At 43.6% G+C, this 70622-nt stretch overlaps 4 protein-coding genes across 6 annotated transcripts; 2 read left to right on the top strand and 2 right to left on the bottom strand.

Moving 5' to 3' along the window:
• Positions 1 to 11332: 11332 nt before the first annotated feature.
• On the bottom strand, positions 11333 to 13479 carry LOC143139699 (cyclin-dependent kinase inhibitor 1B-like). Its single transcript, XM_076300388.1, has 3 exons — positions 12766 to 13479; positions 12447 to 12561; positions 11333 to 11965 (listed from the first exon to the last, which is right to left on the bottom strand). Exons 1-2 carry the CDS (start codon positions 13298 to 13300, stop codon positions 12449 to 12451), a joined length of 648 nt encoding a protein of 215 aa, XP_076156503.1. The 5' UTR covers positions 13301 to 13479; the 3' UTR covers positions 11333 to 11965; positions 12447 to 12448.
• A 4405-nt stretch (positions 13480 to 17884) lies between these two features.
• LOC143100775 (phosphatidylserine synthase 2) lies at positions 17885 to 41280 on the top strand. The gene is made up of 13 exons (XM_076264250.1): positions 17885 to 18515; positions 18909 to 19183; positions 21214 to 21315; positions 26967 to 27049; positions 30358 to 30425; positions 31640 to 31774; positions 33029 to 33079; positions 33300 to 33413; positions 34016 to 34134; positions 36177 to 36291; positions 36418 to 36563; positions 36856 to 37041; positions 38225 to 41280. The coding sequence occupies exons 2-13, from the start codon at positions 18939 to 18941 to the stop codon at positions 38391 to 38393; spliced, it is 1533 nt and encodes a 510-aa protein (XP_076120365.1). The 5' UTR covers positions 17885 to 18515; positions 18909 to 18938; the 3' UTR covers positions 38394 to 41280.
• A 5650-nt stretch (positions 41281 to 46930) lies between these two features.
• Positions 46931 to 57918, top strand: LOC143100758 (L-fucose kinase-like). Of its 3 annotated transcripts, none has more exons than XM_076264220.1 (23): positions 46931 to 47497; positions 49247 to 49398; positions 49530 to 49580; positions 49684 to 49809; positions 50037 to 50109; positions 50219 to 50316; positions 50439 to 50519; positions 50743 to 50862; positions 51039 to 51210; positions 51321 to 51427; positions 51615 to 51716; positions 51840 to 52013; positions 52153 to 52220; positions 52381 to 52748; positions 53223 to 53439; positions 53772 to 53938; positions 54141 to 54365; positions 54710 to 54853; positions 55116 to 55235; positions 55497 to 55684; positions 56092 to 56191; positions 56966 to 57189; positions 57479 to 57918. In XM_076264220.1, exons 1-23 carry the CDS (start codon positions 47416 to 47418, stop codon positions 57563 to 57565), a joined length of 3246 nt encoding a protein of 1081 aa, XP_076120335.1. In that variant the 5' UTR covers positions 46931 to 47415; the 3' UTR covers positions 57566 to 57918. The 3 variants fall into 3 exon arrangements, with proteins under 3 accessions (XP_076120335.1, XP_076120324.1, XP_076120340.1); XM_076264209.1 differs by having other exon boundaries at positions 49506 to 49580; XM_076264225.1 differs by lacking the exon at positions 46931 to 47497 and having other exon boundaries at positions 49267 to 49398; positions 49543 to 49580.
• On the bottom strand, positions 57899 to 59624 carry LOC143100767 (COMM domain-containing protein 9-like). Its single transcript, XM_076264239.1, has 6 exons — positions 59562 to 59624; positions 59161 to 59286; positions 58897 to 59036; positions 58749 to 58783; positions 58476 to 58579; positions 57899 to 58303 (listed from the first exon to the last, which is right to left on the bottom strand). Exons 1-6 carry the CDS (start codon positions 59610 to 59612, stop codon positions 58166 to 58168), a joined length of 594 nt encoding a protein of 197 aa, XP_076120354.1. The 5' UTR covers positions 59613 to 59624; the 3' UTR covers positions 57899 to 58165.
• Positions 59625 to 70622: the final 10998 nt, after the last annotated feature.

The following is a 70622-nucleotide window of genomic DNA, read 5'->3' as shown; positions in this document are numbered from 1 at the left end:
AGAGAGAGAGATCAACACAGAGGCCTTGCACAATGGAGAGATAGTGCAGCTCTCTGCTCTGCTGTGTAGCACAATTGTGCCCTCGGTGAACAACATCCCAAAATAGTCCGGGGCAGATAACGTGTGATGGGACTCGCTCTAATGGACCCCAGAGGCTTTTCGCTGTGTTTGTTCTGCCTGTTTGAAGTTTCGGGGCTTTTCGGCTTTCTGGTTTATTTTTTTGTGTGTGTGGCTGTTCGATAAGGGCCCCTGTGATCATCACCCCTTGATGAGCGCGTACAGAGCGGGGACGTCATGAAAAGCATCCGTGGCCGTGCAGCGGCCGGGCATAAATCACATCTGATACGGAACTTTGTTTTCATAACAAAAGGAAATGCTCCGTATCTCTGTCGGCGATCCAGCCGGAATTGCTTGTGTACATTTGCCATATTACCACGCACTAAATCGCTCCGATTAAGAGCTGTTCTCGCTTTCTTGTTTTGTGACATCTGTTATCCCCCTGACTTGCTTATTTCTTTACCAGTAAAAAAACTCCCTGGCTTTTCAACCATATGTTTTCTCAGGTTGTAAAGCAGACCCTGCATCTGCATAAAGTGCTGCTTTGAGCGAGCAAGCCAGTTTGGAGTTACTGCCGTGACGGTAAAGTGTCAACATCTGTTACGTCAGCCACAACACTAGAGGGAGAGGGTCTTAGATGAAATCTCTGGCCGGTAAAAGGAGTCTGGGGGAGCTGCTTGAGGAGGCACAGCTCTGTGTGTCTGGTCCGCGCTTCACGGGTTTCCCCAAACCAGCAGGCTGCGCCTGCCTGCTCCCTCTCTGTCTCTCTCCCCCACTGCACAGGCCCGGCACAGGGGGGCGTACTCTCACCGGCAAAATGTGCTCCCCATGTCCCTTTCCCCCACCTTACCCCACTGCACACACACACACACACACACACACACACACACACACACACACACACACATATCCACACATACACAAACACACAGATATTTGCCCGCATACACATACACACTCTCCTTCTCTCTCTCATTTAGTGCCTCTTACTCACATGCACTCACACGTACATGCTCACACACATATAGTACACACACACACATACTATACATACACATCATGTTTAAACAACCTCTGCCACAAACAAACAGTCACTGCTCCTCAAACTTCTCCATTGCACCAGAGGCATTTGCAGCACACATTTTCTCTATGTGCTGCTGACTCTGCGCTGTGGGCAGTGCAGACACAAGCACACTTGGAACATGCCCAGGCGAAGCTCTCTCTCTCTTTCTCTCTTTCTCTCTCTCTCTCTCTCTGACTCTGACTCTTCACTCCATATCAGAGAGAGCTCGTCTAATGTCACCAGCCAGCGAGCCAGACTGCACTGATTTGAAAGCACACACAGACAGCATGGCCAGGTGGCAGTGTGTTCAGCGGGCCTTTTAAGAAGTGCTCTCTGTGTTTGCGTCTGGGCATTTAGTGGCCCTTGAACCGCTGTCAGTTCTGCTGACACCATCTGGCCAAATCACACATGAAATGGTTATGAGCAGAATCGAACAAGTTACAGTAAGACCTCGCCCTGTTAGACTAGACTAGAACCGAATAGAATTCTTATTAAGGCCATTTCATGTGGTGTTGCTCTTTTAGTCCACAGGCCAAATCACGAATGAACTTGTTATGAGCTCAATCTAACATGTTACACTTAATTTTCCTAGACAGACTAGACTAGAATACGATTCTTATGAAGGCCCTCTCACTTTGTGTTTTCCAGAGTCTAGATTGTCTCCTAGTGCACATGCAGTTTCAGTCAGTTCTCACTCATGAATTACATTTGTATTTATTCAAACCCCTGGGCACGACGCAGGTCCCTAATGCAGATGTGCAGCTGCGGTCCGCATTAATGCGCTGTATTTTCCATTGCTGCATCTACCCGGCTGTATTGTGTAACATGTTGTTTGGATATCTGCAAAACTATTTATGGCCCTCGTAGTGTTTTTCACCACACTTTTCCAATTTTAGAGCTGAATTATATTTCCAGTCCTGTGGTGATTTTTTTTTTGCTCGCTAAGAGAAATGAGGACATCTTAATCCAACTGATTCTCCAGCTGGGAGAAGATTCTCCCTGTTGGACTAAACAGGTGGAAATGGAAAATATATTATCAATATTTTTCATAAATCTGGAACCATTTAAATGTTATGGGGTGCTTTTTTTAAAAACTGATTGTCTGTGAATACTTTCTTGCAGATTTATGACAGCCTTAGCGCTACACAATTGTTTAGTCTGTTAAATCTCAGTAGGAGTTTATACATCTTGTTTGTTTGGTAGTGTGTGAACATCAGTTTGTCTATTTGCCTTCTTGTATCTTAGTTCAAGTGATCACACCACACTGTTGAATCAGTAAACTTTGCCTCTCTCTCCCTCTCTCTTTTTTTAGATCTTCAAACCCCCATTCTCCCCATCCAAGCTCTCCTAATACACCAAACATTTTCAAAGGCTGGTGGGAATATCCCTGATATGGAACGATTAATGCATTAAAGAGTTTTTAAAAGTGAACGGTTCTCTCTGTTTCTATCCAATCCAATTCAAAGTCGTTTATTAGCATGACTGCCCACAGTTCAATACAACAACTTTTTCAAAAGAAGTTATGAATACAACAGCTTCACACAACACTTAACAGTAGGTTAAAGACAGTTGTTATTCTCTTTCTCCTCTATCTCTGGAGTGCTCATAACTTTCAGCAGCTGATGCTGTCCTTCCAAGCCCAGACCTGAGAGACAGAGGCCCCCTCAGAACCTCATTAAACCTCAAGCAGGAGTCAGTGGGGTTGGGGTTGGGGGTGGAGGTGGGGGATGGAGGGTACAGAGGCTCCCACCATACTGGCTCTGGGCCCCATCGCTGCCCACTGCGGGCAGCCACAGGTGGGAGCAACCGGGGCACTCCCCACCCACCACTGCCGCCCCCTGCCCTCACATCTCCCTGACTCAGGCTACATCTGATTCTGTTTACACAACTCACCGAGAGAGTGGTGGGGGGGGGGGGGAGGGGGGAGAGAGACAGAGAGGGACAGAGAGAGAGGAGAGAGAGAGAGAGAGGGACCACACACGAACTTACACATACGCCACACACACGCATGCCACACTCCTGGCCCTGGGAGGTATGGTTGCTTCGTCAGCCAGCAAACGTTGTAAAATGTTATAGATTGTGCACCACAGCAGCATACATGCAATTAGGTGGAGGAGGAGGGGGGGGGGGGTGTTGGCCAAGAACCGCAAAAAAAGCGCTATTATTTCTGCACATATATGGGGAAAATGGGCTTTTATTTGCTTGTCAGGTCCACAAACACATACAAGAACAGATGCATGTCAAATGCAGGGGCACATACAGGTTTAGGCACGTACATGCACTCGCATACAAAAACACACTCATTCCTATACATGCACACATTAACACACACACACACACACACACTGACACACACACACACACACACACACACACACAAGCACATATAAACCTGATGAACCCTTGGCAACACCCCCAGCCCCCCAGTGAGAAGGTTCCCATAGCCGATGGCACGCCTGAGCTGCTTGTAGGGTTGCAGCTGAATGCAGGGGCCCTACAGGGCCTGGGAGCTAAGTGGGGTACGTATACGTATGTATGGGGGAGGACTTTCAGGGACGGACAGGAAAAGGGGGTGCCTGGCTTGGCGAGCTGGAGCAGATGGCGCCCCTCTCCTCTCCGCCATGCAGGTCCATAGGGATTTCCATCCCCCTTTTTGCATTCCTTTAGAGGGCTTCATGAAAGACAAGTGAGTTACACAGCATCAGACCATCTGGGCATGGACATTGCCTGAGTACAGCTGACAATGTGTAGATTGAGGAAGTGTCTGTGTATGTGTGTGTGTGTGTGTGTGTGTGTGTGTGTGTGTGTGTGTGTGTGTGTGCATATATGACTTAGGGTGTCCTAGGAGGGGTGGTTGTCAGGGAAACATACCCTCACTCCAGCAGAGCGGTCTGATCCTCTCTCCCTGCTCTAGCAGTACTAGCAGTCTGGCCTGAGTCATTGTTGCCACGGCAGCCACACTACTTTTACTGATGCTGACTCTGTGCGCCCTTCTCTCCCTTTCCCCCTCCTCTCTATCGGTCTGTCTTTTTTTTGTCCTTGAGCGGTTTTGCCCCGGCCCCCACGATCATTGTCAACAAATTTCTTCCCATTCTTGTGCAGCTGACGGTGCCTTCACGGGACAAGGCATCTGTTGTCAGCTCAGGGTTGGGGGGCAGGGCTGGGCTTGGGGTGGGGGGGGTTGGGGGGGCTGGGCTGGGCTGGGGGGGTGCAGGCTCTGCCATGTCATTATTCCCCTTCACTCATATTGGACTCACACTGGCCCAGCTGTGGGTCCCCTCGGAGAGCTCAGCTGAGCCCTGATGCCTGTCCCCCTGTCCCCTGTCTGTGTGTGTGTGTGTGGGGGGGGGTCTGTGTGTTGTATGTGCATGCACATTCACAAGTGCTTACCATGCTTGCCACGCCACGGATACAACTGCAAGGTGCAAACAACAAACATCCCCTCTCACACCTAACCCCCACGCACACAGAGACAGACACAACTCAGGCACACATACACGTACAAACACTTCAGTTCACACCTCTGCAACGTGTCATTTCAGGAACAGAGAATGCTACCACAGACCAAACAATGGCGTGATTCACTTTCTTTACTCCTTCTGTTTTTTCCCTAGGTTGTCCTAATGAATTAAGAGATTTCAGCTTGTCAGTCAATTCCACATATCCAACAATCTGACTATTTATATAGTTTATCCTTTCTGGTTTGTTTACTGACGCTGGTGTAATTGGAGTGTCCACAAACCACTGGCTTGTGGTGCCCTGTGTTGGGTACAAGGAGAGGGTTTGGGTTGGGGTTGAGGGGGAGCAATGTCTCAAATCCCTGGGAAGAAAGGCGCAGGTCAAGCATCCAACATGGCTGAATTCAGGCCCTCGGCCGCTGCTACAAATTAGGAGGAGCTGACAGGGCCCGCGGCCCCCGGAGCTTTGTGCCCGCACGGGGCCCGCTGAAGAGCACAACCAGCAGAGGTGAAGATTAATGGCCCCGCGACTGACCTCGGCCCGCTCCCGATAAATCCACAGCCAGTGGCAGACAGCCGCCCTCTCCGGGTTCCCAGCACGCCTTGGGAGCTGGAGAGCTGCTGGTGGTGGTGGTGGTGGTGCTGATGGTTTAAGTTAACACCTCATCTCGGGACAGACACATCTCAGGTCAGAACCCCCCAATAATGTGCCTATCCAACAGCCCCATTCACACCTCTTAAGATTAGGACTTGTGACCTCACATGACGTGATTTCTAATGTGTCTCAGTCATCCCAACAATGGTTGGGATTGAAGGCCTCAGATGAGGCTTCTATGGTCCCCAGACGGGTTCCAGATTGGATCGCATCACATCAATCACTACTAATCAGTACCGGAAAGAAAGAGGCCCAATCTGGTCATAGACCATCAGATATGGCCCTGTAATAGACTATGCGTGTTTAAGATGGCTTAAATATTTGCCTCCTTATGGGCCTCCTCCTCCCATATTAAAGTGGAAGAGATTTGCATTTGGCAAAACCAATCCTGAAAAACAAAAAGACCTGAAAGGAACACAATCTGGCCACCATCACCGTGTAAAGGCCATGTCATAAAGGTGATGGCACTCGAGGGCCCGATCAGCAGGTGAAGGTGAGCACTGGCAGCAGTTGCTTGAAGAGGCTGACAAAAAAGGGGGAGGTGACGCCCCCCTTAATGCCATGCTGTGAGGGGCTGGGACAGCACAGCCCTGATGAATGGCGGCTTTTTGTTGGCCGTCTTAAAGCACGCCACCGTCGCCTCTTTCAGCATCTCCAGCGAGCAAAGCCCAGGCACAAATAGTATTAGTGCGAGTCAGTGCACCCATAGGGGGTTAGCCAGCCCTGAAAACTCAGCCTGCTCGCCGACTCCTCCCGTAGTTTTATGGGCCAAAATGATTGAGGGTGAAGAGAGGCAAAAAAAAAAAAAGCCTGCCTACGAAAGAATGAAAAGGAGGTAGAGGGCGAGGACAAGAGATGGATGGATGGAGTGATAAAGGCGACGGCATCAGTTGAACAGAATGCTAGCGTCACAGCAAGACAGGATGTGAAGGGAAACAGGTTTCACTTGAGGAAAGACAAAGGGAATGAGACAATGTGAAACGCTGGAGTGAAAGGACTGGAACATTCCCTGTCAAGGAGGAGGGCAGAGTGTGATGGTCCGAGATCATTTTTCAAGCGCCAAACTCTCCATCCCTCTCTCCCTCAACTGATCACATCCATGCTAGAACTGTGCGTATGAAACATTTGAAGTAAAGGGCATTAAATATGTAGGCCCTACAGCACTATCTCATTACTATTTCATATGTGAATATGGAGTTATTTATATTGAGGTATGTTGTACAGTAAATTATATGTTTTGTTCTGGTGACATTCATGTATAACCAATGCTGACCTTTTTATCACATCACCTGAGGAAACCATTCCTAGAGGAAAACATGCTGCATGCTGACACACACATTCCCTCACATCCACCATATGTCTTTTACTAGACTATAAACACCAATGACGAAATAGACATCTGTTAATACAGATCCCTCTTTTAAAGGAGGAGGGCAGAGTTTGTCAAGGGTGTGTCTCCCTACGCAGTGAGGGCAGGGGGGTCGAGATGGGCCTAAGCAGATTACACCACATTGAACAGACTGCCATTCCAGAAGAGCCTTATCACTCCACCTGGCCAGGAGGACTCAACTTGACCAGGATGACCACCGACACACCAGGCAAACGTTGTGCTGTTGCTATGGCTTTGTTCACACACAAACTCAGATGCACTGGCAAAGGCCTGACTCACACCATGTTCAGAGGGGTCAAAGCACAACTAAAGACAGTGTTCCTGCAAGATACACAAAGAACTGTCCAGTCCAAGCAATAATACACACAACTCTGAGATTAAGCTTCTTATCAGTTTGGGTACATAGGAAGTATTCCAAAAGTTTGTCTCTGCAAGTATTGCTTAGTCGGGTGTCCTTTGTGTTTTCAATCCCTCCAAAGCTACTCTTTCGTAAATACAAAGGCAGAGTTGCACCTTCATGTCCAATGAGAGATAATCTGATATGCCTTCAGTTTATGTCCTAATAGCCAAATGTTATGTAGCCTAATTAATTTTCAGTTCAATTTAAATGTAAGTAAAATAAATGTAAAATAAGAATAATATATCTAAATAATATAAATATAAATAAATGTTATAATAGTAATTCAGCTTATACACTACTCTAAAGACTCCCGCCAGGACTCCAAAAGTAGGCAGGTCTCTGGAATCCAAATAGCCAGATCGATATTTGCAATTTAACCTCAATTTGGCAGGAAAGAATGTGCATTGTCATACGCCTCGGCCAGCAGGCTTTCTGTTTCACCACTGACATTCCAATAGTGACCTCACCTCATCCTTTTTCAAAAGATCGTTAATGTAGCTGGATCTATATTGTTGTTTCAACTCAGCTGTTTGTAGTGTTGTGTTTAATGTTAATTGCAGGGCATTTTTTTTCGGTTTGGCCGTGAATGCATGTAGGCTATTCGATTCCAAACGTGCCTGCTTTTAAAGCGGTCAGGATAAACATTTCAAAGGCTGTCTCTGTTCGACGGTTTCGCTCCGGGAAGTCTATAGGCTATACGTAAATGGTTTGTTTCAATCTGCAACTCTAAAATTCGATCATGTTTGATGCGTGGGGTGAGCTAAGTGAAAATAAAGGGGGTGGAGGTTGGCTAGCCTAATCCAGGCCCCCGACCGCGGTCAGTCTAACACGCAGAGCCAAAGAAGGGACAGAAAGAAGATATCTGAATGGTTGCCACGAGTTCTCTGTCAGTCAGTTTTCTGTGTGGCGGCGTGAATGGAGCTGTGGCTTTTGTTGTACATACGCATGAATATTGAGTGGAGGAACACCAAAAGCGGCGCCCGCTTTTCCAGAGGGGGAGGCCTAGAAATCCCCCATTCTCCCTTTTAGGCGCATGCAAACACACACGCTCCCACTGTCATTCTGCTGTAGAGTCCTGTTGATATAGTTTACTGTAAGCCAGTTGACACGCGTCATTCTGACACTCTGCAGGTGTCTCAGCAGTGCGTTCTAGGTTCCAGTCACCTTTTTCACATTTCAGAGTTATGAGAGGTGCATTGCAGTTATGGTGTAGCTTAGTCAGTCTGAAGTTACATTTCGCGTCAATGGAAGAGGAATGGAAAAAATGAAGTTTGATGACGATAATGATTAAGTAGCCGTGATTATGTCTACTGGTCAATTTTGGTGTGTGCGTAAAAAGTTAGAGGTCGGACTTAGATGAACCTGTTACCCTCTGCAGGTAACGGCCTGCTGATCGAATGCGTCAAAACATAATGCAGTATAGAAATGCACAGACGTGAACTCAGTCGTCAATTCGTCACACAGGCTTGAAAAAAACGCCAGCAAAAAGGGGGAGCACGGGGGTCAGGGAGCTTTAATTTGGTGACAAAGCCTCATTTGCAGGTCAATGCGATGGCACACTCGCCTCTCCTCTCACTCCAACCCGTCTTTGTTCCCCATCGCCTGCACCCATGCCAGATGGCCATGGAAAATGCTAATTCGACTTGGCTGCTTTTTTTCTTATTTCTTTTTTTGTATTTAATTGCCGTCTTTGCAGATGGGGCTGTTGGTTGCATTTTTGTTTTCAAATGCTATTTAGTATTTTCGTGTGTGTGTGTGTGTGTGTCAGACAAGTTTTTTTTTTTTTTGCAGAATGTAACCCATGTGCGTGAGAGCATTTAGAGTCAGTATTATGCGTTTGGCATAAATAAAAGGACCTAGGTCTTCCCTTAATCTGTACACATCATACTAACACAGTAAAAAATACTGTCTACGTCTGTTTTCCAAACCTTTCAGTCAGTGTCTTTGTTTCATAATGGAGAGACATAACATGTCCAATTGTAGCCCCTTCCATAACATGTCCAATTGTAGCATTCCCTTTATAGCCCACGTTTCCCTTTTTTCCCTGTGAAGTAGCCTAAAAGGAAAATTCACTTTGATAAAATATATGGATACTCTGCAGAATCTATGGGGCATATCAATGAATATTGATTTGATGCATATTTGTATTGAGTGATATTGATGAATATTGAGTAGAATTAATGATTCAGGCAGAAGGAATGGTTCATACAGTCAGAATGGTTCACATCTCTTAGGCCAGAAAAGTAGCCTTGAATGTCACCTTTTAACACTGTTAATGTTATACCATTATTTTTTTTATGTGAGAGATGGTGGTGTTTCTTGTTGTATGGAATCTTGGACTAGTATTGAACTATAAATCTGTGTCATCGAGTTGTGATTTTTAGAACAAATGTGGAAGAGCTAATAGGCTACAATTTCTATTGGAATATTGCAGTCTTATTATCGTTGCTGTTCTTATTTTTAAATAAAGAAAATATATGTATCTAAGCACAATACGTGCCCATATTTTGACTACTTTTATTTTGAAAATGACTAACTGTCAATGTTAATTCATCGGTTCATTCTTTTCTATGCTTCCGTCCAATGTTGTCTTACATTGACAAATAGTTTGGTTACTCCAAATTAATTTTAACGAAAGCAAATACATTACCAAATTAACAAATTCAGGTTTAAATGTAGGCTACCATACACTTATCCTCTTAGTCGAATGAAAAGTACAGTGGATGTATATCCGCCCTCAGAAACGCAGGATCCCTTAGCTGTATTAACCTTATTTTTTTCTTACTTCTGACAAAAAGAAACAAACGAAATCTGACATATTATTAATATGGAGTTCTCAATTCAGATATAAAATAGCATGTGCCCTTAAATTGACAAAGCTATAAGTCATTCATAATTCAACTTGATGGCATGAAGGTCGAGCTGAAAGGCTTTAAATAGGCCCACAGAGAAACATTTCCAATATATAAGGAACTTCATTAAAGGACCGAACATCTGTCATCTTAAACATATAAAGTACAAACAATATAGCATCTCCTTTACTGACTAAGTCCTCTTTCCCCGTGGGCTTATGGATCATAATTAGCTGGATATCTCCATAGTTTAATTATAGTTTCCCCCCATAGTCTTTCATATCAATGGATGGAGCAAACAAAGTTTCTATTGTTCTGCAGTGCAGGACATTATGTGTCTGAATTAATGGATCTTGGCTATGCCTACATGGATTTGCCATATGGCAACAAAAGGGGAAGAATGGAGACGGCGGGCGCTTTGTGTTGGAAATAAGAACAAGGCAGTCAGAGAGCGCGCGTGTCTATGGAGGGCTCAAAGGGTCATTTACCTAAAAGTGCAACACGTTTAAGCTCGTTGTTGGCAAAATCTTATGTCAAACAAAATGTATTATGAAAGAATGAAATAAACTTTTCTTTAAACGAAATGAAACAGTTTAACAACAGCAGCAGGTCTACAGGTAGGCTACTCCGGAATGCGCGCAAGATCTTATGCTGATTGTCTATATTGCCTACATCTTATGCGGATTGCGTTCATCAAATTAGTAAACCTGTGATTGCGTCCAACTTAGAGGCACATTTAAGTGAATGCCCAGTCATTATAGAGGTTTTCTCACTTATGGACAGGTGGCTTATGTGACGGAGGTGGCGTGGCGTAGAGACGCGATGGTTCCGTGGGTGTAAACACTTGCGGAGAGCTTCTTTTAGACCTCGTTGAGTGCGCATTGACTGTGGGGGTGTCCCCGTGGACAATGCGGGGTTCCAAAGGCACCTGCTGCAATTCTTTGAAGGGCTTTAAATACCAGGCCGTGCCACGCAGCTGCTTGCTGTTTGAGCACCATCCGTGTGTCCAAGCAGGCCTATAAGCCCCACAATACCAATTGTGCGGTTAAGGAATGCATATGTTTTGCTTATAAGACTCAGGAAAGACACACGCGTTTTACGTCCAAATAGTGTAGCATATTGTCTTAAATACAGTAATACACCTCCGTGGATATTTAAAGCAACTCCTAAACCCCAGTCCCGTTTTCTTTATTCACATCACCACAGCGTGCTTAAGGACAATATTTTGAGAATAAAGGCTAAAGCAGTGGTCAGGCATATTAGGCTATACAACCACTTTGATTTTCTAGACTTTGCTTCCGTTCACATAAAGTAGAATCAAAGACATGTTTAAATGTCGTTTGCGTTTGTCCAATAGCCAATAGATGTGTGTGCGTCTGTCTCTCTCTCGCACACACACAGCTCAATTTGTAATAAAAAATAACCAAATATCGAATAAAATGTCACAAACAGCAGCATTCTGATTTTTAAATGAAAATAGTTTTATTTGCTTCTTTTGTGGAACAAAAATTCAGGGCAGTGATGAATAGAACGGCTCAGAAACATGATGCACCCTAACTGTCAAGTGTGCTATGAAAAAGCTACATTGATTGCAAAACACAATAAAAATAATAATAACAATAATAATAATAATAATAATAATAATGAAAAAACTATAAAACGTCGCCCTTCAGGTAGAACAAGGCATTATGCAAATAAAATGAAACATAAATAAATTATAAGTTAAAAATAGTCTTTCAAAATATATATACAAAAGATATAGTTAACAGAAATAAAACATTTATATTGTCTTTTAAAGCTGTACACTTTTGGCCAGTGTAGACAATTTTAAAGTAATTTAGGATTGCACAGTTGTTAAACAATTTAACACTGTCAAGTGGCTGTATGCAAAGCAACCATTATGCTACATATATCTGAACGTAAGTCCTTCAGCGAGTTCCATCTCTCGCTCGACAGGCAGTCCTGAGATCCAAAAACGCCTCTGTTCGCCTCGCACAGGGCCGACGGATGATCAGACTGTCCGCCTCCGTCTTGGCATCTCGCAGACCCGAACGGCAGAAGACACTGTCCAATAATTGCAGTGCAAATATCTGGGGAAAGAAGGGACATAGGTGATATTAATGTGCTGTCAAAATCAACCATGAATTTACTGATAAAATAAACATATATTTTAAGAATAAAACCCCAATAGTAACTGGTAAAGGAAAGGCTGGTGTCTTTTTTTAATCAAGGAATCAGTCTGCACGGTCGAAGAAAGCAAGAGTTGTGCCGCGCAAGCGTCACCGTTTACTCCAGCCTTTCCCGCCAGTGTGACGCAGATTTCCCATCCCCCATTACTCCGCTAAACCTATTCACAGACCTCTCTCCAAACCCCCTCCTCCCTCTTATCCTTCAAGACGGGCGAAAACGCACCATCGTTAAGCTTAACTGATATGCTGCAATTGCTTATATTCCCATTAATATTTCACCATACTTCTAGACAGTCACACCAAGTACTCATTTGTAACATTCAATGTACATAAACATTAAAAACAAAATTACCAATGATGACAGTTAGCAGCAACAACTTACCTTCAGCGAATTCTCTTGCGTGGAGTTTGCTCGATTGGGAGTGGGGTCGAAGACTGCTGGCAAACATTTTCACCTGGCTTCGCACCCATCGTTCGTCTCCTTTTCACGTAGAAGTCTTAAGGGGAGAAAGAAAGCCAAATTAATTAATTAGTAATTGCATTTAAGATACTTAATGCATGCACCAGTGGTGAAGACATTTCAGCAATTATCTTGTTTTGGACAGATCGTGGTTTCCAAGCTATACACAAGGCTAGCCATTCGTTTTCTAAAATGTTTACGCACAAATGGGTTACGCACACAACTAGCCTAGGTAACATACCTGTGATGTGTGTTGTGGTGAGATCACTGGCAGTAGATCTTTTTCGCCTGCTGTTGGGGTTTACTTTACGAGACCTTTTCCCTGAGTTGAGCGTATCCGCACAGTTCTCCTGGTTCACTTCGCTTGAACAGGGAGCGCTGACTTCGGAACCAGCAAGACGGTCCTCGCAATGTACAGGTGCATCCTGAGCAGTACAGTCCCGTGGTCTCGAGTCCACGGATGGGTTGACTGGCAGAACAACTCGGCTTCGCCCAATTTGCGCAGATTCATGATAGAAAGCAGGCGAGGTTTCTAACGGGCTTTCCTCCCACTCGTAATCTCCACGCAAAGGCTCGTCTCTCTCGAAATTAAAGTTCCACTTTCGCTGGTCCAATTCGGAGATTTCTCGGAGTTTGGATTTCATCTCCCGGTTTAGCTCGTCGTGATCCACCGGTCCAAAGAGATTCCGACAAACGCCCGTGCGAGCGTGAAGAGGGAAGGTCCTCCTTGCCAACAAGCGCTCCAAGGTGCTGGTGGAAATTTGAACGTTAGTCATGATGTCGAAATCCAACGGATAAATTATAGATATATGGTTGATGTTCTTCTCAAAGAACACCTGGATTAGGATATCCAAGTCTACTGCTTAAAAGGACTAGGCTACTAAATATATTTTTTTCCGGAATGTGCAAGTAGCCTGGATGATGTTTAAATGTATCGCTGTTGTGCTCAAGATTCGAATTTAAAGTCCTTGACGTTTTCAGGGTTTGAACAGACACCTTGTCCTCTGCTCTCATTGGTCTGTTTATGTTCCGCCCTTACTTGAACATCCCGCCTCCACTTCATTTACATTGGGTATGAAAGCACACTCGTGATTTGTGGATGGGGGTGTTGGGTTGGGGTGATTGAAATGCTACGATAGAAACTGTTGTTGCTGCTCAAGGAACGTTTTGCTTACTACGTGTTTTTTTCTCTGCCCATCCCCCGCCTTACTCCCCTCTTTACAACCAGACTGGCCACGTCCCGCAATAGAACACTGGTGAAAAAAGGTCCCATGAAAACATCCAAAGATGTAGCGTAGCCTATATTCTAAAACACCATTGTAAACAGCACATAGGCCTATTATCGGTCAAAATTTCATTTTTATTAAAACACAAAGATGCAACAAATGTGGAAGATAGCATAGGCACATTCCACATAAGATGGCAGCCTACTGTTTACTAAATTTGCAAAATTGTGCTGGGAAGTCTTGTATGGTTTGGAAAGACAATAAAGGGGGCGATCCTTTATGGTCCCGGATGAATTTCAAGAAACTCTCAGTGAGTTAAGAATTATTCGAATTCGTCGGATTATTAAGAAAGCTGCATGTCAGGAGTTGAAAGCAACGTCGAAACGTTGTCAAACTAACTAAGTGAATTGCATGGTAAGGTGGTAGGGGCTAGTGGACTTTCACATATTAATTACACAAGCCATTATATCAAAGCAGTGAAATAATTAAGAGTTTGATTAGGCCTACAACGTCCCAATATTACCTTTTAAGTAGGCAATCTCTCGAAATGTCTGTCATTGTCAAATTGTTTATTACCAAATTTGTCCATTAGCCTAACGCTGACGCTATTAGCTGTTTAAATGTTTATATATCGCTCCTGCGTTCATTGATTTAGTTTACAGTAGGCTACATCCACGAGGAAAGTGAAAACAGTGTAGGCTATTTAAAAGGACACGCCTTAAATCGCTCTGGTTGCACAATCGCACCGAATTGTTTAAGTCGGGCAAATAGTGTTTGGCCCGAAATCTGAAAACGTACTGGATCAAAATAGAAATAATTTTAGCCATTGCCTACTAATGACTTGTGATAGGTTTAAATATAGGCCTAGTCTATAGCCTACAGCATTTTGCACATAGGAGCCAGGCCAGTGGCAGTGGTCATCCAACATATCAACTTATTAATCTAATTCAATACAAATGATAATACAATCGAATGCTAAAATATAAACAGATGTGGAGCAAGATAAAGAAAGACTATAAGGGCAAGACTATTAGCATTTTCCTAACTTCTGAAGATCTCTGTGTTAGTATTATGAGCTTGACTAAATTCAATCTAATACAATATTGACCTCTAGTGGCCAGATTTTGCATTGACAGAGAGAGAGCTTTAAAGTGTTTTAAGGCCTATTCGAAGTATCGGTAGATGAATGATGCACATTCTGCCTGTGTACACTATAAATGGCTGTTGTGGAAATAAATGGCTGATCTTTAATGCAATACCTACATAAGTATACAGATGCCCATTATCAGCAACCATTCATCCAATGTTCCAAAGGCACATTCTGTTTAATAATCTGATATAATAATAAAAAAAACATTGGATAACCCTTTTGCAATTATGTAAGCACATAATGTAATAATGTAAAATGTAATTATGTAAGCACATAATATAAAACAAAAAACAAAAAAACAATGTAACTGATCTCAGCTGGTATTCTGTCTATAATTTAGTGGAATGGACATTTCTAAGTGACCCCAAACCTTTGAACTGTAGTGTTTGTGCTAACCTAAGGGTACCTTTAACTGAATACACTTAAAATCAAACTCAGCAAACTGCTCCTCCCAGTTTTCAGTGACCCATTCTCTCTCTCTCTCTCTCTCTCTCTCTCTCTCTCTCTCTCTCTCTCTCTCTCTCTCTGTGTGTGTGTGTGCTCAAAAACCTTGGGTGTTCACACAGCCAAGGAATGGAGTGGTATGGCCTGAGCCATACTTTAATTCAGCTGATCAACATGTTGCTTTTGGAGCATGCAGAGATGGGGTGTAATCTAATTGGCAGATTGAGAGTTAACAACTTTTCGTGAGAGACATGCATACTTTAGTAGTTTAGACTTTAGACAGAAAAGAGATGCCCCTAGGACATATATTACAACATTTCCAAATGACTTTCTTTGAACACCCCTTCAACTCCACATGACTGCAAGTAATCCCTTAGAGCTTACCACTCACTTGTTCTTTCTGTCCTCTGCACCCATCCTCTGATCATCACTGAGTGCCTCAGGGCTGACTGCAAGGCTTGGCTTCTCTCTCTTGACCAAGGAGGAAAAGGAACTCTCCACACATACCCAGAAATACACTATATACTGATAGACAGTCTCAAACAGTCTTGCAACTGATTGACCGTTGCAATGCACGTTCAAGCAAGAACCAAAACGTTTCAATTTAGAAGTTTAGTATTTATTTTTCAGCCCTTTTTCTCCAGTGGGCGCAGCCTTGTTTAGCTATCACCTAACACAAATCAAGCTTTTGATCTGGCATCATCCCAACAGCAGATGGAAATGGTTGATTACTGATGGCACCATAAAACCATCCAGTCTGTGTGTCATATCCTTAGGCTTGCATTGTAATTTACCTACATTTGTCATTGGTACGCATTTCTTGTTTACAATCATTTATCCAAGTCAAAAAACTTTCACATTCACTAAATCAGACTATGTGAACCAACCTGCGAAATACTATATTGCAATACTATATTGCTGAAATTGAAAAAAAAAACTTTACGGATATCTGTCTTAGTCAATGTTCTGTTCTAAAATGTATCAGAATTTAGATGACTGCAGATGATAACATGCTATTGACAGACAAATTAAATATTATTGAAAAAAAGACAGATTAGGCTATTCTAACTAATTATTCAGCTTCTGCCATCTAACATTTATATCTTACAAAAGATGCTGTTGTTAACTCTTGGCAGTTATTATCAATATGACCAAAAGATGCACTTGCAGTTTTACAAGGTGTGGGTAGAGTAGTGTTTGTTCTTGATAGCTGCTTGGCTTGAAACATTTTGGGTCATTGGGGATTGATTGTAGGACTGGTTGACATGCATTTTTTCACTGCTAAGGAAACCCCATTTATTTTTGGAGCCGATCAGGCTCAAAGGGACCTTAGAAGCATTTTCCATATTGTAGCCTATTTTCTTGCAATGATTGTGAAAGTGAAACTTAGTGCCCTTTTAGTTTAAATGAATTTGTGCATGCCTGTGTCATTCATTTCTTTCACATGTCTTATAACATAAATAATGCATTCATATGCTAGTAATGTCAGAAATTAACCTGTTTATAGGCTTCTTAGAAATGGTTGTTGCATTTTTTTATATTAAAAAATCAATATTAATGATATAAATGAGCTCCACATGCCTGGAAACATGGGAAAGCATGTTTAGTTTACATTTCTATCACATTTAGATCAAAAGATACACCAATTTTTAATTGTGTGCATGGAAATTTCATATCACAGAGGTCAATGGCCTCTAGCTGACCTCAGAGGTCAAACTGAGAATGCCTCCACATCTTAACTCAAAGCTTATGTCATCAAGAACAAACCCTGAAAATTTCAAGCTTGTGTCACTTTGTGCACAAGTATGCCCTATTATGCCCCCCATTTTGTGCACAATAAAGCCCTATTTGTTCGGTAGGCCTATTGCAACATATAGCCTACTGTAAATTGATGTAAACCTTCTCTGCAACATAATTTGAGGAAAATATTTTGGTGTATAATATGCATGCAAACACACATCTCAACGGTTAGTTCAGGTTATCTTCGAGACAACTGATCAATGTTCTCTAATAGGCGAATCATATAATCACAAGACAATCAACAGGCTTGGAAGTGTTGCTAGTGATCTTGACTTCTAGTTTTTAAGTAACGTCTCACATGTGTCATCTGTAGGTGGCCTGGATTAAATAATTGATCGATCACCAGTAGGTTTGTTATTCACCTCATTATGCAAGGGTGGTACGATGGCGAAAGACGCCCATTTAAAGGTACAGTTAGGCTACGCTTTTCCTGTGAAAGTTGCAGCGTGCCACTGAAATATTAACAGTAGCCCTGGGGGCTAGCAATATTCATGTTTTCGTTGCCACATCTTCCTTTTGAGCATTTTTAGCATAATGCCATTTTCACAGTAACAAAATACTAGCAAGGTGACTGTATGGTAATATGGAGTACCATTTCTGAGGCTGCAAAACTGTCTGGAGGCATTTTTTCAGATTCCACAAGAATAGGCTTCTTCAACTTTAAATATCCTTGGAACGGAAGAAACGGAAGTGACGAAATCCGTGCGCCGTCAAGATTTTTTTCATGACTGACAGCAAATTATCAGCCTGGCAACTGTACAATGTGTCTCTCACATGTACAATCTGTAGCCCAGAGCTGCAACTCAAACGTTCCAACGTGAGCCAGACTTGTGGTGCTGCAGTTTTCTGCTGGGCACCGGGCTACATTGTTAATGATTTCCCAAAAGTCGAAACGGATTATTACTGAAGTGGACAAAGTAATCGTGGGGCCATGCCAGTCGCATGCGTTCTCTGTCGTTAGCATGTTGAACTATCCTGTGCTAGCTAACTCGCTCTAGGATGGTTGTAATGTAAGTTAGCTAGTTACATTGTATGTCAGTGACTTAAGTAGCCAACCCGCTAACGAAAGTTATTAAAATATTGGAATGCTTGTCATAGAAATCGCAAAGATATGTGGTCTGTAAGCTAGCTAGAAAGTGACCTATCAAGTCAATGCCACACACCTCTGTGTTGCAACCTTTACGAATTGTTGTTGGCTTAACGAAAGTCGAAGGAGGTTTTGTAAGGAAGGCTGCCACGGCGCGATCTAAGCTGGGAAGGTAGCCGAGGTATCTCAGTTTACAAGTACCACAGGACAAGACACTGGATTGATGACTGGAATCATTTGTAACATTCAGTGGACATTTGCGTCTGTAGGATTTGTGTGAAGTGGTGAGTTGGTCGTAATCTTTCTCATAGTCCGTTTAACCTGAATTCCAAATAGACTGCTTAATAACGACTTGTAGCTAACACTGATTTTTGACAACACTGTATGATGGATAGTCAGCTCACTGATACTGCGAGTGAATTCTATTGTAAATCCAATGTTAACGTATTTTTATCGTCACACTCTTGTAGCCAGATGTATTTATCCAGGCTAGGCTAATATACGTGGTCTCACAAAACATGTCAATAATAAGCGTTCGTGCCGTTTCTACAAGGTCATGCTATAGTCTATGTGCCCTAATGTGAAATATGTTCTACTTAACGTTCAACCCGTTAGATCAGTTTTAATGAACGAGACACATCCAAAACACTAACAGAATAAAGTTTGGATGTTGGCAGCTTATCAGAGACCGTGTCAGCTAAGTGGTGATGGCGAAACCTGAGTCGAAAAGAGGTGCCATGGCCTTTGTCGCCGGAAGACCTGCTGCAACACCGGAGGACCAGGTCAACAACGGGTCACTTGATCCGTCACCGTCCTCCGGTTCTCACGACGCATCACATACCCCAGTGCCAGCCAGCAAGTCTAAATCTGGTAAACAGACGTCTAAGGAAAACCTGTCGCGGCGGACAACCGAGAGTGAAGTATTCGACGACGGGACCAACACATTTTTCTGGTAAGATGTGAAGATGTGGCTCCTGCAAGCATAGGCTGAATTCTTAAATTTCCCCTTGGGGATCAATAAAGTATCTATCTATCTATCTATCTATCTATCTATCTATGTTTACATCAGGTAGCTTATGATAGGATATTGCTTCTCTCACCTTTGAACGTTGATAAGTAAACAAGTTGATTATGGACGGTATTGATCCTATTCATTTGTTATCGTTATAGGTTATTGAACAGTTATAGGCTTTACAGAGGTCTGATGCTGTTGATTATGTGGGCATTTGCTTATTATCTCCATAGCATACAACTCTAATTTACTCTATGCCCTCTCAATCTCCCTAGTGTTTCTTGTGGAGGCACTGCAGGTAGCAGGTGGCTGTGATTGAAGTCTTGGTCTACTGTAGTTTGTTGGATTTGGGCTTTATGCACTAGGAATGTCCCTGTCTCCTTGACAGACAAGAACAATTTCACACAGGCAGCTGTATTCTGTGTGTTAGGCTAGACACATGACACAATGTTTTCCTACAAGATTTGTTCATGAGTTTGAACTGGTCTGGAATAGCACATAGCGCACCAAATGCAATTGAGTCTTGTAGTCTAACAGCAGACTTAGCTAGAGTTTAGTAGTCTACCTCTCATATTTGCATTGGACCAGTCATGTTGGGCATGGTTAGCTCTGTCTGTTAATTTCTGGGTCTCAGATACCGGAGAAGCTAAATATACCTCTATTCTACAGAGACATGGACAGTTAAGAGCCCCTCTCAACACTTGCATACTGGCCTAGTGTAGGTGTGGCTGCCTGGTCAGGTTAGTCAGGCTGCTGCTGTTTCAGTTGCTGTTTTTGCTGTCAGGCAACGGGTGCAGTGATAATTCTCACCAGATGAACAGGTTCCCAGCTACTGCTAGTGTCATCGGTTAGCCCTCCAAAGATTGCATTGTAAAACATACCTGCATTTATCAGCGTGAATAAGTGCTTGCATGCTTCATTAATATGGACACTTATAATCTCACCAAGGAGTAAAATGAGATAATATAGGGTCAAATGAATCTGCTCAGGATCATTCAAATCTAGTTAAACTTCAGACTTCAAATTTCTCCACCGCTATTTTGACTAGTCTCTCTTGTGCCTGTGTCCTCTTTGATTAACCATCATTGATTTGCTAACTGATGCAGTTGTTGTCCTTAGACTGTATGGGCTTATACAAATTAGTTTCAGGGTAGGTCCTAGCTATCAGCATGTGTGAATAAGGACTGGTGAGGTAGAGATGACCCTGAATGATAGCGCAGAATAACCCTGAAGCGCATTAATGATATACCACTCCGGGCCTGAAAACAGAGCAAATTAGAGATATGGCTGTTTGCATAGCCTTGCTTTTTGTGAAACATCCTATGATAGCAGTTGTCCTTCAAAAGCTGTAGACATAGAAGTAGGAGCTTTGAATGCCTTAATTATACAGGTATGCCTGAGTGTATCTGAGCCTAGCATTTCTTGTGTGTCTATGAAGTTTGAGCTAGGCTACCTGAGGTTATATAAATGACATAACCTGTGCTGAAGCCTGTTCTAATTTAGAAAGTAAGAATCTTACCCACCATTACCAGACAATCTATAGTTTTAGGCTTCTAAATATTAGTGTAAGTGTTTCAATGTTTTATCCTGCATGTGCATTAAAGAAGCACTTTTGTCCAAAGTGACAATAATAGGAAGCTTTGTCTTAATGGGTGAAGATAGAAGGAGAAATGTGTTTATTTTTTCCAATGTGAATGTTTGGAAAAAGAGCTTTAGTGTAAACAAAAGCTGATATCCACTGCAGATGTAGAGGAAATTAAGCCTGTACGATGTGAGTGTGTTGAAGGGCAGGACTGTTGCACTTAATCAAATGAAGTGGAAAGGTTTATATGCCACATCACCTGATTCTCTGCCTGTGATCTCTCTCCCTTTCCATCTCCCTTTCCATCTCTCTCTCTCTCTCTCTCTCTCTCTTTCTCTCTCTCCCTCTCTTCTCTCTTCTCTCTCCCTCTCTTCTCCTGACTCTGTAGGAGAGCACACACAGTCACGGTGCTGTTCATCCTCACCTGTGCCCTTGTGTACGTCACACTGCTGGAGGAGACACCACAGGACACGGCGTACAACACCAAAAGGTCAGATTTCACAAGGTCGTTTTCCACGTCCCCACAGTGTGATGGTCAATTTCAATTTCATTAATATTAATCTTCTGTCCAGTCAAAAAAGGAAGGCTACTTACAGGTTTATATTCAACATACCCGACAGCAGAACTGTTTTTTCGTTGCATCACTCTAACATTCTTATACATTAGAAAGTGTGTCTGCCTCGGCTACTTGCTGTTAATAGGCAATAGGGAGTTTAACAATATTTTCTATGTAATACAGAATATAGGCTTCCAGACCTGTCATTTAAGCGCATTTGTGCTGGAGGATTAAATGTTTGTTTAATTTTTAATCTGTTTTGTTGATCGCGCAAGCAAGATGTCTGTCAACTTCTTGCTCAGTATTTACATGGGTTGTGAATTATTTGCACTTGAAAAAATATATCACTTCTAATTTCTAAAGCTTTTAAAATATATTTCTTTTAGTTTATGTCACTGTCACGTATCCATTCTAAATAGGCCTACATTTTCATGTTGGTTAACGGTTAATAGTCAATAAAGAGTTTTGGCTATCGGTGACTAAAAAATAGGGTGGGGCTATTGTGCTTTTTACATACATATCTTGTTGGGGAGGGTAGGAAGTCTAGGATAGCAGTGCTAGTATAACCCCAAATACAGACTAGTTGTGGCCCAGTGGCCAGTTTTAGGTAGCCTGGAAAATCCAGACCCTGGTAATCTAGAAAGATTAAGGGTCTGGCCACGAACAATGTAATGGCCCAATTTGAGGGGCGGCACCAAGCATGCATTTGAAAATCTCACTGCACACAATTGGATAACACTAGACCAATGCTTACTCTGAATGATTCCGGACTTCGACGCAATTGGATAACACTACAACCAATGTTTACTGACCTCCAATGTTGCAGCGCTGTTGTTGTCAGTTTAGAAGCCTCTGGCCCGCATATATCAGATACGCCAATTTGATTGGTTCCACGGGATGCAAGGGGTAAAAGTAACGTGCATCAATTGCTCATTGTCTCGCAGAGACAATTCCATTGTGCTCTTGCGAAAACTCTGGATTTCCCGGGTAAGTTTTAGGCCCAATTCCATCTGATTTTTTACCCATGTACCTAGGCCTTGCCCTTCCTTTTGCCTTTGCCATTTAAAACAAACAGGTAGGGTTTTTGACATATTTCCCTTATGGAATGGAACAGAAAACCTTTAATTGTAGGCTAGTCCTGCCTCTAGAAATGGCCAAGCCTACTTATTGTTGTACAAGTTGTATTGACCTTGTGTATAGTGTTTTTTTCCCCCTAAAATGTGTGTTATAATAAAAGTTTTATGATAAACAAAGATATTCTGATTGAGTGTAGTCCTGCATGTAGAAATGTCTACCCTGCACTGGTACCAGATGACCAGGGAAATGCAGGACAGGACTGCCGCTAGATTTTTTCAGAAGTCTACTGTCAATCATGAATTGCATTATCTATATGAAGTTCTAACATGGTGATTAGTGGTCGTTAATCATAATCCTGATCTCTAATTCCTTTGCATAATTAACTCGGATATTTTGATGGATTTTAAAATCTTTTGCATGGTTATTAGAAAAGTATACAAACATTTGTGGACTTCTTTCCATGCACAGGTTGCACTATTCCATCCATGTGTTTGTGAAGCTTTCTGGGAAAAAGCGTGTCTCTGAAAAATCTTCTTTTGAAGGGCCATGTAGTCCTAATACTTTGCCCCTACCCCTCTATCTCAAAGAGAATCGGGACACTCCTACCTAAAAAACAGGAGTTGGGCGAAGGCGAGAAATGGGTTGGGCCTTAGTCTCCTGTTAGTCTACAACGACAGGCCATATTCCTGTTTGGAAACCAACCAACAAGAGAGTTTTGGAAAGTTTTTGTTTCATTATATTTGGCTAGCGGTACATTTATGATTAGCCTGTGATGCTCACACAAGCAAAAATGTTGCTACTGAATGCATTTATCTCCTCTCCTGTCATCTTATTAGCACATGTCAAATTCATTCTGTGTTAAAAACTGTGGAATTCATAGAGCCCTTATATGTCATAATTATGATAACATTATGCAAAGCTGCCACATGTGAGCACACAAACACACTCATGCGTTTTCCAGAGTGGCTAGCGAGGCTTGTGTAGGGGGATATGTAGACAGATGGACAGTTCTGAGGATGGTTTTGTTCATTTGGTGGTTCCTGAAACCCATCCTCGCCTTTCCTCTGGTGTGCTGGTGGGCATGTGAGCCTTTCAAATCCACACTGTATAGTGCAGTGCCAGCAAGGGCCTCCTGGCCAGAGGAAGTGTGTGTGGGTGTAGCCCCGGCCAGAAATAGCCATGTGGATGGTGGAGGAGGCGACGTAGGTGGAGGTGTAGGTGGGTGGAAGTGTGAGGGGGGTTGTTCGGGCTGCACTCCATCTCCACTAACAGGATTTGCTTTGGTCAGCGTAACCCAGGCTCAGGATTACCAAGCCCACAGCCAGGCTCTGTCCTATGCTGCCTATGACCTCACCTGATCTAATCCCTCAGCTCTGTTTCCTCTGTTACTGCTCTCTCTCTCTCATTCTGTCCTTCTCTCTCTCTCTCTTTGTCTGTCTCTTTATTTCTCTGTTCCTGACCATACTCTCTCAATCTCCATCCCTCCCTCCCTCATAGACACATACACCTCTTGCATGTTACAATATAACCCCTGCTCACCCCTCAACTCAAGGACACTTAAAGGGATATTCCACCATTTGGGGAAATAGACTCATTTTCCACCTCCCCTTGAGTTAAACAATTTAATTTTACCTTTCCCTTCTCACTTTTAGCTCCAGTTCATTGAATCAGATTAGACCGTTTATAGCAGAGATGCTGACGGTCTAATCTGATTCAATGAGCTGGAGATGAAATTGTTACTGTCAGACTCAGAGAACGGCTGGATGAACTGGGGAAAGGTAAAACTCAATTGTTTATCTCAAGGCGGGGTGGAAAATGAGTGTATTTCCCCAAATGGTGGAATATCCCTTTAAGGGACATTGGCCTTTGTCTATCAGCATATTGCACTAAGGGTAAACAGGTAGAGATAGGCCTTATGTTCCCTGGCAGGATGTATAAAATATGTACCATTATTTTAAAGAAAACATGAGTGATCATAAAGAAAACTTTCTGCGTAAAACAGGCCTCCTGGCACTAAACAGGTCTCCTAACTGGCACTAAACAGCAACTGGCCTAAATGTTTTGATTCCTAGCATCATAATGCGTTACTATGCGTTGACTATGCGTTAACTTTGAAATCATTAGTCTAGCTTAACCATTCACGTTGATCAGGGAAACTTATTGAACCTTAGCAAACTCATAATAAACCACATTGGCAGTCAGGAAACAATGTTTGCAAACGTTGCTACTACTATTTACCACTGCCAATTTCAATTTCGAAAGTCATACCTCTTGCTGCAAATGCTTTGAGAGAGGCCGGACTAGGATCTCAGTGAGATGAAAATTAGTTGAAATACTAGGCGGGCGAGGCCTAGTTATCTCCCCCTAGTCACTCAAATCAAATAGGGCTACAAAAATGACAAGTCAACTAGACTGTAAAGAGCTTTGTAAAAGTGGTCTGAGAACAACTTAGAATGCATAGAATGTGAAGTGATAGAGTGGGTGAGAAAGAAAAAGATGGCCGTTTGCGACCAAAGCAGAGTTGGTGAAGGAGACTTTAAACTATACGTTATTGAAAAAAGCTGCAGTTTCTCTAACTGAAGCTATATCTTCACCTTGTGTCTGCTGTTGCTCACAACCTGCAGTTGAAGTGAATTGGGCGCTGGCTTCGGTCTTATAGTGTCCTATAATGATCCAACTACGGTCTGGAGTTTAAGTAGGAAAGGCTAACATACAGTATTTCTCAGGAAAAAATGCAGAATGCAACAGAACAAAATGCTACACAAATTAGACGTCCCTCCACAAAGTTTGTTTATATTTCCCCAACTAGCGGGGTGAAGTGTACACCAACACACTAGCTAGTAGCTATGCATAAGTACATACACTCAACAAATTGTATGCCACTTGCATAGAGTAGGTGAGCTATAGTTTCAATTGAGAACCATTTTTGCAAGGGTATTAGGCTGCAAAGATTCAACACAGATCCATAAATCTTGCTAGTTTTATGTTTTTGAAGTCAGTGGTAAAAGATCAAAATAAGCATAGCAACAGCACATAAAAGCATAGTGGCAGTTTCTTAAGGGTAGCGGCTACGCTACTGTGCTTTAGGGAAAACAGTGAAAATATTAGTATTAGGGCTGTCAATCGATTAAACATTTTTTTTTAATCTAATTAATTACATACTCTGTGATTAATTAATCTAAATTAATCCCATATATAATTTTTGCTGTGAAAGTATTTTAAATATTTAAATTCAAATGAATCATTGAATAATCAGCATTAGTGACATTAAAGTTCAAAAACTCTTTTATTATTATTGTCACTGTTCAAATAATTGCCATAATAATCTATGATATGACCTAATATGCTGAGGAAATAAATTCAAAGTGCTTCAAATTCAAATAAATTCAAAATAAAGTGCTTCGGGAAGAAGTTTTTTTTGCACATACAAGGCATTTCAGGCCACAGATATAACCTAGGGGACACTATGAAAATAAATTAACACTCCCCTCAATAGAGTTGATGAACTCCGGTGATATGCAAATTCCTTGCTGCAGACATTGCAGAGGACTTTATTTTCAACACTTTATTTTTTATTAACACCATCAGGCCAATTTTTTTAAAGTAAATGTTCCAATCAATGATCCAGGCAGCATGTTTTTTTCTCTCTCCTTCATTTTACAGTCTAATTTTTACAGACTAGAACAGCTCGGGGGCAAAGGTCATACGGAATCAATTAATCTGCACTAATTTTTTTCTATTCAGTTATTTTTTCTCAAATTAATTAATCGAAATTAATCAGTTATTTTGACAGCCCTAATTAGTATATAATATATAATATTAGTATATAATATAAGTATATGAGCACAGTATCGGCCCAATATCGGTATTGATGCATCCCTAGTTATGAACACAGCTGTAAGTTCAAGCATATGGTTGACATTTCCCATAAGAACAAACAAAAATGATATTAACCCTATTACCCCCCCCCCCCTCCCATTTAGACCACCAAACATCTTTTTCCTTCTTCAAACGTGCTTAAAGGTGCTCTAAGCAATTCTGGGTAACGTCACTTCTGTTGACTTTCAAACAAAACAGAGAGCTAGCTCGCTACTTCCTCCCCCTCCCTCACGTGCTGCTCCCGTGCAATTGAATTGAAACTCTCCTAAATGCGCATCTCGTCTGTGATTTGCTGGAAGAATTCGTTTTTATGGGCTAGGTTTGCCCAGGTTGTTTTTGTTGCCGTTTTTGAAGCCTGAGCTGTCCACAGAGATTGCGTTTTTTTACAGTGTACTCAGGACACAGACAGCTAGCGGTTGGTTAGGTGATGTTTGCAGTAAGTGACATAAAATGTTTTAGCCTAAAAAACGCGTGGCATCGCTTAGAGCACCTTTAAGTGACTACTTAACTATTTAAAACATGAATCAGATTTAGGTTTTACTTCTACTAGAATATGTTATTCCTCAAAAGATTATTTGTCCCAGTGTTCATTGCACATGTCTGATGGCTCTCTCTGATCTCCTCTCCAGGGGGATTATTGCCAGCATTCTGGTGTTCCTCTGTTTTGGAGTGACCCAAGCCAAGGATGGACCCTTCACCAGACCACACCCAGGTAGGATCCATCATCACTCCTGCATAGTGCTGGGCGGTATAACGGTTCACACCGTATACCGGTGTATATTTTCGTTATGATATGAATTTTTAATATACCGCCATACCGGTGTATTTGATTACACAACGTTTGGAACGCTGCGCCGGACTTTTTTCACATGCAGGCATGGTGCGACTGCGAGGCATAGTGAGGGTAAACACAAAACACCCTAAGTTTTTCCCCTGAAGTATGTATGACCCTTATATGTATGTCTGAAGTAAGTATGACCCTTAAGGCTTAATTTCTCCTGAGGTAAGGGGTTTATTTAAGGGTGTTGCACAGAATACCTTAAATTGTTTCTTTAGTTAAGGATAAAAGGGATACTGCATTGAAAGGGATTTACCATTCTATTGAGATTGTTCAACAGCTGTAACTAGCTGGCTAGTAGGTGATGTCTTTAGTTAGCAACCCCCCGAACACAGTGAAGTTTAATGATCTTATCATTCATCTCACCTTAAGAATATTCGCTGAAATTATCCAGGTAGCAAGTAAAACATGTTATAGACATAAACTGAACAATACTAGCTGGCTAGTTAGAAATGATCCTGACTGTCATCAGTGCACCAAAACAAACTTTTTTGTTAATGTTTTGCCTAGCGAACCGAACCGAAGCTCATGGCAGGCTAACAAGACATCCACATCCACATGAAGTTGTTAGCCTACCACTAACGTCATATAAACCACACAATAACAATAAGGCATGTTTCTGATAGGCCTATTTGACAAAGTAAGCATATTAGCAGAGAAGTTTTATTTTAAATTGTATAATTTTCAAAAAAGTATAATTACAATACTCAAAAAAGTATAATTATTGCAAGTTGCATTACTTTTTGTATTGGTTTTATACAAGATGTTCATGAAATGTGCACAGTTCTGTATTTTGACTGCAATTGTCTTTGCATTCTGATTAGATTCTTCATTAGAATCATGAGTGGCTCTTTGTAAACAGCATAATTTTCTGGGGCCATGCAAAACTGCATTACCACTAGTGTGGAGATAATAATACTTGTGCTTTGCCAAATGTGCAAGATGCCCATGCTGTAGGCACTAATGCTCCTCCACACTGTTATAGAAGTTGGGTTTGGAATTGATCACTAAAACAAGTTGGATAGGTTGGATACTTGGATAGGCCTTCTCCTCTTTAGCCCAGATGAGTCCATGATTTCCAAAAAGAATGGCACATTTTAATTGGTCTAACCACAGGACCCTCTTTCATGTTACCTCAGTCCATTTTAAACAAGCTCAGGCCCAGATAAGACGGTGGTATTTTCTGTATCGTGTCTCAATACAATTTGGGCTGTTACAATTTTGGCTGCAATTTTTGAATTCAGTATCAAACTGTGCACATAGACAATGTTTATCAGAGGTTGTCCTGAGCCCATACAATGACAGGTGTGGAAACAGGTCTGGTGTTGATGCAGTGCCATCCAATTTGTTTTTCAGCCCTTTCCTTTGTTTGCAAAGATTTCTCTGGATTCTCTGAATGTTTATAATATTATGTCCTGTAGATGATGAAGAAGCATTAAAATGACATTGCTTCATCATTTGTGCACACAGGTTTACACAGAGTGATGAATACCCCTACATCTTTACTTTTAAGAGATCCTGCCTTTCTGGGATGCTCTTTTTCATACCCAATCATGTTGCCAGTTACCCTAATTAGTTGAGAAACATTCCTCCTTGTGTTTTCTTTATCATTACAAACCTTTTCCAGCATTTTGTTATCCCTATCCCAACTTTTTTTGAAACATGTTGCTAGTATCAAATTCAAAACTAACATATATTTTCCATAAAATAGTCAAATTTGTCATTTTCAACATTTGATACGTCGTCTGTGTCCTTTTTGCAAGTAAATATGAGATTAAGAGATTTGCAGATTATTACATTCTGCTTTTATTCACATTTTACACAACGTCCCAATTTTTGGTGTTTTGGGTTGTAAGAAAGAGAGAGAACAGAGAGAGAGAGAGAGAGAATAGAGAGAATACAGAGAGAGAGAGCAGAGAGAGCAGAGAGAGAGCGAGAACAGACAGAGAGAGAGAAGAGAGAGAGAACAGAGAGATAGAGAGAACCAAGAGAGAGAAAGAAAGAGAGAGAGAGGTTGTGGTTTCTTGTGAAGCAGCCTCAGCTGAATCAGTTCCAGGAGCAGGATTGTGTTTGGCTGCAGAAACTGGGGCATTCACATATGTCTCCTAAGGTAGTGGCTTAGGGCGTCGGCGGAGGAGGAGAAGGTGGAGAGGTAGGGATGGGGTTCGGGGGAAAGGAATGGAGAGGAACTTCGTTTTTGTACTCGCTTAATTTTTCCTGTTTTGGGAACTCGCGTCACAGGAGCGGCATGAGTGGAATTTGATGTGTTGCGACACCCTTGGATTCCAGCACCCACCGCCCCATTATGGTGACACAGAGACGGCTGTTGTTTTCTTATTTAGTCCGGTGCCTCTTGACGATGTTGCAACTGTCACTCGACTGGTTCAGCAGGCCAAGCCAGTCTGTCTCTTTGCTGCCTCCCTTGGGAGTGGTTTCTCCCAGCTCTACCTGCCTGATCAGTGTTGCATGAAGGTGCTTATTATGCCACAGAATGGATAATTCTACACACAGATATCCATCAGTAATTTGCCACAAAGTGTCATCATGGACAAACTCTGGGAATGGATAAAAAGAGCAGAGCAGTTGGGTTAGTGCTCATGTATGGGAAAAGTAGTATTGGTAAGTGGAATTGACTTGAAAAGGGCCCACCAAAGAAAGCTTCCCTTCTGCCACCATAGAGACATGTAGTGGGCAAGACTTGTGTTTGGGTGTGAGACTCAAGCAGAGTGGACAGCTACAGACCATGAAGCTAAATGGCTACCTGTCCCTCTGGGCTTCTTATGCTTTGACCGAGATGCTTTCATTACAGTCGAGTTTACTCCCCCTGGATGCTTTAGGTTTCTGGGAACACAGTCGAGGTGTAATTTGTTGCCTGGTGCTGTTGATCAGTGGTCCAATTTTAATTTTAATTTTATTTACATGAGAGTAACCATGGTTACTCTGAGCCCTTTAGGGTGTGTTAAACAATGAGAGGCTCTGTCGTGTGTGTGTGTGTGTGTGTGTGTGTGTGTGTGTGTGTGTGTGTGTGTGTGTGTGTGTGTGTGTGTGTGTGTGTGTGTGTGTGTGTGTGTGTGTGTGTGTGTGTGTGTGTGTGTGTGTGTGTGTGTGTGTGTGTGTGTGTGTGTGTGTGTGTGTGTGTGTGTGCAGTCCTCATCTTTGCTGCTCATGTGTTTCCCCTGCAGCCTACTGGCGGTTCTGGCTGTGCGTCACGGTGGTCTACGAACTCTTCCTCATCTTTATCCTTTTTCAGGTGAGCCAGATGACGATATAAATCACACAACCTTGGCACACACACACACACGCCGAGAGCACAAACTTTGCTTCTCTCTCAGCAGGCTGTTTCCTCTGCAGTTTGCTCTCGGTTGACACACACTCACGCTCGCTCCCTCCCTCTGAAAACATTCACCACCTTGTAATCAAACTTACCCCACTAAGTAATGAAAAGCACACACACACACACACACACAAAAACACACAAACACACAGAGGCCCTAATCAAAAGCGATCTCATGAATGGCTGCTTATTGTGAAAGGCCCGCTGAAAGGCTGCACAGCATTATTAATCACTGGGCTGTTGTTTTGAACCGCTGAGGAGTGCTCGACGGGAGTGTACTGCAGACTGGAGGCAGCCTCGTCAGCCTTGTGTTGTGTCCTCGGTCAGGCGCCGTGAAGCAAGAGAGGCCCCCCTCTCCCACAAAGGGCCTCGCAACTGGACCCTCAACAGATCTTGTAAACCCCCGCCAGTTACATCTTATTTGAAATGACCATATGACAGGTCAACGATTAATTTATGGAACACAGATGGTTCCATTCAGAAGGTGACATGTCCATTCATGATGCATTAATAGTCAACTATCTTGTTATGCTAAATAGCATTGTTGGAGTGCATGGCGTGAATGCTATGGCTCCCTGTTAAGAGGCAGCCCTATCATGTTAAATTACCACAGACATGACAATTACAAACCAGGACAATGTCACACTAATGATGCCGTCTCAGGAGTTTTGTAAGATGATATTCCCCATCTGTGGGAGGGAAAAGTAGTCGGTTAATGACCCTTTTGTTCCTCCAGACAACCAACTCTAAATTCCTCTTTATATTCCACCCCCCCCCCCCCACACACACACACACACACACACACACTCCACCTCACCCACCCTTCAGGGTTTTTCCTGCTTACAAATGATTTTGACAGTCACCAAAGCAAAAATGTCACTTCCGTCATAATGTAATTTGCAATGTTTTTATAATGCCTCTCTGTTTCAACTACACAGGTCTTTTTGTGGCCACTGTTAAGTATGTGTGAGACAGGGAGAAAGTGGACATCTGTTGCGTTAGAAAGTTTTTTCATTTTGTCCTCACCCTAGATGTGTTGTTGAGTAAGTCAGCAGTCACAGCTGCTCTGAGTAAACCAGACCAAAGGTTTTTTATTTTGGAGCAAATCCTCTTTGTGTTTCTTTGGCTAGACGGTGCACGACGGACGGCAGTTCATGAAGTACATCGATCCCAAGCTGGGCGTGCCTTTGCCGGAGAGGGACTATGGCGGCAACTGCCATGTCTATGATCCGGACAACACCACCGACCCCTTCCACAACCTCTGGGTAAGGTAGTGCATCTGCTATAGCAACCACAGCTTTCATCACCAGTGACCTTTGGCCATACATGCCATTGCATATCCTTTATAAGGAACCTGACAGCTCAACGGCCTCTAAATATTACCACACTCAGTTAATAATAAAGCCCTAAGCTGATGGAGTGGCTGATTCTTAACCAATCAAAACAATCAAACCACCGAAGGTGAAAGGTCTTGCTGTAGAGGTGGAAGAAGAAGAAGAGCTGTTGGGCTTGTTTTTTGTTCGTTTTCATCACCTCCGTTCCTCTGTTCCCATCCCTAATGTAATGTGCCTGTGGCCTGATGAGGCTCTGGGGAGCATGAAGTTGCACTTGCCTCCCTCAGCGTGTCTCCCCACCTCCACGGTACTCTCACCGGACTGCGTGTAGAGTGCTCTCCCCTGCCCTATCCTCCCCCACCCCCTCCTTGCTGTGTATGTCATGCCATCTGCTTCAGTCTTCATGGCTGTTGTTTTCTTAAGCTCCGTTTTGCCCTTGCGTCTCTGTCTGTGAGGTGATTTTGTGTCTGGGGAGGGTGGGGTTGGTGAGGTGAAGTTTTCTAAGCTCTTGCTGGCTCTGGGATGCGTCAGCCTTGTTGAATCCCCTGTGGGAGGCCAAGGCTCCGGTCCAAATATCTTTCTTTTCCCTTTCAAATCTCCTTCAGTTGTTTTCTATATTCGTTTTCTTCTCTCACTCGTTCCCTCATTCTTGTTCTCTGCACATGTCGTTCTCTCTCCCTCCCGGTCACATTCTCTCTCTCTCTCTATCTCTCTCTCTCTCTCTCTCTCTCTCTCTCTCTCCCCCTCCCTCCTTGTTTGTGTACGTGCTGTCTGTGAACTGCTCTAGTTAGCCAAGCGTCACAGCACAAACATGGCAGCACTCCCTACCACACCACTCTCCCATTCTTCTCCAAAAACACATCCTTTAAAGCCCCCAAGTTACCCAAACAAGACAGGTGGTCATTGTTATTTATTTATATAATCCGACACCTCTACAAGTTTTGGGATTCGTTTTTACTATATGGCCCCAGATTGTTTATACTGGATAAGTCAACTGCTTTTCCTATTACCAGGTCTTTAGAAAGCCTGGTGTAGATTTTGTCCTTGGTCTTCTGTGACACTGGCTTGTATTGAGTTACTCTAATGGCTGTGGTCCTACTGCAGTGGTGCTTGGGGACAGTGCGGTCCTCTGCTGACATGCAGACCTACTGGCTCAAACTCTTTACGTGCGCTCCTTCCTAACAGGACAAGATGGATGGCTTCGTTCCGGCACATTTCCTTGGCTGGTACATTAAGGTAGGCGAGACTACCCCACTCCCAATGAACTCTTATCCTTATTTCGTTTCTGTGCAATCCCTGGCATCATATCTTTTAGATAGCCTGAAGAAGGCCGTGATGCGATTAATGAGGTTGTCATAAAATAAATGTCACCTCAGCCATATTTCCTGGAAAAGTTAGTTTAAGAAAGAACACACTCTTTTGACAGTGCATGTGACTGTGTATGTTGCTTATGCAGACCCTGATGATCCGAGACTGGTGGATGTGCATGATCATCAGTGTCATGTTTGAGTTCCTGGAGTACAGCTTGGAGCATCAGCTGCCCAACTTCTCTGAATGCTGGTGGGATCATGTAAGTAGTATGTGAAAATGTACCAGAAGGATGTATTCATACCATCCATAGTGGTGGGGAGTATGAGGGAATTTGTTTTTCAGCTGAAACTTAAATCTACATTCTCGAGCCAAGGGTAAATTTGGGAATTTGGCTGGCATGGTCTTATTCCTGGAGTGACAGTCAGAACAACATCATACACACACACACACACATATAGACTCCTCTTAGGCTGTAAATTGACTAAGCTCAACACTAGTTCAACTGCTCACTTCAACATGAAACACAAAGCTCTTTAATTCCCAGCATCGCAGCTCAGTGTTGAGATTACAGTATGTTACTGTTGATTTCTCACTTTGGTGCTTCCTCCAAGGCAGTGCAAAGCCTTTGAAGGCTCCTCACAACACAAACAGAGTAGACATAAGAACTCAAAGCTAAAGAAAGAGGATTTGAATGAAAGCTGAAGGAAACAGAAAACTCCACTCAGGGAACTTGAGGGGGCAGCAAAGCGAGTTGGTTTTAAAAGACAAGACATCTTCTCTCCAATTAGAATTGCATATTCTCTCTGTCTGTGGTCTTCTACCTTCTTCATACTTGCTTTCCATCCTTGTCGTTATCTGTAGTGGATAATGGATGTGTTGGTGTGCAATGGCCTGGGAATCTACTGTGGGATGAAAACGCTGGGCTGGCTCTCTATGAAGCCGTACCAGTGGCAGGGACTGTGGAACATCCCCACATACAAGTAAGAATCTCCTCCCCAGCTTTCCCCCGTGCTTCTTTTCTAAGGGTGTCACGATTTCGATTTTATATCGAAATCGGTCGAAATTACATCTCAATCTCGAACTTCAAACTTAAAAGTAGAATCGACGATGCAGCCACACCCTCAATGTCACGTCCAGCATGTATGCCAAGACGCAAAAAACACACACGCACGTGCTGAACTGCAGCGTCAACACTCCTCTAATTTTAGGCTGCAGCCAGTTAAAATATACACATCAACCTACCGAAATCAAAGCCCCTCTTGCTACTTTGAAATCACCGGTGTGGAAGTATTCATTCATCCATTTACGTCAATTAAAACTTACTTAGCCTAGTCTACTCAACTTAGCAAGTGAAAAGGTGATCTAGTTACAGTCCAAAGTTACTTTAAGGCTTAAAATGCACATTGATAAGAACATGATCCATGAACACTAACCTTGGGTCTCTTCGGAGTGTGCTGAAACAATCAAATTATCATTCTGTGTTGTTTCATTTTACTATTTTCTCCCTTGCCCCTGTTGCTCTTGGGTGCTCCTTGTTGGGGCCCCCCCCCCCCCCCCCCCCAATCCCAATCCTCCCCTACCTTTCTTATGCAGCCCTTGCCACTTAATCTACTAAACCCCTCTTCTACTGCACTTTTTTACCCCCCCCCCCCCCCCATAAATGCACAAATAGGCTGACACCAGACATAATTTCACTGCATTTCTTACTTCCAGTAACTATATGCATGTGACAATAAACTTCCTTGTATCCTTGTATGTTCACGTCTCTGTTTTAGCCTAATGCTAGTTATGTCAGAGAATGTCTAATAAGGGGAGAACAGCCACTCTCGGGAAACTTCCGGTTTCTGAACTGGTTGCAGTTCCTTTTCTGGTTCCACATGAATAAGTGCAGAATAAATGGAGGTCTATGGAGCTGTACCCCTCAAATCCACTTTTCTCGGGATATCATTTTTTGGCCAGAAATTGGAATGTTGCATGCGAAAGAGGGGGCAGAGAAAATACACACCGCTGAGTATTATATTTTTTGAGTCACTTATTTGTTCTAAAAAGCCTTTCAAATGTGTCTGACGGCATTCATTAGCAGAAAGCTAGTGAGTTGTGGGCAACAACGACCCAACCTGTAAGAAATCGAAAGGACGTAAGTACTCGTTCATTCAATATTTGACCTATAATCCATATTGATCTTGCAGAAACCACAATCCAATCTTTTGATTTTTCAATGACAACCAGGTGAAAGAGACACATTTAGCCGTCTAGCTTCATAGTCCCCCATTGTTTTTTGCACTTATTCGTGATCGCCCCTAGCGGAACTGCAACAGATTGCAGGTACAATGGAGTTAATAGGGAGTGATCCGGCTCTCCGTAAACAGGCTCTGGTTCTGTTTACATTACAACCTCGCGGTTGGAACGGTTTCAAAATAAAAGCCCCCCGAAACAGAAAAGGAAAAGGCCAAAAAGAGTAAATAACATATAAGGAATGCATTAATAGTAATATAAAAAAAAAGATAGAAAATCGAATCAAATCGCGACTTTAAAATCGAAAATTACATCGAATCGAGGATTTGGAGAATCGTGACGCCCCAATTCTTTTCACATAGGAAGGAACATATCTGATTTTTTAGATATGTCTGGAATCTTATATAGTGACTGTTAAAGCTGTTGTGAGATGTTAACAAAGAGGAAAAACATCCCGGCTGAAGTTGTCTGAAAAGGCCTGTGCTGATTTAGTGAGGTCCCTGCGGTGTGATTTTTTTCAGATTGCTTTCACGACTCACCCCCCACCCCCACCCATTCCCAGTGTTCTATTCTGAGCGGCACATTTCAACGGCTTTTCAAATTGCAGCTGCCCTCGATCTAAGAATGTTTTTTCCTCACATGCAGATTTGCTATGAGTCAGGAGTCAGTTGTCATTTTGGCAGTGATTTCATTACGCTGTCAAATGACTGACTGCTAAACAGCATCTATTGTTGAAATTGTTTATCTGATTACCAGTACTTATCTGTGAGTGTGTGTTTCTCCACAGAGGGAAGATCAAGCGTATAGCCTTTCAGTTCACACCCTACAGCTGGGTAAAATTTGAGTGGAAGCCTGCATCAAACCTTCGTCGCTGGCTAGCAGTACTTGGCATCATTTTCATGGTAAATCCACACACACACACACACACACACACACACACACACACACACGATTACAAATAACTCTTTCCCGCTCATGTTGTTGTTGTACGGCATAACTCTTTGCCTTTCCCTTGTGTGTCTATGTAGTTCCTGCTGGCCGAGCTCAACACCTTCTACCTGAAGTTCGTGCTGTGGATGCCTCCGGAGCACTACCTGGTGTTGCTGCGCCTGGTGTTCTTCGTCAACGTGGGTGGGGTGGCCATGAGGGAGATCTACGACTTCATGGATGACCCGTAAGTGTGGGGCTGGGTGACATGCTTGGTGTTTGTAATATAATGAAATACAAGGGTGACTAGCCTGTCTCCAGTCTGTGGTACACTCCCGTAGAGCTAAGCGCTCCTCAGCAGGTCAACACAACAGTCCCATAATTGCTCTGTTGTGAAAGGCTCACTGAAAGGCTGCACAGCATCTCTTTCTCTCTCTCTCTCTCTCTCTCTCTCTCTCTCTCTCTCTAAAAAGTGTGTTAAAACGATTCGTTGGGCTTGAGCATTATGGAGTGTTCTCAGTTATCCTTTATCCTTTCAGGAAGTTCCATAAAAAGCTGGGCCAGCAGGCATGGCTGGTGGCGGCCATCACTGTCACCGAGTTCCTCATTGTGGTGAAGTACGACCTCCACACCATCACACTTCCCATCCCCTTCATCGTCACGCAGTGTTGGATCCTGGGGATTGTCATCATCTTCACCTGGACACTGTGGCGCTTCTTTATCCGGTAAGCAAGCCCCCCCCCCTTCTGTTCTGGGCTTTGGCAATCACCCATAGCTGCCCTCCACCTTCTCTTTCAGTTTGTCTTTGTCTGTAGCAGCAAGTGTTCTAATTAGGCAGATTAAGATTCATTTGTCTAATTATACACTGGTGGCCCACCCAGATTGAGGCCATTACAATGCTCCCTGTGTGATTTGAACAGCATCACTTCAGCTTACATACCACCCATGCACAGGCTACCTCCAGGGTGCACGCTTTAAGAATCGAGCCTTTTAAATTTTCGTTTCAGTAGATGCGCTTGATTCATCCCTGTTGCTGGGACTTTTGGCTTCCTCTTTTGGTCCGGTTTGTCTTTTTCCACTCTCGTCCTCTGTGACCGAGGGAGTGCCAGCCCTGCATGTTAAAGCTTGTGGTCTGTTTTCTTCTCCTGTATCCACCCCTCCCTCCCTCCCTTCCTCCATCCCTCTCTCCCTCCCTTCCTCCGTCCGTCCTTCCTTCCTTCCTGCGCTCAGCGGCAATGTCCATGTGCAGTAAGGTAGGTGTGGGGAGGCTGTGTGGCTCCCCCTGCTGCAGTGGCGCTCGCTTGTCATTTCTCACTCTGTCTCCTCAGGCCAAAGAAATCATCCTGCATGCTCTCTGACCTTTTCCCATCAGCTCTTTCCTGTTTATGTTTTGGTCTAATTTTAACAGGGCTTTCATCCCCCTCGGCACCAAGTTTGAACCCTGACATGTGACCACGCTTGCAGAAATACACAATTCACACTATTCACAGTAAATCACAAGTCACTATGCTGAAGAGTGAATAACTGACATCCCTTCATCTGTCAGTCAGCACATTGGCTCCTCCCACTTTTAGGCTTTCATGTCTGCCATTGTGGTGTGTTTGTCTGACTGCCCATGACACAGCCTCTTTAACTCACAGGGCACATTCACACACACTCTGTGTATGGGCCATAACTTAACCACTGATTGATCTGCTGGTACTAAAGCAACAAAGCACTAGTAAGCACCCTAGCATTTTCTTGATTCTTTAACTTCCCTGTCTTTTTTCAGGTGCAAACTGTTTTCACTGGTCACTACTACCAGACTGACTTGCTCACTCAATTTCATCTCTGTTTTATGCTGTGTCTGTGACTGGCTATGTTCTACCCCTCTGATTGTGTGTGTGTGTGTGTGTGTTCCCATATTAGAGACATCACGCTACGCTACAAGGAGACCCGCCGGCGCAAACAAGAAGGCACAGGGGAGCGGGAACGACACCTTGGAAACAGTAACAACGGTAACGGTAGCCCAGCAACCACGTCTGGACGCAGCAAACTCAACGGCAGCACAGAGGCAGTGAGGCAGAGGAAGTCCTGAGGGGGCCCCGGCAAGGGATCACACTACCCCACACTGCACTGTGTCTGGGAAGGATGGAGGGACTGGTGGGTGAAGGGGTGGAAAGGTGGATGAAATGGGGACAGATGGATGGAAGGCAGAAGCACTCAAGCTTCTGCTGCTGCTGTTGCTGCTGCCGCTGCCATTCCCACATTCAGAAACCCCACTAACATCATCCTGTCCAGGGTGTAGGTGGGCTGCTGTGTGTATGTGTGTGTGTGTGTGTGTGTTTGTGTGTGTGTGTGCGTGTGTGTGTGTGTATGTATGTGTGTGTTACTCCAAAACAGTCATTCCAATGTTGGCTTGTCACTGTTAACACTATTTACAGAGGTTAACCAACCCAGAGTTATGGTGGGGGGAGGTGAGGTTGTGGTTTTAATGAAGCGGGGATGTGGTGAGGTGGATTCATAGGGAACATAGCCGGGTGTCAATTATTGTGGATATGTGAACACGCAAGAAATCATTACCTCTTAATTTTTCAAAGATTGGGAAAAAACAGTGTGAGGTCTGTGTCTGTGTCTGTGTGTGCGTGTGTGTGTGTGTGTGCGTGTGCGTGTGTGTGTGTGCGTGCGTGCGTGCATGTGTGTGCATACATACGCACCCATTTGTGAAAGCTGACTTGAAATGATACAGTGAGTGTATGTTTGGGGGTTAACTGGAGTAACGGCATATAAAGCTTGATACATGCAAACAATGGCCATTTCTCACTAGCATTTCTTGGCTAGCAAGACTAATTGCAGTATCCTTGCCAATGCAGATGTAGTCGTAAGCCATATGTCACGCACATCTGACTAGCATTTAGGTAAGTGAACCAAATCTCTAATCCACACTCAAAGTCAATGAGGCTGACTGCAATGCATCACATAATCTAATATATTTTTAGACTCTGTGAGAAGTGGCCATTGTAAGCCCTGTGAGTGGACGAGTCTCTGGATGAAGATGTTTCCCTCCCTTCTCTTTGCCTTAAGAGATGTGTGGTGCGCAACTTTGATGGAAGCTCTGATGTACACTACCGGTCAAAAGTTTGGGGTCACTTTTGGGGAGAAATTTCCATTCCATTCCATTATAGACCGAATACCAGCTGAGATCAGTTGCTTTGTTTTTGTTTTTTTTAAATCAGGGCAGCAGTTTTCAGATTACATAATGTGCATATATGGAGTGGTATTCTGTCTATAATGGAGTGGAATGGAGATTTCTAACTGACCCCAAACTTTTGACCGGTAGTGTATGTTTTCTTTTTCCATTGCACTTACATGTCATTAGGGTTTAATAGAAGGACTTTCTGCTGCTATGCAATAATGAAGGTTCACTACCATGGTTTTTGTTCCCAATGGAGATCATGGGATAGTTCTGTCAGGCTTAGTTTCTAAGAATGGCAATGCCTTTCCTTAACATACAATGCAAGTCTCTAAGACATGTTTGGAGTCAGAACTAAATTGGGTTTGCTTGTTAGTTATTGTCTTAAATAACAAACATCAATGTTTTACTAAAAGGTGAAAAAAGAGTCTGATTGTCTCAATGGGTCGTCTTAACTTAAATGAGAGATTGACACTGGTTTCGTTCCTCTGTGTCTGTTGATGGAGAAGTTTGCCGTCAAAGCCTCACTATCCCACAATGCCCATGGGTGCCAGCACTACTTAGCAACATGTTCTTTACACTCATTGCCTCCTGCAGCAGAAAGCAGAATAACTTAAATGTAATCTGAAATATACTGCATAGTTAGTATTTCATGATATAGATATGTATAGTGTTGTTTTAGTAATTTCTTTTTTCATCCATTTCTAATGCAAAATCACTGAATTTAGGATGGTATTACAAAACTGACATAGTCCTGCAGTTGTCTGCATAGTTCTTTAAATTCTCGTCACTGTTATCAGTAAACCCCTACCAGTACCACTAGATGGGACAATCACGCTAACTTGAGACTTGAATTGTTCCTATAAAGAGTTGGAAGGCAAACCCTCACATAATGTACAGTTATCGGGTTACATGTACAGTTACATGGGTCTGATCATGGGGGTATCTTTTTCAAAAGAGAGTGCTGTAAGCCCCTCACCCGCATCCCCATCACCACCCAAAGATCTGGATTTGTATGCTGAAGCCATATGTTTAGACATCACTGCTCATATGTTACTGTTCCTGTCTGTTGTCTTTTTAAGATCACCAAACCAGGAAGTATTCGGAAATCACAAGCCATTGGCCATTGTAAATGCTGTCTGTATGCCATATTAGTGGTTGGCATTAATGTTTGAATGCACACACCTGTAAGGAAAAAAGAGACAAAAGCAGTAACCAAAATAGTTATTTTCCAGTGTATGTGTAGTAATTGCAGTTGTGCATCAAGTCACTTATGATGTGACTTTATAGGATGTGTGTTCCAACCACACCAAAAAATAAAAGGCATCACAAATGCTGATGTCTAAGGGAACTTGTGTATATCTCACTGATAACATGGAGTCGGAGAGCTGGGTCCATTGTACTGGTTTGCTGTTCGTAAATGGTTTTGTATGAATGTTTCCACCTGCTTCCATCACTGAGTAAAATGTGGTTCCAGGGAACCATTGCCCTGGCATCTAGAGATATTGTGCAGATTGTCCAAAATGGCCTCTTCATGTGGTCTAGTCAACACTCGATGCCATTATAATTATTGTGAATGTACAAAAGCAGATCTTGATGTTTTGCAGAAGAGAGCTACATGTTATTCAAATGCCAATTTATTGTCAACAATCCCAAATTTTGTTCTAATGCCGAAAATTTGTTTTTAGTATCCAGTACAATGTGTGGCTATAACATAGCATGGGAACAATCCAAATGTATTTTAAGTTGATGCTTTTTTTGTTCAATAAAAAGAAGGGGTCCTCTTGGGAAATGGCCTATGTCTTTGAAATACCTTTGAAATATCTTATCTGTCTTGGCTCTGGAGCAAACCATTTGACTGATGAGAAAATTCTTAATGGCCTCGGCATTAGTGGTATTTTTTGTTGTTGTTGTTGTTGTAACTTTTAGAATATCTGTACCTTCACTTATTATTTCCTAATATGAAAAAAACATTTAAAAAAACAGTTTTGAAATGAAGTGCTCTCATGTTGTAGCAATAAGCTTGCATGCTGAGGATACGATATAGCCTACAGACTGGAATCGAGCACAAGTGTAAGTTCATTGAGCGTCCAGCCTAGTCCACGCGAGGGCAGTGTAGGCCTATCCCTATTTTGTGTCAGTAGACCTCTAAACCTTGATCATTGATCTCATTCGAACGGTATATGAACTGTTATATTGGATACCAATGTTGGATATCATTAATAATGACACGGACCACATACCATTTCATAATGTTTATAAAAGTGACAGACACATTTGAGAAATGTATTTGATTTGTACTTTTCGTCATTCGTTTATTCAGACTGAGTGAGCCAAAGCAAGAATTGTCATCGGGTCAAATGTGACCCTATGCTGTGACTGATAAACAAATTAAAAGGGTCAAATGTGACACTATGCTGCTGTGATTGATAAGGTGGGCACATGATGACGGGCCATTATGATCGTAAAAAAACATGGGCTGTTAGCCTGGGTGTTGTTGTAGCCTAGGCTAAAACTGCCTAGGCTACTTTTGCACAAAAAGAGCACTTATCGCTTGTTAACAGTTGATTTCATAATATATATTAAAAAACAGAGCCGGACAGTAACGGAGTACATTTACTTGAGTACTTGAGTATAATTTTGAGGGATCTGTACTTTACTCGAGTATCATTTTTGGGGAGTAGGCTACTCACTTTACTCAAGTACAACAGGCAAATGTTGTACTCTTTACTCCACTACATTTCTATTCATAACCGTGAGTACCCGTTACTACTTCTAAAAAAAAGGAAAAAAGAAAAATCTCGGAAACCCTCAATTTGTTGTTTCCCTCTCAAACGTGATTGGATTGTGCAGGCGACACTGATTGGGACAGCCTATCAGCAATCACCTTCAGCTTTCCGCCAAAGTCAACTCCATGGTCAGATTTAGATAAGAGATGAAACCATGGACAAAACAATGGATGAAGACACAGCAGGTCCATCCCGGGAATGTGCCAACCTGTGGCCCCACCTTGCCAGACTATTTCAATTTTATGAACAAGTTAATGATAGTTTTCGCTTCAAGTGTTTCAATTACAAAATAGTATTTTGTATTTGAAATACGTATTTTAAATACATGTATTAGAAATACTGCCCATCCCTGGCAACATGGTAAAAAGATGAAAATGACTTGATTTCACTTTCAATTCCTTTTACATTCTCCAAGGTATTAACATTAACATTTTTTATAACTCCATGTAGGACATTTCTGTACATAAATGTAAGCACTGTGACAGTAGTAATGCAATATTTAGAAAATGTAGGCTACTCTTAATACTCAAGTAGGCTACTTTTAAAAACAAGTACTTCAGTACTTTTACTTAAGTAGACATCTGACTGTTTTACTTTTACTTGTACTTGAGTAAAATTTAGCAAAGGGTATCTGTACTTTTACTCAAGCAATGAAGCTGTGTAGGCCTACTCTGTCCGCCTCTGTTAATGTTCTGCATAGCACAGGGTCGGTATCGACCCAAATCACTCGTTCAATCACTAATCTCAATGTAAAGTATATCGTAGCCGAGTCATTGTGCTAGCTACATAGTCATGGCATACACCATTGGAAAGCCATGAGCCTCAGGATTCATTTGAGATCCGTGTCGACTGAATGAAACCCATCCCGAACGGCTAAAACCTACAATTTGTATCACTAGTCACGTTTCCAAATGCCCCCACCACCACCGTGTCTCCTCACATTACAGCCTTTGTGTACATCCCGGGCTTCAGGCTACCCCAACATGCTTGGTGTCATACTGTTCACAAGAAGCACGAGAATCCGAATATCCACCGTGTTTTGTCGACATTGCGTTTAGAAGATGCATAATTCCACCCAAACAGTACCGTTTAGTTTGTAAAAAAACAAACGATAACTTTTCTCTGACAGAAAACCACATAGTTCGTATGCTTATCCTATGTATCGCCGGGATTCACACCACTCAGCGTGTTCAGGAAGCTCTCCTGAGTACGTAGACACCAGTGACAACTTTGTGTGCAGTGTTGCCAGATGCCAGCAAGGTTTTCCAGCCCAAAGCCTCGCCAAAAACCGCGAGAATGCACAAAAAACCGCCCAAATTTGCTTTTGCTTGTTTCTCATTTAAACACATTGAAATCATTAACAAGCTTTAAAATTACCCATTTTTGGACTTAGCCTATCCAATTTCAGAAACAATAGGCTATTCAATCAAATGAACGCAAAAGTAGGCTACACGGACCTCAGTCAGACTATTCTTCTATAAGCTTATGTTACGGAAAATAATGCAATAAACGTAGACTATCAATGAGTATGTTTGTGTCAATAGACGCTTGGAACAAAAGCATTCAGTAGGCTAGCCTAACATACAAACATTGAGTGGATATATGAACATACAAAATAGCCTAACGCACAACATTTCAATTATTTATAATAGCAACATGACATGCATATTCATGTATTAGATGAAATCGCATTGATTATAGAACAGGGGTGTCGACTCTTTGAAGAGGCAGTGCGTTCATAACTGGTGGGCCAGCTAGGCTACACAAAAAATATTTTCATAGGCCTACGCCAAATGTAGGCTAAAGGCTTGAGTTAAACTTAAGTCTGACACCTGTGATTTAGAACAATTAATTAATACATAGGCGCTATCTATTCCTTGAGACAGGCAGTTAGGCCTAGAGTTTTCATGAAAATCGCGCTGAACATAGGCTATTTAGGACAGTGTCAGTGCGCTCTTTGCAGAAGCAGTGCGTTCATGCATTGCAACTCTATACACAAAAAAATATTTTCATACGCCAGATATAGGTTAAAGGCAAACTTGAGTTTGACACCTGTAATTTAGAACAATTAGTAGGCGTACCTGACAGGCAGTTAAACCTAGAGTTTTCATGAAAGTCGAGTTGAACGAACAGGGGTGTCAGTGCGCTGCAGAAGCAGAACGTTCATGCATGGCGGGCCATCTCTACACAAAAAACATAGGCCTATGGCCTAGGCCCTTCGTGAAAATTGCTTTGAGCAATTGTTATTAGGCCTAAAAATAATTAAAAAGTTCTAGTAGGCTTTGTCAAACTTCCTCAACAACTGTCGGGCTGGACGGAACGTGGGCCGTAGTCCTATGTCAAGCCATTCGCGCAAGACCTGTGCGCACATCCATCAACCCTGAAAGAAGGGGAAAGTCCATCCTGTCTCGTAGGTAATCTTTCAGCAGTGTGCACCCTCATAAAGAGATTGACTGTAATGAGAAAATGATCGATCTTTGCCCACTTTGGCATATTGATATTGTCAGTCAGCTAGCTAAATTTGAAAACCCCGCGAGCTGTGTGTTTGAAGGGCGGTTTGCGCCGCAGTAGGGGAGAACCAGACTGAAACACTTTTTAATTAAACGTAATTTACAAAGACATCGTAAAACACTGAAAGCTAATATTTTGTCACAAGCAACCTACATCTGTCCTCTGTCAAATACAGTTGCATTTTCAGGTCTGAACAAAACCATTCAGGAGTTTTTAAGGAGAAATCGAACGTGCGTTTTGTTTCATTCGTCCCTCCTGGCCGGGATAAATGAAACGACATGGGGACGAAAGAAACATACAGCTTAAACTTCCCACAACTTCAATATTTGACAACATCATGAATGGTACTTAATATGTGTTATTTTAGATAAATTACTGCTGGGCTTTACTGTCTGCTATGAATATCTAACAACTTATTGCCGTCATTGTGAAGCGCATATCTCGCGGTTATGGAAATACCATGCACTATGCCATTTATAGCTAGAATGCATGTTTCGATACATAAGGTGACGTGAGCTGAGAGTGTCTGTTGTGAGTTTAGGGGGCACGTCAGCCAGAGGGTGTGTGAGTGAGTGAGTGAGTGAGTGAGAGACTGCTGCCTGCTGAGGGTCGCTGGAAGAAGGGTCTGAAGTGCCTATGTGTTTCGGCTACAAAAACTCGCCGAACTGATCCGAAACCAGCCCAATTTTTATACACCCGCCCAAACCCATTTTTGCCCGCAAAATAGATTGCAAAACCGCCCAATTGGGCGGGAAACCGCCCAATCTGGCAACCCTGTTTGTGTGACGTACCGTTGTCGAGAAACACGTGTTAGAAGCATGATAGCCATGCGAGCTGGCTAATGGATAAGTTAGCTTTGATTGACAATAGCTCTGGCCTATCACAAGCTACGAGGATGGTTCAAAGATCGTCTTGTAGCCAACGAGTAGACCTTTCGAATGACGTATGGTACAACCACCTCCGGTGAAGGGAACTCTGGGAAATTGAGTCCACCTTCGTTGTGCATAACGATAGCTTACTAGTACGACCGGCTCGTCAGAGGAATACAGTCGCAATTTTTACAGTTAGATAGATAGATAGATACTTTATTGATCCCCAAGGGTAAATTCAAGGATCATTTGGATCTTTTGAAGAAGAAGAAAGCAGAAAACATGCCGAAAAGACAGGCAAAGAAGAAGAACGTGGAGGTTGAACCAGCTGAGCATTTCCACACAAAAATGGCTCTAAAGGGGTCATACTTCATTGTACAAACATTTCATTAGATATTTATCTTCACAACACCTGGGAGTGGGCCTCTGATGTGTTTCAGTGGCCCTTTTAGGGACTTTCACATCTGAAATGTGGCCATTTCCAGGGATTTACATAACCGCCTGAAAGAAAAAGCAATATTCCAGCTACTGTAGCACCTTGACAGTACATAACAGAGTCATTCTGACAGTTTCTAAAAATTCTACAAGGTCTCAGCTTTCAGGGGATACCAGGCATTTGATGATAGGTCACAGTATGAGGACACAGGAGCTATTACAATAGACGCTGTGCAAAATCCCCAAAATAGGCCCATATGCATATCAGGTTAAAAAATAAACAACGCTTTACACTGACATGCAAAGTGAGAGCAGGAAAAGGTTGTCCCGTATGACGTCACGTGCACATGGCGGCGGGTGTAAATCCTATGGAAGCCCGTTTGCGCCACATAAAAATAAATATTCTGATCTATTATATCTCATTATTGTGAGATACTATGTCATTATTGTGAGATAGTATCTCGTTATTGTGAGATAGTATCTCACAATAACGAGATACTATCTCACAATAACGAGATACTATCTCACAATAACGAGATACTATCTCAGAATAATGAGATACTATCTCACAATACGTTATTGTGAGATACTATCTCGTTATTCTGACATAGTATCTCATTATTGTGAGATAGTATCTCATTATTGTGAGATAGGTAGATAGTATCTCGTTATTGTGAGATAGTATCTCATTATTGTGAGATAGTATCTCACAATAACGAGATACTATCTCACAATAACGAGATACTATCTCACAATAATGACATAGTATCTCACAATAATGAGATATAATAGATCAGAATTTTTTTTTATGTGGCGCAAACGGGCTTCCATATAAATCAGATGGGAGGCTGTTTGTAGAATAATTTCTAATTTAATAGTAGGCTAGGCCTAAGCATAAGGCCTGTATTAATGCTTTTTGTGTTTATTTTTTAGCAGCATATACTATGCTGTTCCAATTGTTTTTTTAGACTGTAGTAGTAGCCTAGGCTAGGCTATGTAGAGCAGTGGTGACTGTTTTGGTACGAATCGGGTATGTTGGTATGGAGCATAATTCAAGATATGCAAAGATATCATAGGCCTACCTAATAACCACATAGCCTAAAAACATTGCCCGTGGTGTTTTGAACGCCGTTAATTAAACAAGTTGGTTGGGGGGGAAATGCGAAGAGAGACCTTTATTGTCCTAAAAAAAACTCTTCCGGGTTCACAAATTAATCGTCCAGATTGACACTGCAGGGCGCTCTGACTTCTGAATCAAGGGACTCCCAAGCGTCATTTTCTCATCTGAGCATTTGATTTAGGCATGAGCGGCTAGGCTAGGCTATGGCAAACGACGGGACCAAAAGTTGGACGGTTGTTGTTTTGACCTGTCAGCACAAAGACAGTGTCTATGCATTTCAGAGGGGTGAGTAGTAAACGCTACTTTCCTTTATTGGCCTGCTTTACACAAACTTCTCATAATTTCAGTTCATAGAACTTAGCCTACATTGTCATCAATGCATTTCCGACGGACCGTTCCAGTAGGCTACATTGTAACTTTTCTGTTACAGTAGCCTAACCTAAGCCAATGTTCTCTGTGATACAGTGAGTCGATGGTTCTCTGTAATGATTGCCGTAGTCATGTTCTTGCTCGATGATGATGTTGACATTTCTGGTTTGGCGAGTGTCACCCGTCCGCACCACCTCTAATGATAGCTTTTCAGAAAAACACTGGTGACAAATACATAGAAAAATTACCCCTGCTTTAAGTCAATAATGCATTAGGCTAATGAACATTTCAAAGAGTAATTTAAGCTTGGACAGGTTTTCATCACATTATCCACTTCCTGTTCTGTCTTTGATGATCCTGATCCTGAGAGATCTGTCTGTCTGCACTTCGCCTAAGATCCTCCTTGTTTACCAAAGCTAGAATGAGCTTGACAAAAAAAATCAGCGGTAGGGGTGACCCTCTTGGAGCCCAGGCTCCATGTTTCTCAAGAGAGCCAAATCATTCATTATCACTGACTGCTAGATAGCGTAAGGGTGTAAAAGATACACATGTGTGTACCAAACCGTTTAGGCACAGGACGTATTAGGTAGCCTACACACATAGTACAGTTTTTCTTGATTGCTTTGACTTGCTTAAAGAAACTGGGATCCACTTGGTCTTCATTAACACCTTCTTTGCACAGCAGAAGTCATCTCTTGCAAATGTGCTCACACGTTTTCATTGGGTTCACATATTTCTCACACCCTTTTGCAAAACAGTTAACACAGATGTCACTCAAAGACCCTAAACTCTATTGATTTCCCTGTGCTAAACAGAAGGAAAACATCTATTCACAGGGGTTAGAGATTCCTTGCATAAGTCTGAATCTCTGATACACCTGTGTGAATCTCCTTGCACAATTCTTCAATCAGTCATTCATTATCCATAAGATACTATGTCCGTTCTGTGTTGATGTTTGCAAGTATGGATCTAAGGACATTTAGATAAAGTACTGTATTGTCTATTTGGTGAAGAAAACAGTACAACAGCTGACAAGTCCAGGTGTTTATAGGTCTATTTCAATGAAAAATTACAATTTGTAGTTCAATGAAATTTGCCTTGTCTAGGTGCTTACTGTAGGTCTTACATGTCAATGACAGTTACATATTGGGATGGATGAATGCAATTCATTTTTATTTAATACATTTACCTAGTAGTCTTTTACATTTTTTTTCTGATACGAGAAAAAATAGAAAGAAATGGCACAGACACAGAGTGCTTTTGTTTAGAATGTGATGTTAGAGTTGACACAAGCATTAAAGCGATTGAGGAAAACTGTAAATGGCAGGCCATATATCAGTTTAGTTAATCACCTTTTCAAAATACTATTCCTGTTATACGTGTTGAGCATCAGCATATTGCACCGAATATTAACCAAACCGTGACTTCAACTCGAGATACATACTGAATCGTGGTTTTTGTGTACCGCTACACCCCTAGTAAAAATATGTCTCAAACTAGAAAGAAATTGTATGGCTTGTATGCAGTTTTGTACACAAGGCATATTTCATATGTAATTCTGACTGGAGGAGAGATAAGTTAATGAACGTTTTGGTCAGATGGGGTTTTGTCAGAGGAACCGTTGATAAAGCATGAACCTGGCTTAAACATGTTCTTGCATCCTAGAGCTGGACTTGCGGCAGCAGCGTGGAGGTCTTCCGTCAGGGGCCCTGTTGCTGACCGTGGCCGACCCTCAGGCACGCCTGGGCAGTGGGGGAGCCACCCTCAATGCCCTCCTTGTGGCTGCTGAGCACCTCAGTGCCAGAGCTGGACACACTGTGAGTGACCGGTAACAGCCATTTTGCCCACCCTATTCAGCAGCACACATCTGTTATACTGTCTTCCACAGTATGATCTAGAGCAGTTTGTTGTATTGATGTGAAAGACCTGTTTGTCTTCTTTCTTTGAGGTGGTAACCGCAGACGTCTTGGATGATGCCCACATTCTCATTCTTCACACGGTAGGAAAGCGAAAGATAATGTCAGATGGAAGAAACTTGGCTTGTAATAACATAATGTTTTCAATTTATCGTGGTGGCTAATCTCTCTTGCCCCATTGTGCAGGGAAGAGATTTCCCTTGGGATAGCTGTGGAAGAGCGTTCTGCTGGCTGCCCGTAGGGGGCGCTCAGCATGCTGTGGAGGGTCCAGTTTGCTGCCTGGACATCCTGCTGGACTGTCTTTCTCATCAGGTCAGACTTCTAAATACCTTGATCATCACTATAAAAACGTTATTTCTTTCTGTCTGTCCTGTTCCCTTAAATGTTTTTACTTTGAACCCATGACTGGCTAGTCATTGGCTACCCATATTAGCCTTAGTCCCCAACTGAACTTTGTGGTTGAGACAAGTGGGCTAACTTGTCCCATGAGTGTCTCAGGAGTAGTGTGCTTAGTGTGTGTGGGCTCTGGGCCTCTGCAGGTTTGCCCTGGCTCGCCTCCAGGAGTGTGGGTATGCAGCACGGACATGATCCTCACCCTGCCCTCCAGACAAGGTAAAGACTAGTCTGAGGAGAAATGGTTTCCCCACAGTCTTATGAGTGTCGTACCTGTTCTCCCTCCCCCTCTCTCTAACTATCTCACATACATCTCATCTTTTTTCAGCGATGTCCTGGGAAGGTTTCTCAGGTGTTCGAGTGCTGGCTCTGCCAGGTGACGTATCGTACGCCACCAATCACGGGGTCTATCTCGGCGACAAACAGGTGAGTGTGTTCCGGGAATGTAGTGCCGTCGTAGTGCCTATGTTCAGGCAACTTGCACAGACTGGTCACGGCCAGATGCTGTTTTCACTGAGCACCCTGCTTGGCTGTTCTCCTGGTCACAGGGCAGAGTGCGCGACATAATCTACAGAGGGTCCGAGGAGCAGATCCGCCAAGCCATGCAGCCTGATGGGAAGGTGCCGCTGGTATGTCCGGGGGGAACATTTTAGGAAAAAAAGAAAATTGTTATTTTGTGATTGAATGTCATTTCAACCTCAGTTCACTCCATTGCCAGACAACAATCAGTCAGTAGTAAACTTGCCTGTTTAATATCCGGACATTTCTTTTAGTTTCTGTGCTCTGCGTTTTAGTGTGACAACAGCCCTTTATACCCCAGGCTGTCTGGCCGCTTTATGTTGCCTTGTTCAGGTTTCTGGGCCGGTGTTCCTATGCAGAAGTGTGTCTGAGAAACTACTTCAGACTCATGTCACCTCACCTTTGGATGGCTGCACCTACCTGGGCATGGACTCAGGTGCTCCATCTTTACAGGTAAATCTTTGCAAACGTCGGGATCAGACTCATTCAGTGCTTACTAGTAACAATAGGCCATTTCTACTTTCTGCATGTCTGTTTTATATTGTACTTATATATCAAAGTGATATTAGACTTCTGTGCCGACTGTTTCTTTTTTTTTACATCCTCTGCCTTCACTGATTTCCTTGCAGATTTCTCTCTTTCTGGACGTACTGATGTGCCTGTGCTCCGATGTGAGCGAGGCTCGGTTCATCAGTGAGGAACGGCCAGGCTCCACTTCTCCCAGTGGCCCACAGGGGGCAGCGGTGAGGTCAGCCAGGGCAGTCCTCTGGAGGACGCTGAGAGGAACTCCTCTCTCCATGGGTATCGTAGTCTTTATCATAATGCTTAATCACATAATTAACATTTCCCAGATGTTTTTGTGAGCCTTCAGGTTATCAGTGTTCAGACAAATGGCATATTTTCTCTTATAGAATACATCGCAGATGGGACCTATGACTATATGACACTATCAGGACAGGAACATATTAGCCGGCTGACAAAAAAAGGATGGCAGATGGAGACTTTGTCTCATATTGAGGTAGCTGTCCTTGAGCTTAAATACCTTGGAGATGGATCAGTCACTCTCCTCGGCCTCTTGAGTGGCATAACCGTAAATTGTAGGGAGCGTTTACAACCTCACGTACGGTTGGCTGTCTTTACGTTGGCCTTGTAGTGATGAAAGTGTTTCTCTCTCTCTCACTCACACACACACTCTCTGTTCTCAGAATAGGGACTGTGTAAGTGTGGAGAGCCGAGTGATAAACAGCGTGCTGGAGGGAAACATCACTGTGTCATCTGGAGCCGTAATTCAGCATTGCCACCTCCAGGTGAGGAAACATATTAATGATTTTTTCCCCTTCCATGCCAACAGTACAATAAATGACACACACAACAGTTTGTGATGGCCTCTTGCCAACAAATGTCTTACTGTTTGTTGTGTGCCCGCCCAGGGTCCAGTACAAGTGCCGTCTGGTAGTTTTCTGTCTGGCCTGGAGGCAACATCAGGGAGCCACATCCAGCAACTTCTTCTGAGTGCTGACACCATCATCCAGGGACACCGCGTGCAGCTGGGAGAGCTCAAACTGACCGTCTACACAGTACTGGGGGCACGCGATGCTCTGCAGGTATCACATCAGATATGGGCAGAATGTATTTCATATCTATTTTAGCCTTTTTTCTGTTGTAGGGCAATTCCACGCAAAGCTGTCACGTCCGTAACGGCAACTAAATGCCATGGTATTTGTGTGATGCGAATGATTACAGGCTTCTTGTGAGGAATCAACATTCTTGAACCACAGCTGGACTGACTTGTACAAGCGCACTGGGATACGGTAAGAGCCTGAGCTTCAAACATTCAAACATTTGGGCTTGTACTTTTCAAATAGCATCTGAATGGCTTGCATGCTGTGGGCTCAAGATAACCACTGTGTGGAGGGCATGTGGATTATTCATCATGGTTCTCTTGTCACCCCCCATCCCGCATGGGCCCAGGCCTGAGGAGTTATGGGGCACCAGCAGCGAAGGCAGTACCCAGTGCTCGCTCTGGGAGGCCCGGCTCTTCCCCGTGTTCCAGCCACGTGACGGAGCGGTGGGGCTGGAGGGGGTCTCCTGGTTGATGTCGGGGAGCCCTGGAGCTCTGGAGTGGTGGAGAGGCGCTTGGAGGCTGTCCCTGAGGGAGGTGCTGTCCTTTACCGACCAGGACGGGGAGCTGCGCTGGAGAGAGGAGCTGTTCTTCCGTGCGGCCAGGAGGAGAGCCGTGGACACGCTGACGGGCCACAGCGACCACAGCCTCCTGCCCAGCATCAGAGCTGCCGTGCTGGGCAGCCAGCAGGGGGAGCTCCTGAGCGCACTGGACAATGGTGAGGAATGGGGATGGCTCAGGAAGCATCTAAGGGCACCTCAGTGCCGCAGTCATTTCATTGCAGCTACTGTGAGGTATACTTATTTTTGGAATACTGACTTCACTTCCCAGTAGTTAACTAAGCTTCCTGTGTCTAAGACTCCCTTGGACTCTATAATTTGCAGTAATGGTTTGCAATATGCCTTAATAATTTAGCTAGGTCCTGATATATTAATCAGGAGTCAGGCATGTCTGGCTGTTCCGTTTCTGCATAGAATATTTAAAAGTCTTGGCAGGGGCTAATTTGGTGGATTCAGCTTTCACCATGGTTGATGATATGAGAGAGTAGTCGTGTTATTGCTGAGGCTCCTAAATATTGTTATGAGAAAAAGATTTAAAGGCAATTTAAAATCTTAACTTCATTTGAACCCTGCTGAGCAAAGATCTTTTTTCCCTCACCCGCCTCCTCTCGCCTCCATCTGTCTGTCTGCAGTGACGGCAGGCAGCAGCGAGAACCTCGGCGTGGCCGCGCGGTCTCTGGCCTGCATGGCCGACGTGCTGGGCTGCATGGCCGGCGAGGGCAGGGGGGGTCTGCGGAGCGGCCCTGCCGCCAACCCCGCCTGGGCTGCGGCCTTCCGCCTGCTGGAGCGGCGCGATCTGCCCGCGGCCGTCCAGGCGCTGGCCAATCAGAGGAGTCACTGGCTAAACAGGTCAGAGATTAAGGGGAGCCTGGAGGGGTTTGGCCTGCACCGAGTGGATCTAATCAGAGGGAGCAGAGGCTGAGGATTCAACATGATTAAATTGAATGTGCTGTGGAGTCCGTTAGGGTACAATTGATATTACATTTGCTGTGTTGTGTACTCACTTTATCAAATCCAGTATATTATCTCCTGTTCATTGTCAAGTAGCCTTAGATGTGCTGTTATGTCTACAGAAACGCATCCACATTCGTGTATAGTACAATCTGAGAGAAACTAATATAAGAGGTGTGTGTGTGTGTGTTTGTGTGTGTGTGTGTGTGTGTGTGTGTTCACCATCACAGGCCTGATTTGTTGGTGCGTGCAGCAAGGCACTATGAGGGGGCAGGTCAAGTCTTGCTGCGACAGGCGGTGATGTCGGCTCAGGAATTTGTGTCTATTGGCCAGGGAGAGATGCCTCCCATTGGCGAGTGGCAAGAAGTGGAGTGTCCTGCTAGGCTGGACCTATCAGGTAGGTCTGCTCTACAGGGTTGTTTTGTTTCATATACAGAAGAAGAATAAACCCAGCGCACATTGTTTACTTGCCTCATTAAACTTTACTTTAATAACCGCTAAGATGACAAAAACGGTTCATTTGCATCTTCACTCTAATGTTGTGAAATGCAGAGAGGTAGATTAATAGGACGCAAACTCTGTTTGGTAATTCTTCTCAGGTGGCTGGAGTGACACACCGCCCATCGCCTTTGAGCGGGGAGGGGCCGTGGTGAATGTAGCCGTGAAGGTGGACGGAAGGCGGCCCATCGGTGCCAGAGCGCGCCGCATCAGAGATCCCCATCTGCTACTGGTCACCAGCAGCGGGCAGGACTGCAGCGTCGCCACGGAAACAGTCTGCGTGACGCTGCAAGACCTGGAGGACCACTGTCAACCCCATGCCCCTGGTGAGCCAGACTGTCAGGAGATGTGCTATTGAGCACACCGAGTCTGAGTTCAGCTTGTAAGATTAGTAGAACATGAATCTATGAGGTCACAGGGGCACAGCTTTGCTGCTTATCATCAATTTCTGAAATTGCTCTGGAATTATTTCTAAACTTTCTCCTCTTCCTGTTTTTGTCACACAGGATGAGGCTGAGGCATGTGACAGCCAGTCAGCAAATACAGACTTACACACGCAATGACATAGCAGTAGTGGCATAAACAGTTTTGGAAACTCAAAGCTGGATTCATTAGTGTGTCCATGATGTTTGTGTATGTGCATGTGTGATGCAGTGTGCTGTTTGTGCAGGTGCCCTCCTGAAGGCTGTGTGTGTGTGCAGCGGCCTGGTCACCTTCCCTTCCCAGCAGCCCTTGGCCGAGCAGCTGCTGCAGCGCTGGGGTGGAGGGCTGGAGCTGCACAGCTGGTCCCTCCTGCCTCACGGCTCTGGTCTTGGTAAGAGAGGGAGGGTTGGGGGGTGTCGGAAGTTTGAGAATAGCTGGCTAAAGATAAAAGCAGAGAAGAGAACTGAAACAAGACCTGACTCTGTGTGTGTGTGTGTGTGTGTGTGTGTGTGTGTGTGTGTGTGTGTGTGTGTGTGTGTGTGTGTGTGTGTGTGTGTGTGTGTGTGTGTGTGTGTGTGTGTGTGTGTGTGTGTGTGTGTGTGTGTGTGTGTGTGTGTGTGTGTGTGTGTGTGTGTGTGTGTGTGTGTGTGCAGGCACCAGCAGTATTCTGGCTGGGGCAGTGTTGGCTGCAGTGTACAAGAGCACAGGTCGCACCTACAACACTGACTCCCTCATCCACGCAGTGCTGTATCTGGAGCAGACTTTAACCACAGGTAACAGCATGACCAGTGATTCCAACAGACCAGTGATTCCTATATGTTTGCTGTGTATCTCCATAGAAATAACAAGAGGAACAGCATGATGGCATATTGGATAAAAACAGATGTTGGTTAGAGAATAATAAAGTGTGGGATACATTCTGGGATACATTCTGCAAGTGACTGTGTTTCCTTAATATTGAATGATTGTTTTGACCTTCCTTGAGAGTCCACTATCCCCACACTCTGAATATGGCTTCTTGTTTCCGTGCTCAGGCGGAGGTTGGCAGGACCAAGTTGGTGGTCTGGTGGGGGGGGTGAAGCTGGCTCGCTCGAGAGCCTGTCTGCCCCTCAGGGTGGAGGTGGAGCGGCTCTCCCTCTCCCAGGACTTCCTGTCCGCCCTGCAACAGCGCCTCATACTAGTGTACACGGGCAAAACGCGGCTGGCTCGCAACCTTCTGCAGGTAAGACTGTGGCATTTCTACTCAGGCTGGAGTCACTACACCTATTTTCATGTTTGTGAATGAAACATTAAATAGACAACATATTCAGTTTGTTGAGATGATAGAATTACAATTATTTCACTTGTTAAACATTATTGAATTACTCGTACATTCCCAATCTCACTGGCCAGTTTTGAGACTTTACTACTGTATATACAGTACTTCTGGTCTTATCACCATCGGGCACTTTCTGGTGAACTCTGGTGTCAGCTCACTGACATACTTGAAGCAAGCCATGTTCCTGTTTCCACTGTAGTCAATCTTAGTCAACCCATATGTGGTTTTCATAAAGTGATAAAGAAAACGTCCCCTGTGAATGAGGGTGCGGTTCGTCTGTTTGAGGTTGAGTGCAAACTTTTGTTCTGCAGGATGTGGTGAGAAGTTGGTACAGCAGGCTGCCCTCCATCGTCACAAACACAGAGCAACTGGTCAGCAATGCAGAGGAGTGTGCCCTTGCATGCAAAGATGGTGAGACTCAGATAATTTGTCAGGAAACCACTTCAGACCAGTCTTTGAGCCTGTTTAGTATCTTCATGAGTCGGGCCCCTGTGCTCTTCTAGTGTCTCTGAAAAGACAATCAGGTCATCTAGAAAGACCAACACTTCATTAAGATACACGTCTCCGACACATTTCTCCATCAGCCTCTGAAAAGTGCTTGGTGCATTTGTTACACTTTGAGGCATGCGATTAAACTCCCAGAAGCCTAGATACCAGGCAAAAGCAGTCTTGTGCTTATCTTCCCCTGCAACCTCTACTTGGTAGTAGTAACCCAACTTCAGGTCCATGACCAAAAACCATTTGGCTCCACTGAGAGCAGAGAAGGGGTCTTCGGTGTTTGGGGGAACATAGCATCTTTACCTGTACGCATGTTCAATTTTCTGTAATCAAGAAGGGGGTAAGGTTACGTTTGAGCCATTTTACAGGGATTTTATCATGAAAAAAACTTCTGAATTTATACTGAAGAGGAACAGAGAAGAGATTTAGGGTTGTAATAAACTTCTGGAGTGTGTTTTTATGACGTCTTATAAGGTCTGCAATTATTGTCATGAGTAATGCTCCCATGTGTACTTTAGGATGACACTGTACACATTACATTGACGAGATTGTCATACCCTAAAGATGTATGACTAAAATGGACTAAAATTCCATTGGCTATGAAATACATTGTAGACAGATTGGACAGTCAGACTGGACATAATCATTCAAACGTCCAACCCCATTTCAAATCCCTGTCTGCCGCAGGCTCCCTGTCCAGGCTTGGCTCCTGTCTGGACCGGTACTGGCAGCAGAAGAAGGTGATGGCGCCGGGCTGTGAGCCGGCCGCCGTGCGGAGCATGATGACAGCCCTGCGGCCCCTCACCCTGGGCCAGAGCCTGGCCGGGGCAGGCGGAGGGGGCTTCCTCTACCTGCTGACCCGAGACGCCCGGCAGGAGGAGGCCGTGCAGCAGGTGCTCAGCAGCACACCGGTGAGCAAACGCTGGTCTTGATGATGCAGTGTAGGTGCTGTTTTCATGCCATTTTAGAATTTTGAGGAAGTAGCGTGGCCTACTCATATAACACTAAAGCTAGAAAAACACTGATGCCCCAAAGGAGGGCTGAGTCAGTCAACAAACATGAAGATGAAGAAAATAATTGCGAGTTCTCCAAAACGGTATATACGTTTTAGTGAGCTCATTAGTAAACTATCCTGATAATCACATTTCCCAAGTTGTATCAGCAAGACTGTTTCAAACATGGTCTATCTGTGTTACACAGGGCCTGGGGGATTTCAGTGTCCATTCCGTAGAATTGGACATGGAAGGGATCTGTTTTCTTCCATCTACAAGATCACCAGACCAATGAAGAAACCCACAGTGATCACGAAGATTCAGCTCGCTTTTTTGAATGTCACATTTTTTTGTCACTGTCCTTTAATCATAGCTCCAATTCTAGAAAGATTTTTATATCTGACATGAAAACCCACAAACTGCACTTTTGATTTACACATTATCAGATGTTCTTTTTCAAAAATCCTATTAACACTGAGAATGCATCACCGATGTGAGAATGTCAGCTCTGTATGAAGCTATGCATTAGTTTTTTTCCACTCTGTTATCACTGGAAAGTTCGTGTTCACGCTCAAAATATGGATTTTCATAAAACAGGCTTCTCTACTTGAAACATTCCACAAATAAATAATATTTGTATTTTAATAATTCACAACGATCTGGTACATAAAACATATACATGTTATAATGAGGAATGTGATGTCTGCATTGTAGACAGTTGCAAACTCTCCTGTGTTTTTAAGTAAAAATGGTAGGGATCTGTGAGCGTACATGCACATGCCCACGCCCACACATGATGTTTATGAGTGAACGTTGTAAGAGCTATACAAGCAGTTCATTCTTGTCCAGAAAAAAGGCCTCTTGTTGAACGCACCATCCTGATGTCGGAAAATTTCTATTTTCCAGCCACTGTAGACAGTTGGTCTCGGATGCGACCTAATCCATCCAACATGGTGTCGAGCGTTTCTTTACTGAGCTCCATGGTAACCGAGGAGAGAGAGTCATCGCCTCCCGCACAGGAAAGGTCCTGGACCTACAATAGGCAGAACATAGACAATATTGGAATCCAGTTGTATCAGTTAAAATAAAAATCAAGCCTGGAGTTAAGCATCCTGTGCATCAAATTTGTTAAGCTTCACTCAAACGTACACCAGAAACACCCCAAGATCAGGGCTTAGCATGTTGTGAAGAATGGCCTTTCGTACCTTCATGTTTACCAGACAAGTGGGCACTGCCATGCGACTGACTGAGTCTGAGGCAGTCTTCATGTCCACCCTCCAGTCCATCTCCACAAGCTTGGGAAGTGAAACTGCAGGCCATAAGCACATTAACATTAATAAGCAGACAGTGCCATTAGGCCATGGCAAAAGCTGTTTCCCTCACTCACATGAGCTGTGGGATGAGAACATGACAGAAATGACAGTAAAAAAAATGGCATGGAAGATAGGCCTACAGGTTTTCATATAGTTCATGCTTACTTTGGTTGGCAAGAACTTCATTTGTCCACGTTGAGCTGGTAATGATATACAGGGTGCAAAAAACAACATTATTGACCTGGGCTATCAAGTACAGCCTAGAGTACTGTACTGAGTATACTGTGTTGTAATAGGCCTACGCGCAAGCTACCTGTGTTCCAACAGAATCTTTGTAATTAGGTTCTTTAGACTGGAATGGAAGTTGTCTGGGAAGACAGCCAGGATCTGTTCGGGTGAAGCCAGGTTGTGAAACACCACGTAATGCTCGAGCGTGTGGAGAGCTGTGAGAAGCTGTAAGAGATATCAGAGTAGAGCCATTTAGGGTAGGCTAATGCCTCGGTCAAATTGCGTATTATATCATGATATTTAGGCTATCTTAAGTGAAAATGACTAATATTCTCTGATAGCTGCCTACCTGTTTGGCCTCAATTGATGACACGGACAGCGTTCCAGCTGTACTTTCTGCCAGTCGCCGTGATTCAGGAGCTCCGGACGAGAAACTGTCAGCACACATCTGCCGCACGGCATCTTTAGACGGAGCCTGGATTCGATCAGAGAAATAAAAGACCTTCAACATGACAACAGCGAATAAAAGAGCTACTTAATACTATTGCAGAAAGGATTATGTCTGCGGGGTCAGAGCGCTCTTCCAGCCTCAATCTGAGACGAAAACCAGGTACAATCTCGCATCGATAATTTGTCTCGACTGCTTCCTCTTGAATAGCGTACCAAACGATTATACATCAGGACAGTATTTCCTCCAATAGGCCTACTTAAATAGCCTGTGCATATGATATGTTACAGCGTTCTAAATACCTTCAACAAAAGTTGCAAAGCAGAGAAGTGTTCCTCTGTCAGTGTAGCCATCTTGGATTGTGCATGTCATGTGATAGGTGAGTGAGGGCAGGGACACTGGGAAATGAAGTCTTACAGTTAATTCAGTATAACCATTAAATAACACACTAAGTATGTTTGCAGTGCCGCAAGACTTATTATCTTTATAGTTAGGCAACCAATGTGCTTTGGCTGCATTAAGTGCTCACTGATCATGGTTAGACAATTTGGTATGTTGCATACCAGAATGTAGGCTACAAGGCTATTTTTTGTTTGTTAAAAAAACTAACTGTTTTACATTTTAGGCTACAAGAATATGTAGATATTTTCCACCTTATACATAAATGTGTATTATCTTTAGGGGAGGCTATGGTGATTATCAGAGTTTTATGTCTATGAATGTGACTGTGTAATGTTGCATAGCCTGACTGACACCACCTGGGACTTCTACTTCCTGTTATATCTCTCTTTTGACATGTGATATCTGGGCTGTCTGGCATTTTCAGGTGGCAGTGTGTGTTTGGAATGGAAAAATGGAAAGTATCGAATAGCATTATGTAGATTGAGAGGGTCTTTTGTGTTGGCTTCGTATAGCACAGCTTATCTGGCTCCCACATAAATGCTCACATAATGTGGCTGTCTTCTCCTCAGCAAGGACAATAAAGGACGAGGGGGAAGCAGGGAGCCCCCTCTATTCAGTGGGGTCTTCCTGTGGCGCTGAGAAACACATTTAGTATGCAACGCTGGCTAGTCACTCGTTTTCCATCGTAAAGCTATCAGGATGAGTCGCATTAAAAAGGGAGGAAGGAAGAGAGTCTGAGAGATTGTGACCTTCAGCTGGAGAGAAATCTAGTCTCTGAAGATTCAGTGTCTAAAGGAAAACTGAGAGACTGACTCCTCTTAAGTGTGTTGATTTTCTTACAATTAATTATAACTGATTGTTCAGCTGTTCGTAGGCCAAGTGTGTCTATTAAGTGAGTAGGAGTTGCTTAGATATTTCTACGCCTACTGCAGTCAGTAGACAAATAGTGTAAGGATCAGTCCAGTCTTTTTATCTCCGTGTTTAATTAAGGCACATGAGGATAGCTTTGATATCTGCAGAGAGTTATCACATAAAATGTGTGTGCACTAACACACAGGAACTCACTGGAGATCTGATTACACAATCATGTCTCTCTCTCTCTCTCTCTCTCTCTCTCTCTCTCTCCAAGAGTTTGCTATGCCAAAGAGGTTCTTCATAACTGTTGTAACTCTTCAGTTGGGTCAGGGTGGCTGCAGTAATCATTTCTCAAAGTTTTGTTATGGGGTCATCCAATCTAACAACTAATTGTGAAATTGTTAGAGGTCATCAAAACACTGGAAAACATCATAGTCCTGTAGCAACTTATGTTTACAGTTGTGTTTCTTCAGATACACAGGAGAGATATTAAATTCCTACTATAAGTGGGTAATTTCCTACAGTGGGCAATCAACAGCCAAGCCTATTGCACAACATGACACATACATCAATGCACAGTTGGCTGACGACCGTCGCATAAGCACTGCATATAGTACTGATTTTGTTACTGTATGTACCAGTTCTGTCATCTTCTGTATGCTAAAATGTATGTTTTAATTCTGGGACTGCAGTGACAGTCATCTGTTTGAAATTACTTGTAGCCAAGAGAGTGAAATGGCACTTCCTACGGTTAGTTTTCTTTCCATTTCTACAAAGACAGGGATCACGTCGTGTCATTTTGTTGGTGTAAAGAGGGTACAATTACTCAATACATTGAGTAAGAGACAGTAACATGAAGTATTTTCGGTGTCTGTTACAATACAAACCTTTGAATATATCTATTCACGACTATTTCAGATTAGACTGCCTTTTCAGTAGGCTATAAAGTCGTACTCTATTAAGCCTGTATTTACTACTCCACTTGTTTGCCAGGATCAAAAGATAGACAGTCAGGTATCTAGAGACAAAGTTGGTAGCAGTGGACAACAATTCTATAGTGTCAGTTTTCTTGTAAGGAGGAAGTTTAAAAGAAAGCTGAACTCACTGATTGTTTGTGTGTAATTACTTGCTGAATAATTTATTTGAATGCCAAGAATAGTCAGATTTCCATTGCATGTTCAATACACAATGCTCATAAAGCATTAATGGATCAGTAGCTATTTTAAACCAGAACCAAACCAAATTCTTTATTGTTGTTGCTGCATGATAGGCCCATTAAGTTAACTGAGTTACCAAAACTGTTGTCAGTGGTGGATTCTGAGAGAAAAATATGCTTTAAGGTTAAAGATCTTTGCACCCAAGAGGGAAAAGACAAGACATCCCATACTTAGCTGCAAAATTGCATGCCTCAGCATGCCTTGGTGTTTACAGGGGTTATTAAAGCTTTCCATTAATTATATGTTGACAATCTATTGTAGCCTACCTTCAACTAGTTCCACTCAATCATCTCAAACAGGCTTTTAATGTCACCAAATCAGTATGAGCCATACTGTCTATTTAGAGTAGACAGTGGAGTAGTGTTTTTGAACCTCTGTTGGCTTTCTGGTTTTAATGCAAACTCAAGTGCTCTGACCTGCAACATTGGCTTTGACTCTCTTGTTTTTGCAGTGTTCTTAGAACATATTTCATGATCCCTTTAAATAGGTTACATTAGAACTTGACAAGATGGCTAGGTGTTTTTACCTGCCCCATTTGTCACGAGATCTCAGAACAAATGTTGTTTTCAATGAAACCAAATGATTCGAGTTTTGGTTTCCGTGACGGTTCTGAAATGAGCATACCGGCCTCCTCCTTTTCATTGTGTCCAAAAGTAGGAAGCCTAGGCTATAATTTGCCTGCATTCTCTGAGTGGCTGCTGTCTTAGCACAACTGAAGGCTTCACATTTTCAATTTAGATGGCATTTTAAGTGGTTTTACCCTTAAGTCAAGAGCCCAACTGTAAAATCGAAGAGACGGCATAGTCTCCATTCAGCGTGAGTAGAATCTTTAAGCCACACATAGCCTGGTGTTGGCTTTACCATGTCCATGAAAGCCTTTACGCACTGAATATATCAAACGTATGCCTGTTCGCATTCTTTACACATTATAACAGTTATTATTTAAAAGCACCAAAACAATTGGAAAGATACATAACTGCTGAAGCTATTGGTTGTGAAATTGAACGTATTAACCCCGCCTCTTCTCCCTTAACAGGACTCAATGGGCGTGGTGAGTCGCACATTGTCTTGGAACTCTGAGAAAGCGTACGAGTCTGATGTTGAGCGCAGCAGTGAAAGAATGTAGTCAGATAACAAATAGACAGTTTGCGAATGCGACTTAAATTGCCCGTAACTGTAATTTACCGCCATGAGTTTCGCCAGCGTCAAACACTGATTATGTCAAGTGCCGTGTCCGTTAAGGGAAGAACTTTAGCAGAAGTGAAGAAATAATAGCAGGAGAGACCTAGCGGTAAGTTTTTTGTCTGATTTTGGTACCAATGTTGCTGTATTGTGTTCGAGAGAGTGAGAGGTTGTGACAGTCATGATCATCCGTGTTGTTCTGGAATTCATGCTAGAAAATGACATTGACTTGTTCACTTGATTTAGCATTATGGGTTAAGGGAATAATACGCGCAATGCTCTGTTGTTTGTTGGCTGCTAACTCTTGGCATGTAGAACTGAGTCAGTCTCGTGGTGCATGAAAAAGAAGTATTAATATTATAGGCCTAGTCTACATTTCTCAAACCCGTAGCCTATTCGAATACCTTATCCTATCCTATCTGATCATTACAAAGGGCTGTCAGTCTTATGGAAGATCCTAAAAGAGTCTCATTTTCACATTGTCTCACTCAGTGTTTTTCCCCCCCAAATGTTGATCCACAATATGAACCGACCAATAAATGTGAAGAACCACCTGACTAAATAGCCTACTAATCCTATTTTAGTGGTCAAGCTGCACATTAAATTCATTTGAGATCTTCAGAAAACACAAGGGATTTTTCTATCAGACTCCTGACTTCAGTAGTGATGCTGATTCTCTCCATGAAATGCCATTACATTCTATTTGGCATCGGAGAGGTGCCACAATATTTCATGTAAGCCCATGCATCATCACAGCACATCATTCATCAAAGAAGCGAAACTTTGACTCCCAGATTGTGGAGTTCAGCGGTGTCATCAATATGTTGAAGCCCCAAGTAATGTCACCAGTGGGTTGATGCATTCCAATGTTTGAAGGGATTGGATGGCCCTTGTGGTTTATGGGCTCGTGGAGAGTCAGTAGAGTCCCTGAGGGGTCATGGCGTGCAGTGCCTTATTTGCCCGGACACATTAGTCTCGTTATGTTTTCTCTGTTAGTTTGTGCTGTACATCAGCCTTGTGCCAGACGTCTGCTTAGGGGTTTAGTTATGAATGATGGCGCTAAATGGCCCTGACATCACATGAGAGGGCTCAGTCTATCTACCATCCTGGACTTGCATAAAGCCTTGATTGATCGATCTCATCGCACATGGTGTCGCACTGCGCAAGGGACGTTTCCTCAAATTTGGAACCAAAGACTCAGACATAGTGCTGGCAGCCACCAGCTTCAGTTCAAAGCCACAGTGGGTTGAGAGGCCAGTGATGTAACATTCAAGCAACAATGCTGATTTGTCTAATGTCTCCTTTTTGCCTCATGGAAGCCTTTTCCCAGCCTTAGTTGAGCAACCTGCATTCCGAACATCAAGCACCTTTCTAAACACTGTGTTAACATTTGACACCTGTTTAAAGGCCAGGCAACAGTGCAGGCAACAGTGAAAGTACTTAAACTAGGCCAGTGTCATTAATGAATGAGGGTTGGAGGATGTCACTCCCTAGCCTTTCTTTATATACGGAAGTGCAATAAGGACTGTCTGGAGCTCTGAAGACAAAATTGGCTTCATTTTATGTCGTTGTCTCTAAATTCTTCATGTTTCTCTTGCTCTCTTTCTCTCTTTCTTGTTCTCTCTCTCTATCTTGAAACTTCACTCAGCCCTGCCATGTTTGTTCCTCAAAGCAGAGGGAGCAGTGACTCAGGGTAATAGGTTATTGATTCGTTTATTAGGCCAGGGCTGTCAGACGGGGGCCCTGGGAATGAGCCAGAGGTCACTCAGCATTAAGTAGAAGCCCCTCACTGACCAGGCATTGGGGAGATAGAGGGGCCGTCGACACCCAGGTCACCATCTTCTCTAGAGCTCACAGTGTGATTTGTGTGTCTCTTGGCGTGAAGGCCTCCTTTTTCTCATGGGAACTCCTGCGTGTGTGTGTGAGAGAGAGAGAGAGAGAGAGAGAGAGAGAGAGAGAGAGAGGGAGGTGTGTGTATGGGTCTTCATGGATTTCTGGGTTATTTACCTGCCAAGGCTCTCTGTGCTCCCCCACTGAAAGTCTCTAGTTCATGGATGTTTTCCTAGTAAGATGAGAAGGGAGGTACCATAATGGGTGGGTTTAGAAGGGGCCCTCTACAGACGAACTATGCAATGCACAACCCATTGGCTGCTCATGACCCAATGGCCCATCCAGCTGTGCGCATGCATGAGACCCGACCTATGTGATGTTAGGCTGTGTGTTTTCTAAGAATGAGTGGCTGTGTGTTTTCTAAGAATGAGTGGGTGGGAGGAATGTACTCTCCTGGAGGGTGTAAGCTGGGCTGTCTAGATAGCTGTGGGCTTATGGGGGGGGGGGGGGGCAGAGAAGCAGAGATGCTAGAGAGAGATGGTGTAGACCAGTGCCTTGTCAGCTCAACTCCATTCATCTCTCTCTTTGTCTCTCTCTCTCTCTCTCTGCTCTGTGTCTGTGTCTGCACTTTGGGCGGAGCAGGCACCAAGTGTGTCATCCCATCTCTCTCTCTCCCCCTCCCTGTGTTTCTCTGACCCTCTTAAACGTAGTGTTTTGACAGGTAGCCGTGTGTAATATCAAAACTCCCAAGTTTATTAATAATGCACGCTCTGCACTAACTCCCCAGTGGTTTCTGGTATGTGTATGAAGCATAGAATATCATGGGCATGAGCTTGAGTTTGTTTGTGTTTTGTATTAAGAAGGAGACAATAATGTTTTGAATGTTTCCCCACATGTCATGTGGGCTATCCTCCTATCTTCCTATGACATCCTCTACATCCTATACAATCCTCTACAGAGGGCCATTCAAACCCACAGATGACCATCTGATACCAGAAGGCATGACAAAACCGCAGCCAAAGGCACTGTTGAGGAGGGACTTTGACAACCTCATTAAAACAGTTCTTACATAAAACCTAAGCCTGCCTGTCGGCCAGGTTGTGAGCCAGGCAATAACACAACCGGCTAATCAGTTCTGTTCTGTGTGTGTGTGTGTGTGTGTGTGTGTGTGTGTGTGTGTGTGTGTTTACAGACATTTTAGTGGAGGAAGTCTTTCTCCTCTGTTTCTCCCAGCTGTTGGTGCCCGTAATGGTGGCCTGGAGGGGCCATGATTAAAATTCTCAGCGTTGACAATGCTTTTATTAGCACTCATTAACTGTATGAGAGTGTAAATGTCTTGGAGACAAAAACCTGCCTCACTTGCAGTTTTTAAGCTTTTTGTCCATTCTACTTGGTCCCTCCCCTCGGGTACCTGAAGCAGTGCCAAAGCCATAAAGAGATTTATCTTAATTCAGATGGTACTAGCCATATGCATATTGATAATATTTGGAGAGAGGAAGAGGGAGAGAAGAGTGTCATGGTGGTCTGGTGTGAGTGTCTCCCTCTCACTGGCGACTTTTTGCTGGTACATTTGGGTTGTTTATCACGTTCGAGGCATCAATGGACCCCTGCTCCCCGGCTCCTCTCTGATTTACTGAGGTCTACAGATTTATCTCCTTCCATTTATTAAGCCTCACATTCCACAGCCCCAACTGGTCTGGGCAAGTTTCTCGACTCTGAGCTGCCTGAAGTGTTGTGTAGTCATGCCACAGGCTTCAAAAGCAAATGGTTTCGACTGGTGTGTACATGCCTTTAAGGCTGCAAGTTTAGCTGGATTGTATCAGTGGTACTTTTTGCTGTTATAGTGCAGGCATATTGCTTTGTTGTCTGCCCCTCCTTCCCCCATACTAGGGAAAATATTTTGAGAGCAAACAGACCGGCTTAGAGATCTGAAAATGTGTGATCTTTTTATCAGCTGGTATGATTTTTGCAGATAGCATCTTTTTTCCACTCCATTCCATTGAAAGGGTAGTAATTTTTCCTCTGAATGTAACCTAGGCTGCTATTTCAGTGCACCGGGACAAAATCAGCACGCTTGCCTGCCTGTCTGCCTGTCACTCTGCGCTGTCTGCATGCTTGAGCAGCCGCCACTGCGAGTGCTGCCTGGGACGATAACAAAACCGTTTCACGCACCTAATGTCATTGGCAGTGCATGGACTTTCATGTGCTAACTTGGGGTTTACGAGGCTTTTTTTAGGGTGACTCAGCCATCCAAACTAGCACTTCAAAGGCTTCCACCAAGGCACAGGGCAACAGTTTGCTTCCTTTCTGTAATTCGTCATGATGATGAGTCCTTTAGCTCCTCATTGCAGTTTAATTTTCAGTCCTGATGCCTACTGAAAGCCATCAACCTGTACACCTTTGTAGTGAACTGACCAAGAGTAACCTGTCCAACCTTTGCTCTAGTAAAATGTATGTAGTAGTTGGACCTCAGTCTGCTCCTTCTGTTGTTCTGAGACATTCAGGTCACGTAGAAGCAGTCTGCTACAGAGAGAAGCTGGTGATGGCGGGGGAGGAGGTTGGCTTATGGAGTGTAAAGGCCATATTATGGAAGGCGGTTGATATGATCTTCAGTCTCAGTTCTAGTGGAGGCTGGAGATGATGAGGGCAAGATGAAAGGGTTCCTCAGGGGAGAGGGCAAGAGAGCTCGGGCCAGGGACATGCGGAGGCCGGCTGGAGGGCTGAGGATTGAACGGCTGGTTTGTCTGAAGCAGCAGGCCGTGAAAGGCTTCCTCTGTCTCACTCTCTGTTGCTCTCTTGCTCTCTCTCTCTTTCTTTCATTCTTTCTCTCTCTCTCTCTCTCTTTCTCTCTATTCCCTAAACTTGATATTGAACCACTGCGACTGGTCTTGTGTAATTCTTCATTTCAACATTCAAGTTTGTGAGCACCACAAACAGTCGACGGGAAGCTCTGTTGTTCGCAAAGTTGGAAAAGACCTGCTGCCACAGTCTGTCATGTTTATAGCCCTCCCAAGCGTAATGCCCTCTTAAGATTTGTGACACCTCCAAAGCAAGCCCTTTTTTCACTGAGATAAAAGGCAGTCATGCACGCTGAAAGCCTCTTCCCAGCCATCAGTTATGATTTCAATAGAGCCTGCTCCTTTCAGAGCCAAGATCTGTGATAGTGCTCAGTATGTGCCCTCTGTGCTTGTATGCTATCTTTGCGTAGCATACGAGCAGAAAATCCTTTTTACTCCCCCAGAGCTAAAAAGAATGTGCTCACAAGTCCGTGAATGAACTGTTCAATTATCACAAGGGCCACATTCAGTATCACCCTGGCTGTGTGGCATGCACTGAAACCTGATGCGTAGTTTCAAGAGCCATTCAAATTGCTGAGCTTATCATAAAATCCAGCCTGGTAAGCCCCAACGCATGATGAGTCACACCAAAACAAGTCACAGGTGCTTTCCAGCCGTGCGTGGAGCAGAAGCCAGACCAGGTTCGGTATGCCGGATGCAGAAGGGCTCAGGTGACCCACACCTGTTCCTGGATTCTACTTATTGAAAGTCTTCCCAGGGAAAAACCTGTTTGGCAGTGAGCCACCAACATGAAGTTTACTGCTTCGGAGAAGGAAGGAAGGTTGTGTTTACGTGTGCGTGTGTGTGTGTGTGTGTGTGTGTGTGTGTGTGTGTGTGTGTGTGTGTGTGTGTGTGTGTGTGTGTGTGTGTGTGTGTGTGTGTGTGTGTGTGTGTGTGTGTGTGTGTGTGTGTGTGTGTGTGTGTGTGTGTGTGTGTGTGTGTGTGTGTGTGTGTGTGTGTGTGTGTGTGTGTGTGTGTGTGTGTGTGTGTGTGTGTGTGTGTGTGTGTGTGTGTGTGTGTGTGTGTGTGTGTGTGTGTGTGTGTGTGTGTGTGTGTGTGTGTGTGTGTGTGATAACTACATGGGGAAAGCATGACCACTGTTCAGTCATTGCCCTCATTCATGTGAATGGCCCAATGACGACAATTCACGCTAAAGGAATATTATCCGTCCTGGAGTCCCCATCAGTTCATCTGAAGCGTGAACACCAGCATTATTAAATACTAATTTGCTGACGTCAGTGGCGACGAAGACTCCTCGGACTCCTCTGACAAAAGCTCCTTCTCACAGCTTGATTTGTTTTTTAATTAATCTGCAGATTTCCAGATCAGGAGTTGAGGGGGAAGGGGAGAGACGACTGAACGCATTCTAATCTAATAACGTGTATCTAATCTACCCCCCTTTTATTTCTTTTTTTCGTTCTTTCTTTCTTTCTTTCTATATATCTCTGTCTCTCTATCTCTATCTCTTTCTCTCTGCATTTATGTTGCGGTCTGGATTCAATCCAGTCCAGCGCTCTGCCCTCAGCTGTCACCGTCTAAATCCCTGAACTCCCACTGAACATTTGGTTGCCTAAACAGACTGGGGGTGAAAATGCCCGGATTGGTCCAGGTTAGGCGAGGTAAGAGGGAGAAATGAGGTTAGCATTATTTTTTTATATTGTGTACACCCACACCCACGCACGCCTGCTCGAATCATTGACATGCTGCGGCGCGAGCCCCACACAATGCAGATTAATGCCGCCAGGGTCCTTTTTAATGGACTTTGCAGAGCAGCAGATTTGTTTGCCTGGCCTGATAAGTATTTACTGTTGGGGATGGGGCTGCTGCTGCTGCTGCCGCCTTAGCTGTAATAGGTGGATGTTCTGTATTCAGGGCTTGTGCTTGTGTGTGTGTGTGTGTGTGTGTGTGTGTGTGTGCGCGCATACAGTACGTTTGTGTGTCAAGTTTCATTTTGCATTCTTGTAAGAAGGGATGCAAACTGTTGCCTGGGTGAGTAACTGTGCATCTTCTGAGGAGGCCAGATCTCCCAAGAAAGGGGTAATTCAGGTGAAACTGCTGCATCATATGTTTCTCCCTGAGGGGACCAGACAAACTGATGAGACTCCATTCTTTTGTATGGTTCGTGTTTGCCTTGCTTGGTGGCAGAATCGAATCTCTTTTAATGTGTATCAGACATAGACTCAGTTAGACTGAGAGTGCGAGCGAGCGAGAGAGAGAGAGAATGCTGTGAATTAGCCGGTAACCGATCAGGTCTGACTGCCTCAGTGCCCTCTTCAAGAAAGCTATTAGAAGAAGATGGATTACTGGTTTGGCTCGGTTGGAATGGGTTACTGGATGAAGTCAGGCAGGTAATGGGACTTTTGTTAAATCACAGTTCAATTAAATGGTTTGTGTTCAGGGCCACAGTCCACATGGCTTCAGTGGAGGAGTCCATACCCAGATAGTGTCAGTGATGATATTATTAGTAGCCGTGAATGTTTGGAGTTGAGGAGCTCATGTCCTGTTGTGTTGACATGTTGTCGTTGGCTTTATTTTTCCACCACGCTACAGCTGCGTAAGAGAGTCGTGCCATAAGGACCCATCCAGTGGGGCCTCTGGCAGATAAATGAGAAACACAGTCCTATTTGTTTCTGTCCTTGGTGGTGTGAAGCCATGCTGGCGTGTGTGTGTGTGTGTGTGTGTGTGTGTGTGTGTGTGTGTGTGTGTGTGTGTGTGTGTGTGTGTGTGTGTGTGTGTGTGTGTGTGTGTGTGTGTGTGTGTGTGTGTGTGTGTGTGTGTGTGTGTGTGTGTGTGTGTGTGTGTGTGTGTGTGTGTGTATGCGTGTCTGTGCGTGTGTGTGTGCGTCTGTGTGTGTGTTGGAGGGTGGGGTGGTCTTGTTCAGTCTGTTGTAAACAGCTCCCTTAATCAGCGTCCTGTGGAGAGACAGAAAGAGAGAAGGAAGGAGTCAGGAAAATCAAAGGGGAAGGAAAGGAAAGAAGGGAGCAAAGGACCTGGTGAGGGAAGAAAAGAGAGGAAGGCCCTGTTGGGAAAGGTCACTTTG

Source organism: Alosa pseudoharengus, unplaced genomic scaffold (genome assembly GCF_046254945.1).
Source record: "Alosa pseudoharengus isolate Yale_2024_CS ecotype anadromous, Long Island Sound unplaced genomic scaffold, YU_APseudo_1.1 YU_APseudo_1.1_scf_10, whole genome shotgun sequence".
Classification (NCBI taxonomy): domain Eukaryota; kingdom Metazoa; phylum Chordata; class Actinopteri; order Clupeiformes; family Clupeidae; genus Alosa; species Alosa pseudoharengus.
Note: the sequence above shows the minus strand (reverse complement) of the source record. Positions and strands in the feature narration are given on the sequence as shown.

Bases quoted from the DNA above. Each gene is read 5' to 3' on its own strand.
- LOC143100758 (XM_076264209.1), top strand. From the start codon at position 47,416: ATGGCAAACGACGGGACCAAAAGTTGGACGGTTGTTGTTTTGACCTGT. The intron at 50,110-50,218 runs GTAAAGACTAGT...ATCTTTTTTCAG, and splicing joins CACCCTGCCCTCCAGACAAG to CGATGTCCTGGGAAGGTTTC. The intron at 55,685-56,091 runs GTAAGACTGTGG...TTTGTTCTGCAG, and splicing joins TGGCTCGCAACCTTCTGCAG to GATGTGGTGAGAAGTTGGTA.
- LOC143139699 (XM_076300388.1), bottom strand. From the start codon at position 13,300: ATGACTAACGTTCAAATTTCCACCAGCACCTTGGAGCGCTTGTTGGCA. The intron at 12,562-12,765 runs GTATGTTACCTA...TCTCCCCTTAAG, and splicing joins CACCACAACACACATCACAG to ACTTCTACGTGAAAAGGAGA.
- LOC143100767 (XM_076264239.1), bottom strand. From the start codon at position 59,612: ATGGCTACACTGACAGAGGAACACTTCTCTGCTTTGCAACTTTTGTTG. The intron at 59,037-59,160 runs GTAGGCAGCTAT...TATCTCTTACAG, and splicing joins CATCAATTGAGGCCAAACAG to CTTCTCACAGCTCTCCACAC. The intron at 58,784-58,896 runs GTAGCTTGCGCG...TATCATTACCAG, and splicing joins AAGATTCTGTTGGAACACAG to CTCAACGTGGACAAATGAAG.
- LOC143100775 (XM_076264250.1), top strand. From the start codon at position 18,939: ATGGCGAAACCTGAGTCGAAAAGAGGTGCCATGGCCTTTGTCGCCGGA. The intron at 34,135-36,176 runs GTAAGAATCTCC...GTTTCTCCACAG, and splicing joins TGGAACATCCCCACATACAA to AGGGAAGATCAAGCGTATAG. The intron at 37,042-38,224 runs GTAAGCAAGCCC...TTCCCATATTAG, and splicing joins CTGTGGCGCTTCTTTATCCG to AGACATCACGCTACGCTACA.